Source organism: Chrysemys picta, chromosome 13 (genome assembly GCF_011386835.1).
Source record: "Chrysemys picta bellii isolate R12L10 chromosome 13, ASM1138683v2, whole genome shotgun sequence".
Taxonomy (NCBI): Eukaryota; Metazoa; Chordata; order Testudines; family Emydidae; genus Chrysemys; species Chrysemys picta.
Genome location: NC_088803.1, coordinates 19,841,573 through 19,902,520, shown reverse-complemented (window position 1 = coordinate 19,902,520; position 60,948 = coordinate 19,841,573). Strand labels below are relative to the sequence as shown.

Below are 60,948 nucleotides of genomic sequence, written 5' to 3'. Positions count from 1 at the left end.
GAGAAGACAGGTGTTCCTCCGCATAGCTCGCCTGTGGGGCCTACCACTGCGGGCTGGAGAGCTGGAGGACTAGAGCCTGGATCTGTGAACTCAGAGGGGAGTGAAGCATCCATCAGGCTTCTTACCCTTGCTCTCTCTCATGCAAAGCCACAATTCCCCCCTCCCTTGCACCATGACACTATCCCACTGCTCAGTGATGAGGGCCCTCGCTTCAGAGGTAGCAGATGCCTCTGCAAATCCCTTCTCCCCCTGAGGCAGCCAGGGGACTTGAACAGGGGTCTCCTCCATCCCAGCTGAGTATGCTAAGTACTGGCCTAACAGTTCTGAGGGAGGCCATCTTCCTCCTTCTCACACCACAGCTCAGGCTCCACAGGTGAGGTAGGCAGAGGAACACCCGTATTTCCCGGGTCGGGAACCACTCTGGGGCTTAGGCACCTGGACACCAAGATGGCGGCTGCAGTGCACATGCCCCAAGGCTGAAACATAGGCACATGGGGAAATTTCACTGAAACAACTTCGGTGTTGAGGGAGTTTAGGTGCTACAGGGTTCCACGGCAGCTGAGCAAGAGTTTTGTGAATCCCAGGGATGCCAAAATCTGGGACTCAGGCACCTACAGGGGCAGTTAGGTGCCTAAATCCCTTTGTGAATCGAAGGCCTGGTCTACACTAGGGAGGGGATCGATCTAAGTTATGCAACTTCAGCTACGTGAATAACGTAGCTGAAGTCGACGTACTTAGATCTACTTATCATGGTGTCTTCACTGTGGGAAGTTGATGGCTGACACTCTGTCATTGACTCTGCCTGAGCCTCTCACCCTGGTGGAGTACCAGAGTCAACAAGAGAGCACTCAGCAGTCGATTTATCGCATCTAGACTAGACGCGATAAATCGACCCCCCGCTGGATCAATTGCTACCTGTCGATCCAGCGGGTAATGTAGACAAGCCCTAACACAGGGAAACAAACTCCTCCCTGCTGCACTTAGGTTCTAAGTGATCACAGTGAACAGCCTCTCGGGAAATGTGAGAGTCAGAGCCAGAATTTCTGTCCTTCATGATCAGGAACCAAACAGAGATGTGATTTTAAAACTCCTTGGGGGAGGACACAATCTGCTGGATCTCCTTCAGAATCCTATCCTTATTGTTGGATACATTCATCTTGGCTTTTTTGAGGAGTACTTTGACATTTTCCTCTGAGTAGGATGTAGTAAAGGTGGTAAATGTGTCTCTGAAGTCCTTTATTTTATCTAGGAATAAAACAGGTTGGTAAGTGCCAAATAGAGGGAAACAATGGTACTGCTTTTACACTTTGACTCCTCCCAGAACCATAGAATCCAGGTACCTAAACAGGCAGGGGAACAACATGGCCAACTCCTGAGGTTTACTTAGAATCACGGAAATGTGGGGCTGAAAGGGACCTCGAGACGTCACTAAGTACAATTTCCTGTGCTGAGGCAGGACCAAGTGAACCTAGCCCATCCCTGACATGTGTTTGTCCAAGCTGCTCCTAAAATCTTCAGTTGAGGATTCTACTATGTCCCATGGAAGCTTATTCCAGAGTGTAACTACCCTGAGAGTTAGAAAGTTTTTCCTAGTTTTTCCCACCTTCCCTCCCCTCCCCCCCCCCCCCCCGCAAAATGACCAGATGACTAGCAACATAGACAATAAAGGGAAAGAGATGTAAATGTGCATAAGTAAAAACACATCAAAGATTTTCTGACCAATTTGAATGAATTCAAATCATCAGGGCCTGATGCTATTTACCCTATGGTACTGAAGGAATTAGCTGAAGAAATCTTGGAGTCACTGGCAATAATATTTATGAATTCATGGATGACAGAAGAGGTCCTAGAAGACTGGAGAAGAGCTCATCTTTAAAAAGGGGGGAAAGGAAAAGCCAGGGAACTTGGGAACCTACTAGAACAATGTCTAAAACATTAAATTTACAAATACCTGGTGGACAAAGAGGTGATCACTAGCAGCCTGCATGGATTTACCAAGAAGAAATCATGCCAACCTAGCTTGATTTCCTTCTTTGAGAGGGTAACTGATTTGGTGGATAGGGGGAATGCAGTGGAAATAATATAGCTGGGCATCAGCAAGGGTTTTGATACAGTCCTACATGACATTCTCATAAGTAAGCTGGAGAAATGTGGACTTTGTAGAACTACCATTAAGCAGATACATAATTGGTTAAACAACCTCAAAGAAAGAATAGTAAATATGGCAGGCGACCAGCTTGGCTAAACAGTGAAATCCTTGCTGATCTTAAACGCAAAAAAGAAGCTTACAAGAAGTGGAAGATTGGACAAATGACCAGGGAGGAGTATAACAATATTGCTCAGGCGTGCAGGAGTGAAATCAGGAAGGCCAAATCACACTTGGAGTTGCAGTTAGCAAGAGATGTTAAGAGTAACAAGAAGGGTTTCTTCAGGTATGTTAGCAACAAGAAGAAAATCAAGGAAAGTGTGGGCCCCTTACTGAATGAGGGAGGCAACCTAGTGACCGAGGATGTGGAAAAAGTTAATGTACTCAATGATTTTTTTGCCTCTGTTTTCACGCACAAGGTCAGCTCTCCGATTGCTGCACTGGGCAGTACAGCATGGGGAGAAGGTGACCAACCGTCTGTGGAGAAAGAAGTGGTTCAGGACTATTTAGAAAAACTGGACGTGCACAAGTCCATGGGGCTGGATGCGCTGCATCCGAGGGTGCTAAAGGAGTTGGTGCTTGAGATTGCAGAGCCATTAGCCATTATTTTTGAAAACTCATGGCGAGCGGGGGAGGTCCCAGAAGACTGGAAAAAGGCTAATGTAGTGCCCATCTTTAAAAAAGGGAAGAAGGAGGATCCGGGGAACTACAGGCCAGTCAGCCTCACCTCAGTCCCTGGAAAAATCATGGAGCAGGTCCTCAAGGAATCAATTATGAAACATTTAGAGGAGAGGAAAGTGATCAGGAACAGTCAGCATGGATTCACGAAGGGGAAGTCGTGCCTGACTAACCTAATTGCCTTCTATGATGAGATAACTGGCTCTGTGGATGAGGGGAAAGCAGTGGATGTGTTATTCCTTGACTTTAGCAAAGCTTTTGATACGGTCTCCCACAGTATTCTTGCCGCCAAGTTAAAGAAGTATGGGCTGGATGAATGGACTGTAAGGTGGATAGAAAGCTGGCTAGATCGTCGGGCTCAACGGGTAGTGATCAATGGCTCCATGTCTAGTTGGCAGCCGGTTTCAAGCGGAGTGCCCCAAGGGTCGGTCCTGGGGCCGGTTTTGTTTAATATCTTTATTAATGATCTGGAGGATGGTGTGGACTGCACTCTCAGCAAGTTTGCAGATGACACTAAACTAGGAGGCGTGGTAGATACACTAGAGGGTAGGGATCGGATACAGAGGGACCTAGACAAATTAGAGGATTGGGCCGAAAAAAACCTGATGAGGTTCAACAAGGACAAGTGCAGAGTCCTGCACTTAGGACGGAAGAATCCCATGCACTGCTACAAACTAGGGACCGAATGGCTAGGTAGCAGTTCTGCTGAAAAGGACCTAGGGGTCACAGTGGACGAGAAGCTGGATATGAGTCAACAGTGTGCTCTTGTTGCCAAGAAGGCTAACGGCATTTTGGGCTGTATAAGTAGGGGCATTGCCAGCAGATCGAGGAACGTGATCGTTCCCCTTTATTCGACATTGGTGAGGCCTCATCTGGAATACTGTGTCCAGTTTTGGGCCCCACACTACAAGAAGGATGTGGAAAAATTGGAAAGAGTCCAGCGGAGGGCAACAAAAATGATTAGGGGTCTGGAGCACATGACTTATGAGGAGAGGCTGAGGGAACTGGGATTGTTTAGTCTCCAGAAGAGAAGAATGCGGGGGGATTTGATAGCAGCCTTCAACTACCTGAAGGGGGGTTCCAAAGAGGATGGAGCTCGGCTGTTCTCAGTGGTGGCAGATGACAGAACAAGGAGCAATGGTCTCAAGTTGCAGTGGGGGAGGTCCAGGTTGGATATCAGGAAAAACTATTTAACTAGGAGGGTGGTGAAACACTGGAATGCGTTACCTAGGGAGGTGGTGGAGTCTCCTTCCTTGGAGGTTTTTAAGGCCCAGCTTGACAAAGCCCTGGCTGGGATGATTTAGCTGGGAATTGGTCCTGCTTTGAGCAGGGTGTTGGACTAGATGACCTCTTGAGGTCCCTCCCAACTCTGATATTCTATGATTCTATGATTCTATGAAAGAGTAACTATTAATGGAATGATGTAGATTGGAGGGAGTTCTCAAGTGGCGCTCCACAGGGATCTGTTCTGTGTTAAATGTTGTTTAACATCTTAATTAATGACCTGGATGTAGATCTAGAGAATATACTTATCTAGTTTGCAGATGACACAAAGCTAGAGTGTGGAGGATAGAGTTAAAATTCAAAGGGATCTTGATAAATTGGAGCACTGGGCTATAGACAACAAAATGAAATTCAACAAAGACAAATGTAAAGTTCTGCACTTAGGGAAGAAAAACCAAATGAACAAATACAGAATGGGGGGTAACTGGCTTGGCAGCAGCACTGCTGAGAAGGATCTGGGAGTTGTGGTGGATCGATATGAGTCAGAAATGTGATGCTGTTGCAAAGAAAGCAAATGCAATTTTAGGCTGCATTAACAGAGGCATAGTATGCAAGTCACAGGAGGTGATAGTACCACTGTACTCAGCGCTGGATAGACCTTATCTGGAGTACTAATTTTGGTCACTAATGTATAGAAAGGATATACAGAAGCTGGAAAGGCTCCAGAGGTGAGCAACAAATTGATCAAAGGGATGGAATGCAATCCCTATGAGCAAAGGCTGAAGGAACAGGGTATGTTTAGTTTGGAAAAGAGGAGATTAAGTGGGGCATGATAAGCAGTCTTCAAATACTTAAAAGGCTGCTGTCATAAATATAAAGGGAAGGGGAACAACCCTTATGTATGCAGTAACATAACCTCCCTCCTGGCCAGAGGTACAGAATCCCCTTACCTGTAAGGGGTTAATCAGGTCATTTAACTTAGTTGGCACCTGACCAGAAGGACCAATGGGGAAAAAAGATACTTTCAAATTGGGTGTGGGGGAGGTTTTGTTTGTGCTCTCTTTGTTGGTTCCCTCTCAGGACAAAGAGAGAGACCAAGTAGGTAAACCAGCTCCTAATAAGATCCTGAAATTATACATCTAAAATTACAGAAATTGTAAGTAATAGCAATGAAATGCATTAGATTAGCTTTTGTTTTAGCTTGTGAATTTTCCCTATGCTAAGAGGTAATTGTATTCCTGTTTTGTAACTGGGAAGCAGAGTCAGAGGGGAATCCTCTGTGTTTTAAATCTTTTTATTTACCCTGTAAAGGTATCTTCCATCCTGATTTTGCAGCTGTGATTCTTTTATTTTTTTAAATAAAATTCTTCTTTTAAGATCCTGATTGATTTTCAGTGTCCTAAAAACCAGGGATTTGGTCTGTGCTCACTTTGTTTACCTATTTGGTTAGTATATTATTCTCAAGCCTCCCCAGGAAAGGGGGTGAAGGGGCTTTGGGGGACATTTTGGGGGAGATAGGGCTCCAAGTGGCCCCTCCCTGAATGTTTGTTTAAATCACTTGGTGGTGGTAGTAATACTGTCCAAGTATAAGAAAAGGAATTTGTGCCTTGAGGAAGTTTTTAACCTAAGTTGTTGGAATATAAACTAAGGGGGTCTTTCATGCGGGTCCCCAGATCTGTACCCCAGAGTTCAGAGTTGGGAGGGAACCCTAGCAGCTGCCATAAAAAAGATGGAGAAAATTTATTCTCTCTTGCCACAGAGGGCAGGATAAGAGGCAATGGGTTCAAACTACAGCACAGTAGATTTAGACTGAATCTCTGGGAAAAAATCCTAACTGTAAGAATGGTAGGACAATGGAACAAACTGCTTAGGGAGGTCGTGGAATCTCCTTCACTGAGGTTTTCAAAAGAAGGCTGGGTAGCTATCTGTCCAGGATAGTTTAGACAGAATAAATCCTGAATCTTGGCTGGAGGTTAGACTAGATGACCCTTGCGGTCCCTTCTAACCTTATAGTTCTATGATTCTAATAGTGAACCTAAATCTCCCAGGTTCCACATTAAGCCCATGACTTCTTGTCCTATCTTCAATGGACATGGAGAATTGTTGATCCCATCCTCTTTATAAAGCGCTTAACATATTTGAAGACTCTTATCAGGATTAGATGAGGATCGCAGCTGTTATTTATATTTTCAAAAGTAAGTTTCCAGTCCTTAGGTTTCAGAGTAAATCCGGAAAATATGACACTGATGCACTTTAAAGGCTTAGAGACCAGCAAACAAATACAAATAACCAAATGCTTATTGTTTTGTTAACAATGTCATGATTTTAAGCCCATCTCATGCTTTTAAGGGAGCTTAGCTAGCTAGCTAGCCAGATAGATAGATAGGCTATCCCCATACACTTACTCACTCACTTTATCTATCTATCTATCTATCTATCTATCTATCTATCTATCTATCTATCTATCTATCTATCCGTATACACTGGTGCGATTGACTGTATGTTACCTGGCTGCACCTGGAGGGAGAGTCAGACTTAACTGAAGGTGAGTGCCAGCTGAGGTGGGTGCTAGGTGAGCTCCATGAAGGCAGGCATTTCACAGAAGAAGGGGGCTGCAAGGAGGACCTCTGTCTGGGTTAGGGAGTGGAGAGATATGGAAGAGAGTTGGCCCCAGGGATGGTCTCCTGAGTTTGGAAATCTGGCAAGAGGCAGTGAAAGAAAGCATCCACTGGAACAAAGCAGGCTCCAGTACTAAGCCCTGATCAAAGGGCAGGATTTGGAGAATCAGGGAAAGAGCCCTGGGAGTTGCTCAACAGAGGAACAAAGCAGTAGGGACGGATGAGAGGCCAAGCCTGAGAAGGATAGAAATTGGCTTGAGTTCATCCTTTTATTTTAGGATTTTTGTTAGGGGATTCCAGGGGAGAGCCCTGGCCCTGAAAGAAGGCTGAACCTAGAGAGGTTTGGAGGGAGAAGGCCTGTGAAAGGAGTGGACCTTGATTATTGGTTATAGGGCCCCTGGGCTGCAACCCGGTGGAGTGCGTGGGCCAGGGTTCCCTTACCAGCCACAGGAGAAAGTGGCATGAAGTCCTTGAGAAGGGGACAAGGATGACTGAAAGTCACGTGGAAAGGTTGCTCAAGCTCCCTAGGATCTAGAGTTGGTGCCAGAGACCTGATATAAGGACACTAGACTTTTTTCTGGCACCCTGGTACATTGGAATGGGTGGATTTACATTATGACCTGACCCAAGGGCTGAGTCCTGGGAAAAGGCAGTCCACCAGAGTGACCATCAGCTGGGGGCTCCAGATGGGGAGAGAGACGTTATGCTCACACCTGGCCACAAGGAGATGCTCTATTGATGAGTCCCTGCCCCTATCTTCCCTACCATCCTCAGTTTATCTATTGTATTTTCCTTCCCTTTGCAAACTAGGAAAAACACACATCTTCCAGACACCTTTGTTTGCTGGGCAGCTGGAAGATTGATGCGAGTTAGGTGTCCAAATCCTTTTCAGGATCTGCAATTACATGACCAGTGCAGCAGGTCAAAGCTGAATCTGCCCAATGAGTCCAAGGGAGTCTATATCTCATGTAATTCACATGTTGACAGGCCAAGAGGAAGTGTAAGTGACACCAGTTAGGTCCCTTTCCACTCCCCACTGAAGGTGGCCTGTTCTGCCACATCTCCTCTCAGTTACAGAGAGTGAAAATCTAGAGAAATCCATTTTATTTGAGTAAAATATATATAAAACAATTTAAAACATTGATCAAAAAGAATTTGCACCTTTGTCTTGATTAGCGTGAACCAAAGGACCTAGTTTCTCACCCCAGGGTGATTCTCAATCAATTGAAAAGCAGCACATTTAAAATAGGTGATGGGGGATTATTTTGCTGAGCACACAAGAGACCTGTGGAACTCATTGCCACAGGGACTACCATGGGCCGGTCACAATAGGATTGTAGGAAGTGTTGGATATTATGCAAACATCCCTGGATTAAAGACAATGCAAAAGATATAAACCTGCCTGCATTAGCCCATATGAAAACTACTTCTCCAGGAAAGGTTTATTTGTAATTGTTTATTATGGGGTTTTGTGCCCCTCCTTGTGAATCATGTGGTGTTGGCCACTGTCAGAGTCAGGACAGAAGGCTAGATGGACCCTGCTCTGGTAGACAGTGGCAATACTTGAGCTCCTCTGCTCATGTCCACCAGTGTCAGTCAATCCATTTCAATCAGTGAGCTCCAACCAGACACATGGGGTGAGGTTCACAGTGGAACTCAGGTGTTGGGATACTGAGAGTCATGGCGCCTATAAAATTTTAGACCCCTATAAAATCACTGGGATTCACACAGGCTGAGTTGGGCGCCCAGGATCCTGGTGCAATGAATGAAGAGAGACAGGCTCCTGGGAAAGTGATCCACAAACTCAGCACCCAAGTCCAGGCTGGAGGAAGGCGCCTGTCTCTGCTTGGGGTTTGCAGCTGTGACGACAGACACTCTATAGCCTGGTGGTTACAGCACTTACATGGGCTGTGGAGGGCCCAGCATACAGTCCCCCTGCTCTGCTGACTCTTCAATTATTTATCCAAAGTGTAACAGCTACAACAGGAGATACTGAGGGAGTTCCACATCACAATATCCCCTTGCCCACTGGTTTTGGCATTTGCCTGAGAGACAGCACACAGGGGCCTGATCCTGCAGGCAATGCCTCAGCACATCTGCCACAGCCAAGTGAGGAGAAATGCCTCTCTTCATGCATCTGGGAGCCTGGGATGGGGCAGCAGTGGACATGCCCAGAGACACAAACACAGACACTGAGAGAACTTTTCTGCAGATCTTAGGCCCTGAGCAAATGTAGATTCCTACAGAGTCTGGTGGCAGCTGAGCAGGGGTTTTGTGATCCCCAATGAGGCCTGATCCTGACATTTAGGTGGCTAAACCAGCAATGAGGCACTTAAGTCCCTTTATGAATCTAGCCTGTAGAGTTTTAGAAGAGTGGTGTACAATTAAGTTACCTGGACAATTTTTGTTGTTGAAGAGAGGGAAGTGCATGACGGTAGGAACATCTTTTCCTTTGAAGGCAGGAACAGCTATTCCTTTGAAGATGTAGCAGTCAGAGGGGTTATCAATGTCCTTAATCTCTTCTGGCTTTATCTCGGGAAATGGGATGTTATTTGTCTGACAATACTTGGCAGTTTTCTTGATGGTCTGGGAAGGAGGGAAAAGTGATTTAAATATAAACAAGTAAATAAATAAATAAATGACCATCTACACTAATAAAACGTGATATCACTAATATGGGCAGGCTAGAGAGTTAAAAATACCCCTAACCTACAGTGTACAAACATTCCAAGAAGCCTCTAAGGAACTGACTTATTGAGGGCCTCCATGGAAACCAGACATGACCCTTTTGCCATATCTGTATAGCCAGAATCTTTGCATAACAATGCATATACTGTGGCTGAGGTTTTCAAAAGCTCCTAAGGGATGTGGATGCTCAGTTCCCATTAAAATTAATCCCTTAGATGCCTTTGATTACCATGCCTCAGCCCATGGTAATGAACAGAAATCAAAACCCAGAACTTTAGCTTCAAAAGCAAAGTTTGATTTTTGTTTTGTTTCGTTTTTTTTCAAATTCACCTATAGGAAAACTCGTACTCGATGTAAACAAAGTAGCAAAGTGTTATAGTAGTGTGGCCACTAGAAGGAGACAATATCACCTATGGCGCACTAGTCATATGTGAGGCTGAGGTTAGCAAAATTGCAGAGTTCTAACTGACTTATTGGAACTCAGTTCACATTTCTACTGACCCCGTCTCCTCCTGCTAGAGTGCTCTTGGCTCTTTGGTGCTAACAGAAATAAAAATGGTCAAACCTAATGGCTGTCATTTAGTACATCAGATAAGACTGTGATACACACAGGGGCACATCTGTGGAGTAAGCAGTTGCCATTTTTGCACAGAATAAAACTGAACTTCAAGGAATTTCCTCTTCTTCCACGATATCCAAAGGGAAAGAAATGTCATGACTGGTCACATGCCCTTACCCCAAGCCCAAGTGACCTTGCAGGTAATAAGGGAAATATTCCCAGTGGATCCTATATGTCCACACATCTCAAATTGTGATTCCCACAAAACATTCAGGGAATCTAAATTACTGCTACTAACAACAGTGTAACCTCACTGGGTCATGGGTCAAGTTCTGGGTATTTGTGTAGTGCTTGATCCCAATTGGGATGTTGGGAGACATCACAATAAATAACAGTCGTTACCTCGAAAGGATCCCCGCTACTGAAGTCGAAGGAGAGGATCAGTTTCACTTTCCTCTCTGGGCGCAGAACGAGGGGGTAGGCGGAATTTATGGCAATGCCGGCATCGATCAAGTGGATGAATTCTTCGTTGGTCAATCCAGTAGATTGGGCTTTGCCTGCGAAAGTGCATCCACATATTGTTTTAGGCTGTGATTTTTCCAAGGAGTCACAATGAGTGAGGTGCCCAAATCCCCCTGAATTCCATGTGCCTTTTCAAAGGCGCCTAAGCTGGCAGATAAACTCCTAGTGGGATTTCCTAAGGCATCTAACCAGGTTAGGCACTGTCAGGAGTAAGGACCCACAGACATCCTGCTTACATGCTAGCTTAACGCCCCCCACTCGCCCCCGCAGTCTAATGAGTGCTACTGGGCCCCCACTGAGCCACCTGGCTGTGGGGATCTGCAGACTTGCTCTTATGACCAGTGGCAGGGTGCTGGCAGCTCAAAGCAATCACTCATGGCTGGGAGAGCTCCTGCTTCTGCCCTGTGCCCAGTCTTGCACCCACCTTGCCTTGCTCCAGGTAACCGGCTCTGATTCCTGGCCTCTGACTCTGCATTTGACCCTCGGCACTGGCCCCCTGCTTTTGACTCTGGCACTGACCATCGGCTCCAATTCCTGGCTACTGATGCCTTCTGTCACCACTTGGCATGACTCTTGCTCTAGCTGTTAGGCATGATGTCCCCCATCATGGTCACTGTCAGGCACCGAATTCCATTTGAAACTAGTGGGAGTTAGGTGCCTACCCTGCTTGCGTGCTTCTGTAATTACCACAAGGTGCCAGACTTGCAAAGGTAGGTTGCTGCCTAGAGATACAGAGAGAGGCCCAGTGGGTATTCAAAAGCTCCCAGGGCCCAGATTGATAAAGGTATTTACGCACTTCTGCCCTCAGCACCTAACAGATTTTGGAGCCTAATTTCAATTTTTCAAAGGGATTTGGGCACTTAGGAGCCAAAATCCAATTGGCTCCCTATAGTCCTAAATCAGTTTGGTGTTGCAATGCTGACCACATCAATGCCTAAATACCTTTAACAATCTGGGCCTCGGTGTCTGAATCCCATTAACCCCAGATGTCTATCAATATCTTTAGGCACCAAAACTTTGCCCTGAGGCTCCTTGAAAAACTTCAGCTCTACTTTTGTGAAATTAACATCTAAACCACCTCAGTGACACATGGGCATCATCAACAAACACATATTTGAGCCAGCGTTTGGTAAATCTCCATTTTAGGAGAATCCCGGCTGCCTTATAAAGAAGTTCTGACTCAGGGCAAATTCTGAATCATATTAATACATAGCACATCTACTGTTTGCTTTGACAGTAGCTCACAACAACAACGCACTGACAATCATCTGTCCAAACAAAAGCCCCACATTCCCTTCTGATTTCATATGAAGTCCCTTTTATTTACTTCCCATGAACACTCAAAAAGGCAATTCTAGTTGGTCAAAAAATGAAAAAGATCTGCCTCCCCGCCACAAAAAAAGAGTTGAAATTTTATAATTGTTTCATTCCACAGGGATGGAAGCTGACTCATTTTCTCCTTTTCATGAACAACAACAGAGATTTTAATCCAATAATTTCCCGAAAAAATTGATTTTGTTCTGTGAAAAGTTGATTTTAGAAAATGGCCATTTTCTACTCAGAATAAAAATATCACTTGATAAATGTTGACCAGCTGTAAAGAATACCTCTTGCCTTAATGATGGTTGGGGACACCTTGCAATCTGATTGTTTTAAAACCTTGTAAAATACATTGCCACACTAGCTCTCAAACAGTGGTGAGTGGATAATGCAAATCAAACCAAAACAAATATCCAGAAAAGTTTGTTGGAACAAAAAGCAGAAATTCCATTTTTACTGCTGCTTTTATTCTCTCCTGTGCACAATTATTTTCATAGGTTTGTGATAATTCTCATAGTCCTCAACATCCTCCCTCTGGGGCCTTGAGAAAGTTATTTCTCATTTTTGCACCTCAGGAAATTCTCAGCTATCACCAGACACTCAGGTAATATGGTAACGTGGAGGCCGATAAACAGGTTATTAGATACAGAATTTGTGATAATTTTCATGACACTATCTTTAAAGCTCTTTGTGGGCTATAGGATAGCTACCCCTCCCCAATCCCTTCCCCACTGCTGCCCCTTTCCCACCCCCACCCTCCGCTGCCCCTAGTTCCCATTATACAGTATAGCTGCCACTTCCCCACCCATACACCCTCTGCTTCCCCCAATGCCCATTATACAGTATAACAACCCCTTCCCACCCCTTCAAGCTGGGAATGGGTGACAGGGGATGGATCACTTGATGATTACCTGTTCTGTTCATCACCTCTGAAGTGCCTGGCATTGGCCACTTTCAGAAGACAAGATACTGGGCTTGATGGACCATTGGTCTGAGCCAGTATGACTGTTCTTATGTTCTCACCATCTGCTGCCCCCTGCAACACATTGCACAGTATAGCTGCCCCTTTCCTGTCTCTCACCCTCTGCTGCCTTCTTCTGCCCATTATACAACACGGCTGCCTTTTTCTCATTACTTTCTATTTAATCTATTCTCTGTCAAAACAGAACCTTGAAAAACAGGGAAATTCATACCCCAGATGTAGAAACAAATGTGGAAAGTGCAATTCAAATGGATTTTGCTTACCATCTGTGTACAGAAAGTTGTTGGTGTACCCCCATGTCCAGTAGCAGATACAGGTCACAGTTTTCCATAAAAATTGCCATACACTCCATACATTTTCTATTAGGCAAGAAAAATCACAATAAAAATCAAAGCTGAAAATAAGTACAAAGAAATAGCTAGGGGAAGTCTGCAGACTGAATTCCTTTTTTCCTCTCAGTTGCTATTAGGTGTGAGTGGGGGCAAAGAAAGGTATTTGTTGATCCAAAGGCACTCAGGAAGCGTAGTGCCCCTTGCAGGGCAATTGCAATAAACACAGAGGTTATTCTGCTTCGTGGCTGCTGGACTCAGCCTGTCTGATTTTCTAGCTCCCAGACTGACTGGCAGGATGCAGGGACTCCTACTTGCTGGGCTGTTAGGAGTGGGTGCAGGCCCCGCTGACAATGGATGTTTCTTTGCATTTTCACAGGCATAACTAAGGACCAGTTTTGGTATGAGAGGACTTGGAATGGGGATGGAGTTTGAGGAGAGAGTGGTGAGTTGGGAGTGAATGGGCTGGCCAGAAGACTGCCTGGGATCAGGGGGAACCCACAACTCCAGGGTCTTTTCACAGAGAAATTTGAAATTTTGGGATTTGTTCTGAATCAAGAACAAAATGGATTAACTGATGGAAAATATTGTCTTTTAGAAATAACTCTTTTACCTTGGTTGAATTACCAGACCTACAACACCTGACATTGTGCTTCTTACTATGCTTGTAAAAAATAAATAAATAAAAAATTGTACTGTCACCAATTCTGTTGATCGTTAATAAAAAAAATAGTAACTGAATTTACTTTCTCCAAAAGTAGGATTAGCCTTTGTTTACTCAAAGACCTCGAAGGCTGCTAGATACTTAACGGCCACACTCCTTCAATATTGTATTACTTCAGGATAAGTTCTAAATGGCCTTGTGTTCTCTTTAATTACAGCAAAGTCCTTCCAGGCCAGATTTTAAAAGAAATGTTTAAGCACCTAGTGGGATTTTGAAATCAGTGGGAGGTAAGTGCCTAGATGCTTTCAAACATCCCACTCCATACTTAAATGCCATTAAAAATGTGTCAATGAAACTGACAAGCACTCTTAGGCCTGGTCTACACTACGATTTTAGGTCGAATTTAGCAGCATTACCTCGATTTAAGCCTGGACCCGTCCACACGATGAAGCCCTTTTTTCTGACTTAAAGGGCTCTTTAAATCAATTTCTTACTCCACCTCTGACGAGGGGATTAGCGCTGAAATCGGCTTTGCTGGGTCGAATTTGGGGTAGTGTGGACACAATTCAATGGTATTGGCCTCCAGGAGCTATCCCAGAGTGCTCCATTGTGATCACTCTGGACAGTGCTCTCAACTCAGATGCACTGGCCAGATAGACAGGAAAAGGCCTGCGAACTTTTGAATCTCATTTCCTGTTTGGCCAGCGTGGCAAGGTGCAGGTGAGTGCAGATCTCATCAGCACAGGTAAACATGATGGAGTCCCAGGATTGCAAAAGAGCTCCAGCATGGACCGAACGGGAGGTACGGGATCTGCTCACCCTATGGGGAGATGAATCCGTGCTAGCTGAACTCTGTTGCAGTAAATGAAATGCCAAAACATTAGAAAAAGTCTCAAAGGGCATGAAGGACAAAGGCCATAACAGGGACGCACAGCAGTGCTGCGTGAAAATTAAGGAGCTAAGGCAAGCCTACCACAAAACCAGAGAGGCAAACGGAAGGTCCGGGGCAGAGCCACAGACATGTCGTTTCTATGCTGAGCTGCATGCCATGCTAGGGGGTGCAGCCACCGCTATCCCAACCCTGTGCTTTGACTCCATCAATGGAGAATCACGCAACAAGGAAGCAGGTTTTGGGGATGAGGAAGATGATGACGAAGAGATGGAAGATAGCTCACAGCAAGGAAGCGGAGAAACCGGTTTCCCCAACAGCCAAGATATGTTTCTTATCCTGGACCTGGAGCCAGTACCCCCAGAACCAACCCAAGGCATGCTCACGGACCCTGTAGGCAGAGAAGGGACCTCTGGTGAGTGTACCTTTGTAAATATTACACATGGTTTAAAAGCAAGCGTGTTTAATGATTAATCTGCCCTGGCATTTGCAGCCAGTACAGCTACTGCAAAAGTCTGTTAACGTGTATGGGGATGGAGTGCAAATCCCGGTGTTTGCTGGCATTCAGACAATATCTGTTCCTTATCTCTCTCTAGTGTTATCCTCAGGAGAGTGATATCATTCATGGTCACCTGGAATCGGCGTTCCACAGCATGAACCTGTCCCATTAACACCTTGATGTGCACATTGCCGGGGCCCGTACTTTGCGAGACGTCTATGTCCATGTCTATGTCCTCATCAGTCTCATCAGCATGCTGCCGTCGCCTCCTCACCTGGTTTTGCTTTGGCAGGTTCTGGTTCTGCATATACTCCAGGATACTGCGTGTGGTGTTTACAGTGCTCATAATTGCCGCAGTGATCTCAGCGGGCTACATGATCCCAGTGCTATGGCGTCTGGGCTGAAAAAAGGTGCGAAACGATTGTCTGCTCTGACGGAGGGAGGGGCGACTGACGACATGGCTTCCAGGGAATTACAGTCCACAAAGGGGGTGGCTTTGCATCAAGGAGAAACACAAACAACTGTCACACAGAATGGCACCCTCAAGAATCAAACTCAAAACCCTGGGTTTAGCAGGCCGTTGATTTCAGGGAGTGCGGGAGGAAGCAAATGAATACAAAACAAATCGGGTCTATTTCTTGTTTTGATCCACTCCATCTATCTTTTACATCTTTAGGGTGGCAGCAGATGGTGCAGTTTGACTGCTAGCCATTGTCGTCTCCTGGGTGCTCAGCAGAAGGAGTCTGCCCAGGCACCCGTGACTGACCTCACCAAGGTCGGTTAAAAGAGCACCCAGGAATACGACGATGATGGCTACCAGTCATAATGCACCGTCTGCTGCCAAAAGGCAATGAGCTGCTGCTGTGTGGCAATGCAGTCCCATGTCTGCGAGCACCCAGGAGACTTACGGTGACGGTCAGCTGTGCAGGTTCCATGCTTGCCGTGGTATGGCGTCTGCACAAGTAACCCAGGAAAAAAGGCGTAAAATGATTGTCTGCCGTTGCTTTCATGGAGGGCGGGAGGGAGAGGAGGGCCTGACGACATTTACCCAGAACCACCCACGACACCGTTTTTTGGGATCTCAACCCAGAATCCTAATGGGCAGCGGAGACTGCGGGAACTGTGGGATAGTTACTCACAGCTACCCACAGTGCAACGCTCCGGAAGTGGATGCTAGCCTCAATACTGTGGATGCAGTCCACTGACTTAATGCACTTAGAGCATTTTGTGTGGGGACACACACAATCAACTGTATAAAAATGATTTCTAAAGAACCGACTTCTATAGATTCGACCTAATTTTGTAGTGTAGACATACCCTTATTCAGCATCTCTATTTCTTTTGTGGGATTCCTTATTTCTTAACTATTATTAGGCTTGGAAGGATTAGATTTTTATCAGTAAATGTCAATTTCATAGGACACTCACGTGGATAAAAAAAATCCCATCTATGATAACAGAAATTTACAGAGAGGCAAAACATGAAAAATGCTTCTTGAGAACTCATTTGAGTTTCATAGAATCATAGAACATCATGGTTGGAAGGGACTTCAGGAGGTTATCTAGTCCAAACCTCTGCTCAAAGCAGGACCAATCCCCAGTTAAATCATCCCAGCCAAGGCTTTGTCAAAAAAACCTCTAAGGAAGGAAATTTCACCACCTCCCTATGTAACCCATTCCAGTGCTTCACAACCCTCCTATTGAAAAAGTTTTTCCTAATATCCAACCTAAGCCTCCCCCACTGCAACTTGGGACCATTATTCCTTGTTCTGTCAACTGCTACCACTGAGAACAGGCTAGATCCATCCTCTTTGGAACCCCCTTTCAGGTAGTTGAAAGTAGCTATTAAATCCCTCCTCATTCTTCTCTTCTGCAGACTAAACTATCCCAGTTCCCGCAGTCTCTCCTCATAAGTCATGTGCTCCAGCCCCCTAATCATTTTTGTTGCCCTCCGCTGGACTCTTTCCAATTTTTCCACATCCTTCTTGTAGTGTGGGGCCCAGAACTGGATACAGTACTCCAGATGAGGCCTCACCAATGTCAAATAGAGGAGAACGATCACGTCCCTCGATCTGCTGGCAATGCCCCTATTTATACAGTCCAAAATGCCGTTAGCCTTCTTGGCAACAAGGGCACATTGTCGACTCATATCCAGCTTCTCATCCACTGAACCCCTAGGTCCTTTTCTGCAGAACTACTGCCTAGCCACTTGGACCCTAGTCTGTAGCAATGCATGGGATTCTTCCATTCTAAGTGCGGGACTCTGCACTTGTCCTTGTTGAACCTCATCAGATTTATTTTGGCCCAATCCTCTAATTTGTCTAGGTCCCTGTGTATCCTATCCCTACCCTCCAGCGTATCTACCACTCCTACCAATTTAGTGTCATCTGCAAACTTGCTGAGGTGCAGTCCATGCTATCCTCCAGATCATTAATAAGACATTGAACAAAACTGGCCCCAGGACTGATCCTTGGGGCACTCTGCTTGATACCGGCTGCCAACCAGACATGGAGCCATTGAGCCCAACGACCTGTTGAGCCCAACGACCTAGCCAGCTTTCTCTATCCACCTTATAGTCCATTCATCCAGCCCATACTTCTTTAACTTGCTGGCAAGAATACTGTGGGAATTCCCAGTTTGATTTGAGTATATTTACTTTATATATTTTGATGTGTGATGTGACAAGTTGTGTTAATTTTTATAAAGGTTGAACTTTTTGAATGTCAATGTTAGGAGACACATCCCATAGACTTTCAATAGGATTTTGGTGGCAAAGTACTTGAGGGCCTTACATAAGAACATATGAATGGCCAGAGGGAATGAACAGAAAAGGACAATTTATTGACTGATCTATCCCCTGTCATGCAGTCCCAGCTTCTAGTAGTCAGAGCTTTAGGGACACCCAGATCATTGGGTTCTATTTCCGACCATCTTGCCCAATAGCCATTGATGGACCTAGCCTCTATGAACTGTTCTAATTCTTTTTTTAACCCAATTGCTTATTAATTTCATTGGGTGACCCCTGGTTCTTGTGCTATGTGAAGTGGTAAATAACACTTCCCTATTCATTTTGTCCCCCACAAGTTATGATTTTATAGAGCTCTGTCATATCTCCCCTCATTTATCTCTTTTTCAAGTGGAACATTCTACCTCTTTTTAATCTCTCTTCATATGGAAGCTGTTCCATACCCCTAATCATTTCTGATGCCCTTTTCTGAACCTTTTCCAATTCTAATATACCTTTTCTGAGACAGGGCAACCAGAACTGCATGCAGAGTCAATATGATATTTTATGTCTTATTATCTATCCTTTTCCTAATGATTCCCAACACTGTTATTTTTTTTTGAGTGCCGGTGCACATTGAGTGGATGATTTCAGAGAACTATCCATAATGATTCCAAGATCTCTTTCTTGAGTGGTAACAGCTAATTTAGATCCCATCATATAGAGTTGGAATAATGTTTTCCAATTTGCATTACTTTGCATTTATCAACATTGAATTTCATCTGTAATTTTCTTGCCCTGTCATTCAGTTTTGTGAGGTCTCTTTGTAACTCTTCCCAGTCTCATTTGGACTTAACTATCTTGAGTAATTTCGTATCATCTGCAAGTTTTGCCATTACACTTTTTCCCCCTGTCTCCAGATCATTTATGAATATGTTCAACAGCCCTGGTCCCAGCACAGATCCTTGGGGGACCTCACTATTTACCCGTCTCCATTGTGAAAAGTGACTATTTATTACTAGTCTTTGTTTCCTAACCTTTAACCAGATACTGGTTATCATGAATTTTTGTTTTTCCCTCTTAATGTGAGGGGGAAAATAGTAGAAGAAAGAGATGTCACACTTGAAATAATGAATTATGGAGGGAAATAGTTAAATGACAAATTTTCTTCCTTTTAGAGCACATCTGGTTCTTTGCTCCCACATCTGGAGCAATAATTTGGAAAGCCAATGAGCTGGATGGCTTTGAGAAGCCCCGTCTAACTGAAAAAAGTTTCTATAAAACTTGCCTCCAAGTTCCTTTTCAAAAATACAGATGAGTTCAGCGAACTCCACCATTCTTTCTTCCCAGCTCTTCAAATCCCGGGTCTCACTCACGTCACAGCACTTCAGGTAGGAATTCTTGCTATTCTCTTCTGCATAAATAATGGATGAAATGAAGTTTGGGACAAGCAATGGAAGGCTCATTAGATATGTTTAGGGTTGCAGGGACATTCAATGGGGGCTAAGGTAGTTTTGGTGCCCAGGTCCATTGAAAAGCAATAGGATTTGGGGTCCTAATTCCCTCAGGCTCTTTTGAAAACCTCAGCCTGTGTGTGTTGGAACAGCTCTGGGGATTTGTGAAAATACTGGCAAATACATGGATGTTGTCATGGAAATGAGCATGTCACAATTCATTCACAGCAATTCATGACAGCTGGCATTACCAAAGGCACCAAAGGAAATAGACTTTGGGCCCCTTTTGAAAATCTCATTCTAAATGATTAGACATGGAGACAGGTGGTAAATTTAGTCCTGCTGGTCCACTTGCCTTTCAGGACTTCCTTCAGCTGCCTGAAGATTCCCTCGCAGTCTTCCCCAGCTGAGGCATGAGCGTGAAGCTTCTGGAGGAGGAGGAGGACACCCTGATGAAGTGCACTAGTGTAATCAGTACCTGGGAGGAAAGAGAACATAATGTGGCCAGCAGGCAGCTGTTTGTTCTGTGAGCCCCTGGGGGTGAAGAGAAGAAAGACTCATCTCCCCAGTAGCCAAAGTCTCTTGGGAGCAGGGATGCAACAGCCAGTGTAGGGTCAGACATCTGGCTGTGGAATCTGTCTGTACCTGGTGTCCTAGAATGTCAGGCCCCATGTCAGTGGAAGGAGGAGGACAATGGTTAGAACTCACCTCCCAATGACACCTAGCTTATGGTGTGAGCTACCTGGGGCTGATGTGGGCTTCTCACAATTTTTTTTTTTATTTATTGAATGAAAAATGGTTGTTCAACCAAATTGGTAACTGGTTTGTGGTTTGAGCTGCTTGGTGCTGACTAAGCTCTGAGGAGGTCATTTGGGGCCCCTGGGATAAATGCATCCACCACTACTAAGCATCATCCCACCTGGTCCTGGACCTACAGCTCTCAAGGAAAGTTCAGCTCCATCTCTCAGGCAGTGGAGGTGGAGAAGTAACTACAGCCACGCTGCCAAACCTGCAGTCATTGGATTCTCCAGAGGTACAAGCAGAGAAGGGTAAGGGGAAATTCCCCCATGCTCTAGTGTTAGCTGGTTTGGGGTTTCATGCTGACTAAACTCTTAGGAGGCAATTTTTGCCTACTGGGATAAGTCCACCTACCAAGAAAAGGCATAGAACCTAACAGTTCTTGTAGATCTCTATAAGAAGCAAACAAACAGCCCATTAGTACTATTGAATTCCCATCTCTCTGACTACCACCTCACACACCCTCCAGCCCATCAAAAATTCAGGCATCCTCACCTGTCCACCAGATTACTTCAGCACCCTGTTTGAACTCCCTTAGCTCTCCCTTGCATCAAGTTTAAATTTCTCTTCCTCGCCCATAACTCCACTCTGGCCAACTCCTAGAAGAGTTTCAGGATCCCAGTTTCAGAAACTCCATGTGGAGTTGGGTTGCAATGGTGGATGGAGCCCATAAGAAGTCACTGCCAATCCTGCTGTTGCTGAATCTCGCTAGTGAATGGTTATTCCCATTCATGTTCCAGTGCTCTCTACTTTAGAGTATAACTGCTTGGGACTGGGGCATGCTAAGGAGACACCCAAAGCCCCCTGTGGATCAATGGACACCTGTTCTGGACACTTGGTGCATCTAAGGAAATGTCTTCCATTGGATACAGCAAGCGGTTTGCAGGGTAGAAGTTAATAAATTGAATTTTGGGATTAGATCTGGTCATGAGGGCTGGGAAGGAAGCCTGTACTTCATGACTTCACAGTAGACCTGGTTACAAATTTCCTAACAGAACATTCTGCATCAGAAATGGCCATTTAGTCAAAATTTAAAATTTCCATGGGAACATGTTGAATTTGACAAACTGGAATCTATCTATTTTGATTGAAATTTGGAACACATTGCTTTTGATGACATTTCTTTTTGGTGAAAAGATAATGAAACAAAGTGTTTTGATAGGTTGAAATGTACCTTATCAGAATGGAGTGTTTCAATTTTAACCCCCAATATTTATTTGATATAGGATATAAGGTCACATTTTTAAAAAGTCTAAATCAGAACAAATTGTGTCCACTTTATCAAAAGGGGAAAGCTTTGATTGACCTGAAAATATTTTTTCCAAACATTTTGAAATAATTTGGTTTTATTCTGATTAAATTTTGAAATGTCAGAATTTTCCTTCTGCAGAAGATTTAACCAGCTGGACTTCACAGGGACACCTTTGAAATGCCTTCTGCTTGCAAACCTCCCATCACAGGGACATCAGAAAAACATTTGGGCTCTTTTCCTGGCTCCCCACTGATTCCCTGTCTGGCCTTGGGGTAGTCAGTTAGGGCCAGATTTTTAGAGGTATTTAGGCACCTAGTGATATTTTCAGAAGTACCTAGTTGCCTCAAAAGCATTGATTTCAATGGAAGATAATCACCTAGATGCTTTTGAAAATCCCATTTGGTGCCTAAATATCTTTAAAAATCTGGATAGTAGGCTGAAATTTAGAACAAATACTAAGGGAGCTAGGTACCCATGGAGGTCAGTGGCATTTGGGCACCTAACTCTCTTGGTCTTCTTTGAAAATCACAGCCAAATGACTTAAGGTGAAGACTTTCAAAGGCACCAATGGGAACTGGTCACTTGGCCAGGATTTTTAAGGTATTGATATGCCTAAATTTGAAAAGAGGTGCCTAGTGTGATTTAATAAATAAATAAATAAATTTTCATTAAACTTCATTGTTGTTGGCAGTATTGTTATATCCACATTGGCCCCAGGATACGAAAGAGACTAGGTGTGTGAGGTAGTATCTGAAGGAGAGCAGGTCTCTTTCATTACTATTCATAGCTTCTCAGGCCAGAAGGATCATTCTGATCTCCTGTATAATACAGGCCATAAGAGAACTTATGGAATCATCTGGGATTTGCTCCCCATGTAGTTACTTATAGATATTTATAACAGTGTAACAAGATCCAATGGCTGGACATAGAAGCTAGACAAATTCACATTGGAAATAAGGAATACATATATATTTTTTTAACAATGAGAGTAAGTAACCACGGGAAAAACTTACCAAGGGCCACGGTGGATTCTCCATCTCTGGCAATTTTTAAATCAAGATTGGATGATTTTTTTTCTAAAAATAACTGCTCTAGTAATTATTTTAGGGAAGTTATTTTGCCTTTGTTATACTGGAGGTCGGACTACTGGGTTTCAATGGTCCCTTCTGGCCTTGTAGTCTATGACTTTCTTGTAGATAGTTATTTCTGTCTTTTCTTGGTTTAATGTATATCTCACTGGAAGTGGTTGAAGCTAATGTGAGAAAACCACACTTACACCAGAACAAGAGTGTCCACATGAGGGTTATTCTGGTATACCTATAGCTGGATAACGTGTAAAATTTCCCATGTAGAGAAAGTCACATATGAGCTTTCAAGGTGATTTCATTCTGGGCAAGCATTTGTCAAACAGAGACTATGAGTATTAACATTCATTACAAAGGGGGAATGATACCCATGAAAATCACATATGTCATTAATGGAAATGGCTTGATTTCCCTCTGACTCAATCTATGCTTATAAGGCATCCCTGTGTTGGTCACGGGAGTGAAAAAAACACACACATCGCTATGCCAACTCCACTCCTCCCCCCCGCCCAAAAAAACTTTCAGTGTAGATACAGCTATGAAGATGGAAGAGTGCTTCTGTCAACGTAGCTAATGTTGATGGGGGATCTATTCATCATATACTGGCAGAAAAACTCCTTCTGTCAGTGTATGCTGTGTCCACACTGCGGCGGGGTCGGGGGCGGAGGGGAGGGGGCTGTAGTGCAGATGTAGCCTCTCAGAGTGGTGCAGATCAGAACTAGCTTTCTTCATGTCATTGGAGTCATCTCAAGATAAACTCAGTGTGAGTTTTAAAAAAAAAACAGTCCATGATTCCAGAAATACAATGACCCACCTGCTTCACCTACTGCATACCGATGTTCTCTTAGTTTTCGGAATTTTTCCTTAAGACAGTCTCAGCAATGGAAAACAGAACACATGTTATAAGTCTTTTCTCACAGCTAAGGATGCTAACCATAGGAAATCACATTTGGGTTATGAAATGTAAAGCTGATTTTGATATAATTTGAACTGGTGTAACTCAGAAGGAGAGTGGGTAAGAAAACAGAATTTCTAACCTGTGGGATTTGTTTTCATCTCAAATTGGTTCAGAAAAGTCAAAATATCAAAATATCTTGGAGAACTGAAATTGTGAAATATTTCAATTCAGAATTATCAAAATGACCTTACTAAAATGTTTTCTTTCAACAACAGTGAAGCATTATAAGGTAATAGAAAATTATATAAATATATAATATAAAATATAAGGTAATATGTGAAATTTTTAGCTACCTAGCTAAAAAATAAATACAAGTTGAAACCAAATGAAAAGATGAAGTTGAATAAAATGATTAAGTCAGAACAAAATATTCTATTTTGGTTTTTGAAGCATTTTGAATATTTTCCATCAAAAATTATATCGGAATTGACACATTCCCACAAAACGTTTTGATTATGATTTTCTGGTGGAAAACTGTTTAGTCAAAAAGTTTGATGTGGCTCTATTCAGAAGTAACTCCACTGATTTCACTGGCAGTATTTGCCCCAAAGCTAAATCTTTGCAAAATCAGATTGAAGTTTGAAATCAGGATTTTATCTAAACTGAGAGTTTCAAAGATGCCTAAAGGAGTTAAATTTCATAATTTAATGGATTCATATAGTTTGAGATCAAGAGGCCATGAAATTTCACATAGAAATTTCAGTTAAAGTAAGGCACTGCTCAGGAGACTGAGCTGTTGTGTGCCACAGGTAGAGAACAGGAAAGACTGAGGGGCACCTGAGGCAGAGGTTCTGGCAATGGCAGGAAATGATTAGGTGAGACATGCTCATATAATCTCAGCAGGCGACCCGCACCCCATGTTGTGGAGAAATGTTAAGAAAACCCCATGGTTCCTGCCAGTGTAACCTGGGGGGAAATTCTTTCCTGACCCCAAATCTGCTGATCAATTGGACTCTGGACATGACTCACCAACCAGGCATCTAAAAAGAGGATTCTCAGTACCACATCAGAGCATTGACCTACCCCAGCTGTATCCCATCTTTAGCGGTGGGAAAATAAATAAATAAAACCGATTACAATTGTGCATAAAGGAAGAAAATCCTTCCTGATTGCTGCCAGTGACTGGCTGAAGCTCTGAAGCATGAGATTAGATTATGCCCATCTCTTATCAACATTAATGGAAATTAGGATCCAAATCTCCTCATCAGTTAAGAAAATCTCAGCCCTAGATATAATAATCTGGAAGATATCTGGAATTCTGGAGATTATGAAAGGCAAAAATGAGAGGTGGGTGCTCAGTTTCCCTTTGGCATTCTTGAAAATCCAGCCCATCCACAACTGGCAGACACCCATGGGCTACTTTCGGCTACTGCTAATTCGGTGACTGTTTGACGCATGACAGTATCACTGTGATAAAGAGTTGGGCATTGGAATCATTGCTACAGAATGGTGCGGCGGTGCCTCCACTGGGGACGTGTTCCGATTCCACCGATGACCCGACCGTACCTTCAACACACAGAAATGTCAGTACCTATTAAATATTTCTTGTTTGCAGCCATGCTTCCAAGGGCGCTTCCCCATAAGCCTGAAAACAAGAAGAAAAAGACCTTATTTACCATAGTGCAGCTAAGAAAGCATCAAGGACTTTCCCTTTAATATAACGTAAGGAGTTGCCTGGATAGGATCCCCATTAACAGAAAAGTCAAGGGGGGGACTCGCAGGCCAGTCTCTCATAGCTTATGTGTTTTTGCAACTTTGTTCACACATTGATCCATAACTGAAAAAAGTTTATTGTGAGTAGAGGTGGTCAAAGATTTCAAATGTAATATTCTTTGCATCAGCAAATACTCTTTTGTCAAAATTTGAACTTTCCATGGGAATTTGTTGATTTTTAACAACATTTCATTTTAAAAATAAATATGAAATGAAGTAGGTTGACCTTATCAGAACAGAACATTTCAATTTTTCATTTTGAAATAACCTTTCATTTCCAAATTGATTGGATTGTATAATACAATGTAAATGAAACTATAACAGACAACATTTAAAGAGTAGAAATAGGGAGGAAACCTTTTGATTTTTTTACATTTCGATTGACCTGAAATGGAAATCATTTTGTGGGAAAGGTTGAAACTATGTGTTTTAGTCCTGATTCGGAATACAAACTAATGTTAAAATTTCCTGCGGAATGGTAATACCAAAATTTGACCAATCCTAATTATGAGTATTGGTATTTGTAGTATCACAATGCCTAGGTGACCCAGCCATGAAGCAGGACCCTATTGTGCTAGGCACTGTATAGACACAAGACAGAAAGACATTCCCTGCCCAGAGCATTTGAAACTTTTGGAACATTCCTGCCCAGTAGTGAGTTGAGAGGTAGGTGAGACCAGGGCAGCCTCAGGAAGCAGTGGTGGTCTTGACAGTGGGTGTGTTAAATCCTGCTAGGCTTACTGTTATTTCAGGATCATAGAAATGTAGGGCTGGAAGGAACCTTGAGCTGTCATCTAGTCCATCCTCTCTCACTGAGGCATGACCAAGTAAACCTGGACTTTCCCTAACAGATGTTTGTCTAACTTCTTTAAAACCTCCAGTGACAGGTGCTCCACAAACTCCCTTGGAAACCTGTTCCAGAGCTTAACTACCCTTAGAGTTAGAATGTTTGTTTGTTTGTTTTCTAAGGATAATTAATTGCTAGATTTGTCTTACATTAGGAGATGCATTTTGAAGTACTGTCAAAGGTCCCCAGAGCCTAGGATGGGCTGTGTTTGATTGGTATAGTACAAATGAATGATTCAATGAATGAATGAATGAAGCTGGAATTTTCAAAGGGAATAAGGGATGGGATTTTAAAAAGTATCTAAGTGACTTAGGAGCACACATCACACATCACTTCAAATGATCCTTATGCTCCTAAAGCACTTACGTCCTTTCAGCAAATCACAAATTCAAAGCCCATGGAATTTGCCTGGGAGTTGGGTACATAACTATTCTTTTTCCCTTTGAAAATCCACCCTCCCCCCCAACACAATTGCCAAACCCTTTTAAACACTTTGGAAATTCCCAATCCAAATAAATAAATAAATATAAAAGCCCAAGACATGCAAACACTGGATATTAACTAATAGGAATGTGAATGTTCCTTACTCGGATTTTCAAAGGAGACTGTGGGAGTTAGGTGTCCAAATCCCTCTGGAATTCAATGCAAGTTGGGCTTCTTAATTTTCCTAGGCATCTTAGAAAATCCCAGCTCTAGTGACAGGGCAGTAGCTTATACATAGGAGACCTGACTTCTATTCCTTTACCTCCCTTTCCCAACCTTTATGACCTTAGAAAAGCCATTTCCTCCCTCGATGACTCAGTCTCCTTCTCTGTAAAATGGGTATGTTGATGCTCACTAAACTATTGAAAAGCGTGTTTAGATCTGTGGATAAGATGCGTTATCTATACAAAAGCTAACCATGTTTCAGGAGGAGCTAATTGGGTTGAAGAAAGGATGAGATGGTGGCTAAGGGTGAGCAAAAGGGGTTATATGTGAGCGAGTGTCATGAGTGAGGTGGAAATAAGGGTGAGGGTATAGAAGGAAGATTTGTGGGGGGAAGAAAAGCTGGGTAGATACAAGCAGCTGGGAAGAGAGCTCTGAGACTGGGATGAGACCTACAGGGTTGAGTTGCTGGAAACATTCCAAGCAGGTCTATAATATGCTGCATTAGAATAACAGGGTGGACCTGCAATATCTATCTATCTATCTATCTATCTATCTATCTATCTATCTATCTATCTATCTATCTATCTATCTATCTATCTATCAGCAAGGTCTGAATGAGCTCTCCTCTGACAGCTAGTGATAAGCTGGGGGGAAAAGGCTCCAAGACCAGACTATATTTACATGAACACACCTAATCTGCCAAGATATCCTGCCCAAGTGACCAATTTTGTCTGGTATTGGATTCCAAATCACTTCAGTATTGAATGCAAGGGTCATGTTGATTGTATGAGTAAAGGGCAGCAGAACTGTGCTTAGCCTGCCCTTATTGAGGGGGTCAAGTCCAAATGAACTGAACTGCACTCGCTAAGCAGGGGGTTCCAATGCCAGATCCCTGTGGGAAGAGAGTGGGGGAGGGGGACAGGTGTTTCTGCCTAGTGGGGTGGGCTCTGTCTAAGAGTCATAGGCAACATTTGACCTGCCCCTCTCCCCTGTTTAAATGTAGAACTGATTAGACATAGGGCAGGTCTTCACTACGTGGGGGGTCGATTTAAGATATGCAAATTCAGCTACACGAATAGCGTAGCTGAATTCAACGTATCGGAGCCGACTTACCCCGCTGTGAGGACGGCGGCAAAATCGACCTCCGTGGCTCCCCGTCGATGGCGCTTACTCCTTCCTCTGCTGGTGGAGTAAGCGCGTCGATTCGGGGATCGATTGTCGCGTCCTGACGAGATGCGATAATTCGATCCCCGAGAGATCGATTTCTACCCGCCGTTTCAGGCGGGTAGTGTAGACCTAGCCTCAGTTGAGAATGTTTTGTTTTGGTAAGTGATCACTAGAGCTAAATCACTGATAAGGTCTAAGTACTCAGCCTTAGAGCTGCTGTGGGACAGTGTTTGGGGGAAGAGACTGCCCAGTCTGCACTAGCAGGGAGGTTCCCCCACTTGTTGCTGAAATCACTGAGAGCTGGGTGGAACCCCAGAGACCGACTCGCAGAGGTCACAGTGGGGAGGCAGAGGGCAGCAGAAGGTGAGGACACAGGGCCATCGGCAACAGAGCAGAGGATAGTGCAGTGCAGTGAACTGTGGCATGATGAACGACAGCAGCGGCACAGAGTGAAGGGTAGCAACTGTGAGCCAGTAGTAGTGACAGCAGCAGTCGAGTCATTGCTCTACATTTCCCAGCCTGCTCTCTCCCCAGCTGGGAGGTGAGCTCATGTGAACACACCTCTGAACTCTGGGTCTCCAGGGACCAAGGACAGCAGCTGTGAGCAGGGTGCGATGGAGGGAGAGGGCAGTGGTGTGTTAATGGGACAGCTGTTTGTTGGACTTTCGTATGGCAAGGTGAGAAATGGAGGCTCAGGACACTGCCCAACTTACTCTGGAGTGGGAGTTTTGCTCATGGTCAGATGTGTTCAAATCATGGTGGTGGTGTTTTCCCAAATTAATGCCGAGCTCCTTTCCCCTTTTACTAAAAGTTTTCTCTGCTATATACAGGCTCAGTGCCAGCGGGAGGGGAAGTTTTGCCTCCTAGAAGCACCCAGGGGTGGTTTGTAATTTTCCCAGATTGCTGGGTGGGGCTTGAGCTGGTTTCTGTGTTATATTGTTAAGAGGGACCCCTGGATATTGACCCCAGCCCTTGCTGCTGCCAACTCCACCTGGGTTATATACATATCTATTGATCGGCTAAGAATAAGGGGCTTCAAAGCTTACCTTGCAGGTAGCAGATATTTTTCTCATCCCTCTTTTGCGAATTCCCATCCTTGATGTTCTTTCCCAAGTCTTCGGTGCACACAAATGCCCCCAGGCCGGGAAAGCCAGATTCATGGGGGGTGAATTCAAACCATGTCCCTGTGAAATATAGATAAGGTTTGTAAAAAGGGGCCTTTCAAGTGCCAGTTTCTTGTTGTCTCTTTCTTGGCTGATAGCAATAATTTCTCAGTCCCCACCCCCTCAATTTGTTTGCTCCACCAGTGAATCCCACCTAATTTTTCAATCTGTTCCTTCACCCACGGTCATTTTCATGCCATTTTCTATAGTGACCTCCTCTATCTGGTGTTTCCCTCCTAAATCAGCAGGTGCTGTCCTTGGATATCCCAGAATTCCTTTTGTGGTAAACATAGCCCCTCTCCACCCACCCTCCAACCACCCATCCCTAACTCGGACCAAAGGTATAAAGAAAAAATTAGTCAAATCTAAAAGTAATAAATTTAACTGTAGAGCTAATCGAAAAGGCAAACAATTTCATAACATTTTCTGAATTTTTCCAAGTTCTTTTCATTTTCAAAACTGAGCTTTTTTTAAAATTCATTGAGCAATCTATCACAACTTATTTGATAGACATTTGTATTGAAAACGTTTTCAAAGTGACTACTGAAACAATTTTGGGATTTTTTCATTTATTGACAAACCTGGGTTTTTTTTGGAAAATGAAGAACATCAATAACCATTTTGGTAAAGTCATTGATAAAAAAAATCAATTGAAAATAAGAGAGAGAGAGAGAGAGAGAGAGAGAGAGAGAGAGAGAGAGTTGACAGGTTTATGTAAAAAAATAAAAATAAAAAACACATTTTTTTTTTACCTGGGCTGTTTTCACCTGCTTTACCCAATTGGTTTGCTTCTATTGCCGCATAGATGGGGTAAGGATTTTTCCCATTTTTGGAGGAATCGTCATGTTCAGATAATTTGGTCTCATCATACTGGAAAGGTAAGAATTGATTGGCACAGAAAGACACACGTTTTGGTGATATTCCCAGCAATTCGTCCCGGACTAATTAGTTCAGACTAGAAATTACAAAGACCCTTTTTGTTGAGACCATCATCACCTTTGTCATTGTTCCCTCATTCTAGTGTGCACTGTATGGACAAACAACAGAGTATTTACAGTCCACGGTGGAGACTTTCAAATGGGCCCAAAGGAATTAGGCACAGATTTCCAACAATATTTAGGCACCTAAAGAGGCAGATCGGCACATAAAGGGCTTTTCAAAAGCACCTAAGCAAGATATCTATCCTGGAGAAGGAAGGTCAGATTACCAGCTGAGGAGACATAGGCACATTAGCACGGTAAGAATATCAGTGTAGCTGCAGCAGCAGGAGCAGAGGGAGGGGCTAACCCCACTGGGTTGATACCTAGGGTCTCCATCAGAACTCACGTGGGTGTGTCTCCTTGAGCTGGGAATTACACTTCCAGCTCCAGTGGAGACAGAACCTCAGTTCCATCAAAATTAATAGCAATTAGGGAGCAGCAAAGCCAGGCAAAAAATAAAATAAAATAAAAATTAGTGACTAGTAAATTCAATGAAAAATTAATTTTGTAGAGCACTGAAATTATTTGTGAATTCAGGTCAAATTTGGTGAATTCTTTCATCTGAGAAAAAAATTGTGAAAAAGTTTAAATTGTTTATTTCAGCTACTTTGAAATGAAACATTTCAACTTTTTTTGTTTTGCAATGGTATTTCGTTTGAAAAATTTAGCTAAATTAAAAAAAAAAGTAAAAAAACAAAAAACAAAAACTAACAAACAAAAAAACCTTAAAAATGACCTGAAACCTACCAAAAATAGTTTTGGATTGAATAATATTTTAGAGAATCATCCAATACTTATTTAAAAATTATCAACAATGAAGAATCTACCGCAACCCTTGATGAGTTGTATCAATAGTTAATTACTCCCACTGTCAAAAATACACAAGAATACACCTTCTTTCCAGTCTGAATTTCTCTAACTTCAACTTCCAGCCATTGAATCACGTTAGACCTTTTCTCTGCTAGATTGAAGAGCCCATTATTAAAAATTCAAGACCGTGATTGAGACTTTCATACCTTTGAGTTCCCTGTTATCAATTCATATTCTGGAGAGTGGAGGATTTTGGGATCAGATGCTAGGTTGAGATTTTCAAAACAACCTAAGGGATTTGTTTTAAGAGAAAAGGGGTATCCAAATCCCTTAAACAGCCTGGAAGTCCTCACTTTGGAAATGTTCAGATACTGCAGTGATCTTTGAAAGCTCATGGTAAGAGGCTGAGATTTAAAAAGTTGCCATAGGGCTTAGATAGCTTTAAAATATTTCAGAGGTGTAGCTGTGTTAGTCTGTATCAGCAAAAAGAATGAGGAGTACTTGTGGCACTTTAGAGGCTAATACATTTATTTGGGCATAAGCTTTTGTGGGCTAAAACCCAATTCATCAGATGCATTCAGTGGAAAATACAGTAGGAAAATATATATACACAAAGAACATGAACAAACGTTATAATTCTGCAGTTTCTCATTGGAGTCTTTTTTTGAAGTTTTTTTTGTTGGAGAATTGCAACTTTTAGGACTGTAATTGAGTGACCAGGGAGGTTGAAGTGTTCTCCGACTGATTTTTGAATGTTATAATTCTTGACGCCTGGTTTGTGTCCATTTATTCTTTTGCGTAGAGACTATCCAGTTTGGCCAGTGTACATGGCAGAGGGGCATTGCTGGCACATGATGGCATATATCACATTGGTACATGTGCAGGTGAACAAGCCCCGGATGTTGTGGCTGATGTGATTAGGTCCTATGATGGTATCCCTTGAATATGTGGACAGAGTTGGCATCGGGCCTTGTTGCAAGGATAGGTTCCTGGGTTAGTGTTTTTGTTGTGTGGTGTGTCATTGCTGGTGAGTATTTGCTTCAGGTTCGGGGGCTGTCTCTAAATGAGGACTGGCCTGTCTCCCAAGATCTGTGAGTGTGAGGGATCATCCTTCAGATTAGGTTGCAGATCCTTGATGATGTGCTGGAGAGGTTTTAGTTGGGGGCTGAAGGTGACAGCCAGTGGCGTTCTGTTACTTTCTTTGCTGGGTCTGTCCTGGAGTAGGTGACTTCTGGGTATTCTTCTGACTCTGATAATCTGAATAACTGCAGAATTGGAATTAATTTGCAAACTGGACACCATTAAATTAGGCTTGAATAAAGGCTGGGAGAGGATGGGTCATTACACAAAGTAAAAACTATTTCCCTATGCTAATTTTTCCCCTACTGTTACTCACACCTTCTTGTCAACAGTTGGAAATGGGCCATCCTGATTATCACTACAAAAGTTTTTTTATCCTGCTGATAATATCACACCTTAATTGATTAGTCTCATTATAGTTGGTATGGCAACACCCATTTTTTCATGTTCTCTGTGTATATATATCTTCCTACTGTATTTTCCACTGCATGCATCCGATGAAGTGGGTTTTAGCCCACAAAAGCTTATGCCCAAATAAATTTGTTAGTCTCTAAGGTGCCACAAGTACTTCTCATTCTTTAAAATATTAGCAGGAGTTAATATGCTTCCACGCTTTTGCTCCTGAATCCCAAGTACTCGGAGAGAGCGAGAAAGCGCGTGAGAGAGAAACAAAACCAAAGGAATATATTAAGTAAATCCAGTGATTTTTCAGTGGAACCACTCTGGATTTACACAGCGACCCACCAGCTTCAATGTAGGATAGACAAAGAAAGAGGCCCAGACATCAGTCAGAGAGAAGAGTTCATCTTCAGCCGCCTGTGTCGCAATAGTAAATTCCTCTTGAATATCACATGGAGGTTTGGAAAGTGTATTACACAGGCGTTCTTCCAAGACCTGCACTTTCTCTGTCCAGTCATTCTCTTGGTAGAGGAAAGACATGCACCTTTCAATGAACCAGAACAGATATGTCTGAGACTGAGGAACTAGGATGGGGAGTTCCCCCTCCCCCTTTTAATCTTCATACCCTTTATTTTTCATGCATGGGATTCTAATTATCATCCTGGCATTGTAACAAATCTGTGACTTAACAAGGACTTCATCCATGGCTCTCTGTCACCATGTCCACTGGGAAATTTATGGCAATAACAGGGATAGAGCGAAGATCGTCTGCTGAAAGCCAAAGCCCCTGCCGCTCTGAGCTATGGAGAAACTCCATTATCTGCTTCTCTAGGACCTATGATGCATGCTAAGTAATTCTGATTCCACCCAACAGAGAGCAGTGGTGAGCACACTAATCCGGCCATTGTAAGTATGACGAGACCCCAGGGCCCTTCTTGAGCCAATGGGGAAACTACATGGCAGTACAGGGTGTATGACATGGGGAGAAGCAATTAAGATCTCACCCAGTAGAGGACAATGGTCACACACACACACACACTCTGCCCATTTCACTAGGCCACCTTCACTCACCTGTCTCATTTTCTGCCCCTCTCACTCACCCCGATGGGGTGACTCTCAGAACAAGGTGCTACCCGGCAGGCACAGAAACTGATTCTGGCCCTGGTTGATCAGCTAGAAGTGTCAGAAGATTTTTCTTTCCCATCTCGTCCTCCATGGACAACTCCACTCTTCTTCCTTCCTCCCAAGCCCCAATACTGGGGTCCCATTTGACTCTTCTCTGTCCTTCCCTCTGTGTACTCTCCATCTCTTGGTAAACTCCAATGAACCCCAAACCCTTAACAGCTCCCATAGATTGCCCTTTTCTCACTGTTCCCACTGCTGGAAGCCTATCCTCTGTCACCTTGGTTGCTGTAAACATCGCTTCTCTAGTCTTCACTGAGCCTCACTTCTCCAGCTCTTGAGTCTGCCCAGAATGTCCCTGCATCTTCTAACCATGTCATCCAGCGCTTGGGTCCCCAAGATCAGATCTCCATGCCTGGCCAGGAGGCAGATTCCCAGTGAGCAGGCACTGGGTTAAGGCTCAAAACACCTGCGTTCTAGCCCCAGCTTGGCCACTGATCTGCTGTGTGACCTTGCATGTGTCGCTTCACCTCTCTTTCATTTTGCACCCATTTCCTGTCTACTTAAAGGTGGGATTTCCAAAAGTGACTTAGGAGCACAAATCTCATTGCAAGTCAAAGGGTGAGTCATTTATGGTGTGTCTGCGCTGCACTCTGAGGTGTGACAGCAGCATGTGTATTCAGACATATGCTAGCTTTGATCAAGCTAGCTCAAGTGCCAATTGCAGCGAAGCTGCAGCAGCATGGATGTCACTGTGGGTGAGCTGCATGTGTACATACTCAGAGTCCAAAAGAGACTGGTACAGCCCATGTTGTACCTCCAGAGTTTCACTGCTATTGGTTCCCAAAGTAATAAGGTTAAAGCTAGCTCAGGTATGTCTATGCATGCTACATCATGCCCTCTGATTGCAGGGTAGGCATACACCTAGGTGCTTCTGAAAATCTTACTCATAATGCCTTGAAAATGTACAGAGCTAATTGATAATAAGAATGCCCCAGTGACCACGAGCTGGGAAAAATTGGTACATTCTCCCTTCTACTGACATGCACCTACCAGGTGGAACCCGATACCCCACACAGATACATGATAGCATCCAACAGGCCCTGCTTCTTCATCTCCACCAAGGTTCCCAGAAGGGCTATCATGGCCCGCAGACCTCCGCCTGATCCTAGCACGGCGATATTGGGCATGTTATCCTGGGGGAGAGAAAAGAGGGAATGACAAATGAACTAGGAATGCTGAGTGATCTCTGATATGCAGCTCTTGGTACAGATCCATTCAAGAAGTTCACAGAGAAAGCCTCAAGTTCCAAGACTTGTTTATCTGATGTTAGGAAGCATCCTTATCGGGTGCCCAATGACCTGTGTCCCATCCTGAGTCAAGAGCAAATACACTTTATCTGCATTTTCAGCCATAATCACACAGTGCCAGCACAGTAATCCCTTAGGGCTCTTTGCAACTCTGGGCTTTTGTGCTTAAAATCCTATGCACCAACATACAGACCAGGACCAGAATTTTCAAAGGGACGCAGGTAAGGGCCTAGAGGGCATTTCAAAAGCACCTTTGATTTCCATTGGACTTGAAATAGGGCTCAAACTTACTAGTGCTCTTTACTGTGCTCTATGTTCACGCCCCTTACTCTCCATGATTCACGGGAGTGAGTTTGTTTGTTTGAATAAATGTGTGTAATGTAGAAGGACTATTCTTTGTGTCCAAAAAAATAACATATGAAATGTAGCTGCTCAAGAAATGATTTTTATTCCTACACAAATTTGCTTTTTTTTTGGAGGAACCAAATTGTTCATCAAAAATTTAAGGGGTGGGGTCTGTCCAAAACATGAAAACCCACAAAATGATCACCCCATCACCTGTCTACTCCCCAATAAATTTTTAGGTGCTCTTTATTTCAAAAACTTTTGAATATTTTTGTTAAAAATGGATATTTCTGTGTTCACAAAATAGCAATTTTTCATTAAAATGTGTTGAATGCAAAAAGTCAGCCCGCTGTAGTACTAATGCACTAACAAGATTAGTGACAAGTGAGTCACCAGTGGAGACTGAACCTTGAGCACCAAAAAACCCAGGTCACTCTGCCTAGTGCTGAAGGAAGAATATTGTGAGGAGGAAGCAGTGGAAGACTCTTAGGCTGACATTTGCAAAGCCCTCAGAGGGCACATGTTCCCAAATATGTCAGACCCCTGGGAGTTTGCATTGTTCCAAGGACCATCACTTTTCAATGATGGGTAACAATCCTGGGAAATTCCTCACATGTCTCCACCATGCCAGTTAACAGAGTAACCACAAGGGGTGGGCAGCAGTAGTTGGCTTTTACCCTCTGTGCGGTTCATTCAGCAGATGGGGCTGTGATACATGTAGAAAGTATGTTACACAGTCACTATTCATTACTGGTATTAATACTAAATCAGACAAGTATTAATAGCTCACTCAATTCTCTATCCCTCTAAGGCATTGTTTCTCAACCTATTTACCATTGTGGGCCACATATGCAGCTCTCTATGTATTATGTGGGTTGGGGGTTGAGAACCACTGCTTTAATGCAATCTGTGCACTATAGTGACGGCTCTAATGCCCCCTTCCCCTCTGTTCTCTGCTGCAGGCTTTGTCTGGCTTCAAAATCACAGCAGTATATACACACACATTACAAAAGGGATATAGTAAGCACTGACTGAATTCACGTGAGCATGGAGCCCTCTAAAAGTTATCCCCAGCAAGTCCCTTATTGCATTCTAACGGTGTTACTCCTTTAGCCGAAGGGGTTGGAGCTTGTGCTTATAGAACAGAAGGCCCCCAAGTCTGAGCCCTGCCAAAAGTCATAAGGTTTGTACGTCTGTGTCCATTGGTTCCCCCTGTGCTTTGGGAATGTTGTATTTCAAGGCAACTATCTCCATGGGGCAGAATTTTGTAGGCGTTTCCTCCCACTGTACCAGGCATCTCAATCACCATCCACATGGCTAATATGCTAGATTGTTCTCCTTAGCACTATGGGCAGCATGGGCCCCTACCTCAGCACAGGCACTGTTAAGGCTCTTGAGGCACTCCAGGACTTTTGCCTTTCTGTTCCCAGTGGCTTCTTTCTCACCCTCTGAGAGCTCATGGGAAAGCCGGACACGTCCATCATCCTGCCAAAAATAAAATGCCAATAAAATACCTCATCTCTCCAAAGGCTGCCAGGGAGTGGAGATGTAGGGTCTGGGTGCAGATATCACTGGTCCCTCAGAGGTTAACCAGGATTCACTCTTTATATGTGTATGGTCGCTGTACCTAGAAACCTCAGCCAAAGTCAGAAGTAGAGCTGGGTGAATGTCTTATTTTTTGTCTCACTGGAAGTTCTGAGAAATTGGGTCAAAACAAATCCAAAAATTGTGATGAGCTTTGTTAAACTGAAAGAAATCTACTATGGGATGAACAAAATAAGTTTCTGTACGACAAATAAATTACCTTTTTGAATTGAGACCTCTCCATAGCTTCTGCCATATTTCCCCTGGTGATGTGGAATTCTTCCTTCAGTGGCAAATGGACTCTTCAGGGAGCGCCCAGATGGGAGGATCAAGTCAACCTCCAATAGCTGTTTTCTTCTTTCTGTATCTGTTTCAGAGAAAAGGAACATTTAGTATAGCCCCATTGGGATATCGAGTGGGAATTGCAAAGGAGTCTAAGGGAGTTAGGAGCCCAAATCCTACAGAATCTCAGCCTGGAAATGTAAAAGAAAATAAGCTAACATGGAGCTTAGTGGTTCAGAGGTTCCCCGTTTCAAATATAAATAAAAAGAGAGGGAATATGGTTGTTTTTGTGTCAGGTTCAGATTTAAAAAAACAAAACAAAAGGCAAACCCTAGTAATAACCCTAGTTTCTCTCCTGCTACAACCAAATGTGATGATGGCTCAGGTTCCCCAACCTGCCCTTCCGATACAGTTAGTTATAACCAAAGATGGAAACAGTTGTTGTTGTTAAGATGCTTTTCAAGAGATGCCGTTGGAAAAGCAGACTCTCAGATTCATCAGTGTCTGCTGGCTGGGGACAGTGCGGTTACAAAGTTGTGGTTAACAGAAGTCAGGGTGAACTTGTGCAATGTTCCCCTTAGCACCGAGTAGATGCTCAGTCACAGTATATATCATGCTGAGTAGCGGTTGGGCCACTCTGTTATCTATCATGGTAGCTCTTGCATTGTTATTAACCCAACGATACAGGAGTGCAAGTCATAATGAGCAAGCAATGGCAACCACAGCTCATGGGAAACTGCTAGAGCTGGTTGTTAAAATTCTGATGAGAGATATGTTTTGCTGAAGTTTGCCACTGTTGTCAAAATTAACACATGTGGGGAAAGCCGGCAACTTTCAGAACTTCCTGGCTTCCTGCCAGCTTGCCAACCCACCTCCTCAACATGGTGCTGAATGAGCTGGGCCTTGAGGCTCCTGGAGCTAGACTGACAAAGAGACATAGTCATCGTGAGGCTGAGCATCACCACACCTCAATTTTAGGCACCTGACAAATCAGTGGGATTCACAAAGCCTGAATGGGAAGAGCGAGAAGCCTCAGAATGGGATCCACAAAAGCCAGCCCATTAAGATAGCCAATGGGAGGACATGTCTGAAACACTGCCCCCCTTAAGCCGAGGAGTTCGGTGCCCACCTCGGCTTAAGATTGTCGGCTGTGAGCCCTCACCTGGAGTCCACCACCTAAGGCATTTCATGCTAGCTGTTGGGGTGGGGAGGAGTTGAGCCTCACTCATACTTGTTGGCCCCACAGCTAGGGTACTCACCACAGATATAGGACTACCCCATCTGCCAGAGGAGAAGAAGGGATCTGCATCTCTCAGGTGAGTGCCTTAACTACTGAGCTATGGGGCATTATGAGGCAGGGCGTCCCTGCCTGAAGTGGTTCCACTCTAGATGAATAATTTGTCAGGGAAGCAAGAGGTACATTTTCAAGCCACCGGGCTATAGAGTTATTCTTTCTCACTCTACTTCCCCCTCACCTGCTTTATTTATCCAAAGTGAAACAGCTTCAACTGGTGAGATTGAGGATTCCCTAGATCAGCCCGTGCTATAATGGTTAGGACACTCGTGTAAGAGGTAGCAGAGCCCTGTGCAAATCCCTTCTCCCTCAGGCAGAGCAGGTACTTAAAAAGGGCTCTCTCACATCCCAGGTGACTCCCTGAACCACTGGACTAAAAGTGAGGAGGGAAGCAGTTGAGTTCCTACCCCTAGGGGATATTTTGTGTGGTGTTCAGCAAGCTCAGAGTGCACCAGCTGGATTTTCCTCTGCAAGTGAGATAAGCAGAGGAACACCTGTCTTCTGCTGGGTTTTGCATCACTCTGGAGCATAGGCATCTGATACCCAGAGTGAGGTAGCTGTGCACATGCCCAGAGGCAGAAACATATGCACTAAGGGAACATTTGCTACAAAAATGTAGGTGCTGAGCAGGAGATTTATGAATCTCAGTGAGGTCTAAATGTGGGATTTGGGCCAGTGGTGCCAATTGGGGGGAATGGGGAGGGTGACCCCCCCCAAATAAGTTTTTGCACTTGCTCAATGTTGCATAGTCCACAGGGTCGTTGGGGAAGGGGCATGGCCCGACTACTTTTAAGCAATGGCCCTGTAGTAAATTAGTACAGCTGTTCTGGTGGCATGGGTGCAATGCCATTGAAATTTGATTTGGCCACCCTTCTGTACAGTCAAAGGGGCAGCCAGGCCTAATTTCAGAAAGTGGTGTAGCAACCTAGCACTTGGCACCTGTACAGGCCAGCCTTTCAGAGTCCTGGATCCACAGGTATCCTGCCTGGTTGGAAAACAGGGAGGTGACAGCCTGGAAGTCCTGGCTCACCACTCCTTAGTGGCCCAGGTTCTTGGCACCGTACCATGCAGATTCCCCCTGGAGCAGGGAGTCCAGGATTCTGAGAGTACGCAGGTCTGGGGCAGCCCTCCCAGCAGACTGCTCCTGAGCTAGGCTCCATTCCCTCCCATGGAATATTTTGAAATGTTATAGGTTTGTTCCTCATTGTGAAGTATCTAAATCCTCTGCCACACAGAATTACCCTCCCTCTACCCAGCTCGCGGTATTGCAGAAAATTACATACAAGCTGGATGGCATGGGACATGTTTGCAATGAGGAGAGCAGGTAACTAGCATGGATAGTGAGAGGTGGCTCATGTGGGCCTTCTTCCAAGGTGAAGAGAGGCCGCAACAAGGCAATGACATTTGTCACCCTACAAAAACACACTCCTCCTATCTTGGGCCCCTTGCCCTTCCCTGTTTTGGAGTGGAATTTTGTGCAATTCTTCCCCTCTTAGTGCAGGAGTAGGTACACTACCCTGTGTAGAGGAATCACCCTGCAGGTGTGGTGGGACACACTAAGTTAGACACTCTTAAGAGGACGGTACAGAAACAAACGTTGTTTGGAATAAATGGGACAAGAGAGTAATAGGTGTTCACATGATCCTGTTGCTGCATGACACTAAATAGCTAAGCATGGTATGAGTTTTGAGTACAGAAACCTCAGCCTGGTTAGTTCCATGACAAACACACCATTAAGACTTGTTAGAATCATTTATCAAAGATACAGAAGAAGAAAAAGAAAACACTACGCATTTAAAATATAAAATACTAAGACCTTTAGTTTAATACCATTCTTTGTTCCTTTTCCTTTTCACTCCTAGTGAAATAGTGTTTCCTAATACCCAACCTAGACCTCCCCCACTGTAACTTGAGACGATTGCTTCTTGTTCATTTGTCTAGGTCACTCTGGACCCTATCCCTACCCTCCCGCCTATCTGCCTCTCCCTCCAGCTTAGTGTCATCTGTGAACTTGCAATCCATCCCATCATCCAGATCATTAATAAAGATGTTGAACAAAACTGGCCCCAGGACCGACCCCTGGGGTACTCCACTTGATACCGGCTGCCAACTAGACATTGAGTCATTGATCATTGAGTCCAACAATCTAGCCAGCTTTCTATCCACCTTATGGTCCATTCATCCAACCCATATTTCTTTAACTTGCTGGCAAGAATACTGTGGGAGACCATATCTGAAGCTTTGCTTTTTTGGCTAATTAGACCCATTTGGCCTTAATGACTTGTCATTCATTATTGTGTCTCCCTGTGGATGAGTGTGCTATAACTGTCTGCTGCCCTCTGATAGCCTCACAGAAAGCCACATTTTGGGATACAGATTAAAAATTATACAGGTCATCCCCACACTCATCAAGGGCCGATATGTTTAAAGGACTCCGGGGGTACATCTACATTGCAAAAAACAAAAACAATTAATTCAAATCACAGGGGCTGGATGCTATTCTAAAGGAATTAGCTGAAGAAATCTCAGAGCCACTGGCAAAAAATATTTACAGACTCATGGATGGAAGGAAAGTTCCCAGAAGACTGGAGAAGAGCTAACATAGTGCCCATCTCTAAAAAGGGGGGAAAGGAGGAGCTCGGGAACTATAGACCAGTCACACTGACCTCAGTACCTGGGATGTTCCTAGAGCAACATATAAAACATTTAATTTGTGGATACCTGAAGGATGAAGGGGTGAGCACGAGCAGCCAGCATGGATTTACCAGGAACCAGTCATGCCAAACCAGCTTGATTTCCTTCTTTGACAGGGTAACTGATTTAGTGGATAGGGGGAATGCAGTGGACATAATATACCTGGACTTCAGCAAGGCTTTTGACACAGTGCCACATGACATCCAGATAAGTAAGCTAGAGACACGTGGGCTTGGTGGACCTACCATTAAGTGGACACATAATCAGTTAAACAACCACAAACAAAGAATAATTATTAATGAAATTATGTCAGATTGGAGGGAAGTGTGAAGTGGGGTTCCACAGGGATCTGTTCTGGGTCCTGTGTTGTTTAACATCTTTATTAATGACCTGGATGTAGGTATAGAGAGCGGTCCCTTCTAATCCTATGATTCTGTGATTCTATTAAATGTGCAGTGCATATATATTCCCTGTAATTTTATTCTTTCAAAGTTCATTAAGGGTTACAATCCTATTATTTTAGTTTTTTTGACTGGTCTGTTCATTTCATAGTTTTGTTTCTCTCTTATGCTTAAATTTAATTTTCTGAGTTCTTAAATGCCTGACCTGTCCTGGATGGAGTAATTATCATTTTTTACTTTTATCACCATATTGTGCTTTGTCATTCATTATTTAAAGTGGTACAATCAAATAAATATCTTTTAGAAAGTAACTTAAGCTTGTACTCACGTTAGCAATGCCAGTTTAAAAAAAAATAGCTAAACACATAGCTTTCAACACTGTGCAGATTAAGGTCGCTTATTTTCAAATTGTATTTTTAGTTATAACTGTAAAATAGCTTAAAATTCATACAAAAATAAATGTGGTTCCAAGTCTAATAGTAACAGTAATGATGGAGTCAAATATTAGTGAATCATGTACATAATTGTGATTGGTAAACATAAATGCCAAAATAATTAGAAAAATAAATGTCTGTTCTTAATAAAAGAGAAAAGAAAACCTTAATTTTGTATGTTAAAATTAAGTAAATACTTTTTAGTGGAGTAAAAAACAATTGGCTAATGTAGAGTATATAATGACAGTAACACAGAGTGTGTCTGTTAGAAAAAGTAAGCAGATTTTAAGCAGATTTCATTTATTTTATGTATCTCTACTAAATATAGTGTACAAAGTATCAAACTTGTGTTTCTGATCTCTGTGATAAAGCTCCAGAACTGATACCTCAAGGTTTGGGATTGGGAATATCTTGTTATATTTTCTCCTGATTGTTCTAAATTTACATATAAACTTAAAATATGAGGAATTGGATACAGTGCTTCATTCAGCTAATTTCTAAGTTATTTTCTTCAAAAACACCACTAGAGTTTTCAGGTGCCTAAGCAGCCCCTGGAATCACGGTTAAAATTGCCCTCCCCCACTCCCAAAATCTGAAATGGCACCTCTAGTGAGCCAGAAGTGGCCAGAAGGCTGAGGGATGGCCCTAGCATCAGCCAGAAAGATGCAGGCTCTGTGTGACAGTGCGGAGCCCGCCTTGAGCCACAGGCCAAACACCAGGCATCATGTGCTGCGGCTGCAGCACAGAAGTAAGGGTGGCAATACACAATATACCATGCCACCCTTCTGTGCTGTTGCTGCTGCCGACAGCGGTATAGCCTCAGAGCTGGGCATCTGGCCATCAGCTGCCGCTCTCCAACTGCCCAGCTAGTGCTTAATTTGTGCTGGGGCTGAGTTCTAGCACCCCTTCCAATACAAATTAACCACTGGCGGAGGGGAGGAAGTGGGGCCCATAGTTGATGAGGGTTAGGGAGCCCAGGGAGTTCAGGGGGGGCCAAGGGTGATGGGGCAGCACCCACGGGGGCCAGGGACACCAAAGTACAAGTTCACCCAGGGAGCCATTTTCCCTTAGGCCAGCTCTGCCCATGTCATTCCCACCTCTCTCAGAGAGGGTCTGGCCAGAACCCATCTATAGTCAGGTCCTGCTTCCAGACAGATCTCTCTTATAGGGTGAGAGCTGGAGATCTGCACCCCACTTCGACCCCTCCAATTGAACTGGTCTTTCTCCTGCTAGCCCCTCCCTCCAAGACTAACACCTGTTGCAGGTGTAGTGAGACATAAGAACATATGAACAGCCGTTCACATTATTTGGGTCAGACCAATGGTCCATCTAACCCAGTATCCTGTCTGCCAACAGTGGCCAATGCCTGGTGCTTCAGAGGGAATGAATAGAACAGGTAATCATCAAGTGATCCATCCCCTGTCACCCATTCCCAGCTTCTGGCAAACAGAGGTTTAGGGACATTCAGAGCTTGGGGTTGCATCCCTGACCATCTTGGTTAATAGCCATTGATGGACATATCCTTTGTTACCCTTCCAAGAGTTTCACTATAGTAGGGTGGTCACAGTTCAAACACACAACACCTTTTATTAACACAAAAAACCCTATTGCAGTTAGCTAGAAGAACCATGAATTGCAATTACATACAATCAGAGGTGATGCTGAATTGGCAGCGTCCCTCTTCCGATGGCCAGTCGTCTGCGGGTTGTCTGGGGAGAATGTTTTGCTAGCAATTCTCAAGCAGTATCTTCTCTCTCTCTCTCACTCTCTTTATCTCTGTGGTTTCCTTGCTCTTGTTATTTTTATAGTTAAGATTTTGGACATGAGCCAACACTGTGGTTAAGCACTTGCTGCTGCACTCAGTGTCATAATCTGCTGCTTTACCTCAACTGGCTATTTTTCCACAATTTTTTCGACCCCAACTTGATATCCATATGATCTGCATGCTACTGGTTAATAGTGGTAGAAGTTTGAAAATACAGTAACTCTTGTTTTCCATCAGCATCTTCCATCAACTGATCTGATTCTTTTTTGAACCCAGTTATACTTTTGGCCTTCACAACATCTGCAGGCAATGAGTTCCACAGGTTGACTGTGCGTTGTATGAAGAAATACTTCCTTTTGTTTGTTTTAAACCTGCTGCCTATTAATTTAATTGGGTGACTCTTGGTTCTTGTGTTATGTGAATGGGTAAATAACACTTCCTTATTCACTTTCTCCACACCAGTCATAGTTTTATAGACCACCAGCAGGTGGAAAAGGCCTTCTGACTCCTGGCAGAGGAGGCAATTCGCACTATATTTGCCCTTTTCCAGTCTTCTGGAATCTCTCCCATCTCCCATGATTTTCCAAAGATAATAGTTAGAGGCTCAGATACCTCCTCTATTAGCTCCTTGAGTATTCTATGATGCATTTCATCAGGACCTGGTGACTTGCAGGCATCTAACTTTTCTAAGTGATTTTTAACTTGTTCTTTTTTTATTTTATCTGCTAAACCTACCCCCTTCCCATTAGCATTCACTAGGTTAGGCATTCCTTCAGACTTTTCGGTGAAGACAGAAACAAAGAAGTCATTAAGCATCTCTGCCATTTCCAAGTTTCCTGTTACTGTTTCTCCCTCTTCACTGAGCAATGGGCCTACCCAGTCTTTGGTCTTCCTCTTGCTTCTAATGTATTGATAAAAAGTCTTCTTGTTTTCCTTTATTCCCGTAGCTAGTTTGAGCTCATTTTGTGCCTTTGCCTTTCTAATCTTGCCCCTGCATTCCTGTGTTGTTTGCCTATATTCATCCTTTGTAATCTGTCCTAGTTTCCATTTTTTATATGACTCCTTTTTATTTTTTAGATCATGCAAGATCTTGTGGTTAAGCCAAGGTGGTCTTTTGCCACATTTTCTTTCTTTCCTAACCAGCGGAATAGCTTGCTTTTGGGCCCTTAATAGTGTCCCTTTGAAAAACTACCAACTCTCCTCAGTTGTTTTTCCCCTCAGTCTTGATTCCCATGGGACCTTACTGTTGTGGAAAAAGCCACCCACGCATTGATTTTAGTTCACAGACTCAAACCTGAGGCCAGTTTTATTGCAATACATACCAACGCACTGGGGTATCAGTCCGAAGACTGCCACCCCTAGCAGCAGCGCGCAGGCTGCCTTTATTTTGTCAAACCGCAAGCATAGTACAAATAATATGTGATGCAAAAATAGAAGTAGGGGTCTGTCCCTCTTTCCCGGTAGCTTTTTCATTATTTACGAGAATTGGATGCCTATTGGGTGGGGGGGTTTCTTGGTGGTTTCCGATATGGGCAGTGCTTGGCATTCATTTGGGGTATATTCTCGGCAGGGTTCATAGTACCTTCTGGGGTGTTACGGTCAGTGTACCGGGGAGTGGTTGACAGGATGCTCAAAGAAGGTATCTAATTGGCTAGTTTTGCATTTAGCTAGAAATTCGGGGAGGTCACAGAAGAGAACCATGTTTGGCTACCTTGTATTTAGCTGGAATCACGGGGTGGGTCACAGATCACCCAAAGGAGAAGCTGCATTTAGTCAGTTTGCATTCAGCTAAAGTTATCTATTGCTTCACACAAGTGGTTATTATATTTCATCAGCCATGAACATATTTCATTAGTACTGCTGCTGGGGCTTTTTATTTTTTCCCTCCTTACCCCCCCCCCTCCTCTGGTCATGACTTTTGATCGAGTTTGGCAGGAGGCTGTGTCACTTAGCCTAGTTCCGGCTTGTGGCCTGCAGGGCGGGCCTATATGATGAGTCTTCGCCGATGTTCTGATCAGTGCAAGGGAGGCCAGCCAGGCCTATTCCCCCACTATTTCCCTCCTCTGATGCTGTGTAGGCATCACCAAGATTAATTTTTGCTGGACACAGACGAGGATCGTGAACTGGTCAGCTTGGGAGTGCCAAGATTGGTGCCGGCCTGTTTAAGGGAGTTAATGCTAGGGGTACTGACAATAAGTGGGCCTACAACCTTTGCCCCATCCCCCATTGCATACCGTACCTCCCTGAAACCAGCTTTATTTTTCTTGGGCTGGGTGATGGGGAAAAGCAGGGTCTGAGAAAGGGGCGGGGGTCTTTAGACAGAAAACAAAAACATTAGTTTAGTGCAAAGCATAGTAGTGCGGTGGCACTGACTATAAATTGGTTACATGCATTCTTTTTACGGACCTGATAGGATTTGGTATGTGGAAGCCCACATCCTTTTAACCAGCCTATATGTTTGGAAGGAGCACTGCGAACATTTGCACTTTCACCCAGAAAATGTTTAAGTATGTCTTCATGGCAACAGATTAGATGGTACTTTCAAGGTGTCTATAAGGGCAGTAGGCCACACCTGATGTTCAAGATTGCTCCGAACTGCCGTGAGCTGGTCATTCAGAAAATCCTGAACTTTTGAACATGTCAGATCCCACTGCAATGCCTTTTTAGACTTGCTGATACTTAATACAATTTTTGTTAGAAGTTTTTGGGTTATTGCACTAAGGGCGGAGATAATATGCAATTTGAAAACTGGATAAGGACAGCGTGAACTTAATGGTCCCTAATGTGGCATTAATTACAGTTTATTAGTGTTTCAACACACTAACACAATTTTTCCTGTGAATAATTATACCACATTTGTTGGCTAAACACCTTTACAAAGGGCAGAGAGGCACTAACATGAATGGTATAAGTAGGGGTATATTGCAATATAATACAGGCTAAATCAGAGGCTACTGGTTGGCTAAGATTTAGAAAAATATTACTTTTCCCCTCCCCATCCCAAGTTCATTAAGGAGGAGAGGCTGAGGGATATTAAAAGTTTCATCTTCAGGTAGTTTGGCTAGCTTCCGCAAGCTATTTTTCGAGATTTCGTAGTCTTAGTTCACTTAGCTGTCCAGCACTGAGGCAGCAAGGGAGGGGTAACTAGCACAATCACCTTGCTTGGTTGGAGGCTTTATTATGTCCTCAGGTGGAGAAGTTGTTTTCTTAGCAAGATCCAAAGGCTCAGTGGGTTTGTCAGCGGACAAAGGAGAGGTTACCAGCTTTTTACCTTGTCCTTCACTTTTGCCGTCCAGAAGAAGCAACAATGCCAGAAGGAAAAATAGACCGATCAGTCGAAGAGCCATATAATAAAAAACATGGGCGGGTAGTTAATTCTCAGTCCTTTACAGTGGTGTTGATAATTAAAAGGACTTGATAAGAGTTCCTTAGCATGGGGCCAGGGCAGTTTTCTGCTGATGGACCTCTATGTAGACCCAGTCTTCTGGTATCAGTGAGTGGCAGGGCTGCTGTATATAAAAACCTAACACATTTCATTAGTGCCTAGCAACAATTAAGCATTGTGTTATTTATTAAATAAATTTTCATTTGAGCCAGGGCCAACAGGGCACTGCTGGTAGTTACATTGGGCAATTTTGTTAGAAATTTATGAGAGCTGAGTTCAGTTTTTTTTTTTTATTTAGAGTGCTTTTTAAAAGGCATTTGGCCATATTGATAAAGATGCACACAACTTGTTACAGTTTGTTTAGGTATGCCAAATTGTGGCACAAAATTCCTAAACCAAGCTCCACAACAGCTCCGGCAAACCAAGAAACACCTTTGCCCAAACTGTTGCAGCAACCCGTCTAAGAACCCTTACCATTTTCCTGGCTTTGGCTGCCCTGCTGCAGCCACAACTTTGGTTTATTTAAAACAATTTAAATTGTATAAAGCATTGTTACTTTAAGGATGAAATGCTAAATACCAAAATTAAACAACACTAGTTTACCTTGTTTGGCAAAAGTATTTTTTGGTTTTACCACCCCAAAGCAACACCAATTTATTTTAAACGAATAAAACAAAGTTTGTATACACCAGGAATGGGTTTTTTTAGCAAATTTGATATGAGAAGAGGTTCAACTGCCAGAGGGAATTTGAAGAAAAGGGCTCTGAGTTAAAAGCAAGCAGCAAACTCTTTCAGTTTGTCTGAATCAGGAAACTGCAAGACTTCGTGGATTTGCTCATGGATTTGGATGCTCCTCAACCTAGCCACCTCCTCCTGTAGCTCTCCCACCTGCTGCCTGAGAGATTCCACCAGCAGGCACCTTTCACATTGGATGGTCCCCCCAGGCTGGATATCAGTAAGTGGAAATTGCAAGTTATAGTCTCTGCAAAACCACACCAGGATCTGGGTAGAAGCATCCATGCTCAGGCGCTCTGTCTGGCTACAGGCGCAGGTGGAGGAGACAGAATCAGTGCTGGCACAGGTGTTGCGGGTCTTCCTAACCATCGTAAGCCTCCCTCTGTCAAACTCCCTCTCAAACTCCCCTGTCTGCAGCACAGGAAGAGGAAAGGGGCAAGGCATACCAGGGAGCAGGAGACCAGAATGATCATTTCCACCAGAAGAAATTATTAATTTCATTGGGGCAGCAGAAGCTTAGCTGGGGAACCATCCCCACTACTAAAGCAGTGGCTGAGAAACCAGTAACCCAGGCGGTAGATACCAGCTGAAGGCAGATCCTGAAACTCATCATAATCGTATAGCTGAGTGGGTTACATGTGGCTAGGTAATGGTCATAAGCCATGACTGCAAGGAGGAAGCACTCTATGCAAGCCAAAGCATTTGTGGTGAGAGGAGGCCCTGAGATCTAAACCTTGGTATCTGAGACCTGATATGAGGCCTGAGGCTTGAACTAAAGTAATATTCAAAACTTTGCTAGCATAAAGCAAAGCAAGGCTGTGAGCCAGAGGCAGGTCCTGCTCACAAAATTTGGCAAGGATAGGGCTGACGCTGCATAAACATATACCTATAGTGTATTGGATACTAGAAATATAAACATGGTACCAGGACACTCTGATACTGGAATATTCCACACAGATAACAAGGAACAAGCTGACCCACCCTAAAGACAGGGTCAAAAGGCGGACAAAGTTGAAATGTGAAAGTGGATGGGGGAAAACCCCAAAACTGAAAACATTTTTTTTCAACAAAAATAGAGAAACAAGTGGAAATATTCAGACATCAGTTGTTTTCTTTCAACAATTTTCACAGAAAAATCCCCCTCAACAGCTCTAACTGGGAGGAATCCAAATTGAATTATTGACTCTGGGAAGCAGGTTCCAGTTGGCCATTACCTGGAAAAATTTAGGGGATCATGAATATGTAACTCATTATACAGGAAGGACCCTTAGGAAACTGATGGGCAAGATCCCCTGGGAGGCTAATATGAGGGGGAAAGGAGTCTAGGAGAGCTGGCTGCATTTTAAAGAAGCCTTATTGAGTGCGCAGGAACAAATCATCCCAATGTGCAGAAAGAATAGCAAATATGGCAGGTGACCAGCTTGGCTTAACAGTGAAATCTTCGGCAAGTTTAAATACAAAAAGGAAGCTTACAAGAAACGGAAACTTGGCCAGATGACTAGGGAGGAGTATAAAAATATTGCTCGAGCATGCAGGGCTGTAATCAGGAAGGCCAAAACACAACTGGAGTTTCAGATAGCAAGGGATGGAAGGGTAACAAGGAGGGTTTCTACATGTATGTTAGCAACAAGAAGAAGGTCAGGGAAAGTGTGTGACTCTTAATAAATGTGGTAGGCAACCAAGTGACAGATGATGTGCAAAAAACTAAAGTACTCAATGCTTTTTTTCCCTTGGTCTTCACAGACAAGGTCAGCTCCCACACTGCTGTCCTGAGCAACACAGTATGGAGAGGAGTTGAGCAGCCCTCAATGGTGAAATAACAAGTTAAGGACTATTTAGAAAAGCTGGACATGCACAAGTCCACAGGACCAGATCTAATGCATCTGAGGGTGCTGAGGGAGTTGGATGATGTGATTGCAGAGCCTTTGGCCATTATATTTGAAAACTTGTGGTGATCGGAGGAGGTCCTGGATGATTGGAAAAAGGCAAATATAGTGCCCATCTTTAAAAAAGGGAAGAACGAGAACCAGGGGAACTACAGACCAGTCAGCCTCACCTCAATCCCTGGAAAAATCACGGAGCAGGTCCTCAAGTAAACCATTTTGAAGCACTTGGAGGAGAGAAAGGTGATCAGGAATACTCAACATGGATTCACCAATGGAAAGTCAATCCTGACCAAGCTGATTGCCTTCTGTGATGAGATAACTGGCTCTGTGGATATGGGGAAAGCAGTGGACGTGATATATCTTGACTTTAGCAAAGCTTTTGATATGATCACCGACAGTATTCTTTCCAGCAAGTTAAAAAAGTATGGATTGGATGAATGGGCTATAAATTGGATAGAAAGCTGGCTAGATTGTCAGGCTCAACTGGTAGTGATCAATGGCTCAATATCTAGTTGGCAGCCAGTATCAAGCGGAGTGCCCCAGAGGCCGGTCCTAGGGCCGGTTTTGTTCAACATCTTTATTAATGATCTGGATGATGGGATGGATTGCACCCTCAGCAAGTTCGCAGATGACACTAAGATGGGTGGGGGGGGGGGGAAGAGGTAGATATGCCAGAGGGTAGGGATAGGGTCCAGAGTGACCTAGACAAATTGGAGGATTGGGTCAAGAGAAATCCAATGAGGTTCAGCAAGGACAAGTGCAGAGTCCTCCACTTAAGATGGAAGAATCCCAAGCACTACTAAAGGCTGGAGACCGACTGGCTAAGCAGAAGCTCTGCAGAAAAAGACCAGGGAATTACAGTGGATGAAAAGTTGGACATGAGTCAGCAGTGTGTCCTTGTTCCCAAGAAGGCTAACGGGCATATTGGGCTTCATTATCAGGAGCATTGCCAGCAGATCGACATAAGTGATAATTCCCCTCTATTCGGCACTGGTGAGGTCACATCTGGAATATTAAGTCCAGTTTTCGGCCCCCACTACAGAAAGGATGTGGACAAATTGGAGAGAGTCCAGCAGAGGGCAACAAACATGATTAGGGGGTATTTGATAGCAGCCTTCAACTACCTGAAGGGAGATTCCAAAGAGGATGTAGCTCAGCTGTTCTCAGGGTGGCAGATGACAGAACAAAGAGAAGTGGTCTCAAGTTGCAGTGGGGGAGGTCTAGGTTGGATATTAGGAAACGCTATTTCACTTGGATGGTGGTGAAGCACTGGGATGGGTTACCCAGGGAGGTGGTGGAATCTCCATTCTTAGAAGTTTTTAAGGCCCAGCTTGACAAAGCCCTGGCTGGGATGATTTAGTTGCTGTTGGTCCTGCCTTGAGCAGGGGGTTGGACTAGATGACCTCCTGAGGTCTCTTCCAACCCTAATCTTCTATGATTCTATGATTCTATTACCTGAATTCTCAGAGTCAAATGGTTAGAACAGAATCTTGGCTTTAATTTAAGAACATATTTGTAGCTTTTTTAGTTACAATGAAAAGCTTGAGGATGACTCCCAGTCCCAAGTGTAACTTAGACAGTGATATCTGCCAGAGCGTTCAGAGATCCTAAGATAATAGCTCTCTTTGGGGAGAATTGCACGATTTATTTCAGTGGCATGTTGGACCCACTGGCTTGGGAGTGGGGGTGAGGCTGGGCGCACTGTGATCTTCACCTCCTTCTGCACTCACAGTGTCCTGTGATAAGATATGGTTGGTGGGGTCCTCCCAAGGCTCTCTGCACACTCAGGCAGACATCACTGTCTCAGTTATACTTGGGAGCCATTTTCAAGCTTTTTCATTCTAACAAAAAACCCCTAGAAACTTGATTTTAAATGGAAGCCAAGATTCTGATGTAGTCACATGAATCCACGAATTCAGGCCATTCACTGTGTGTGTCTTAATTCAAATTTAGGTTAATTTTCCAGCAAAGCAGTAGCTTTCAGTGTGCAGCCTGAGGAAAGGATGCATGAGCACTTCCCCTGCCTTACAAAGAGTCAAGGGAGATGGTGGGGGATATGTTACATCTAGGGACTATTTTTTTTATTTTGCCCAATTATTAATTTTGATGAAAAAAATGGACTTTTTTCCTGAAAATAAAAATATCATGGAAATTTTCTGTTCACTCTGATGATGGGACAAAAATGTTTAGCCAGATCCCAGACCGATCCTTTTCCTTAATTGGACAACACAGACTTGAGCATCGGTTGGATTCTCTATTTTGTCTTTAGAGGCATAAGATATCATTTGAAGCAACCAACCTGATGATAACATCATTCCTTATGTTTTATTTGTATTACATTTTCCGGCATTGGTTACAAGCTTTTCTTATGGAATAGAGAGAAAAAAATATCCTGGGAACAACATGGCTACAACAACACTGCAAACAATAGAGTAACATTGTACAGCTGGGGTTACAGCCAGGGATTTGCTTAGATATTTAGTGGTTTGTGTAACTTGCATTCCTTGTCAGCTCTGTGCATTCTCAGATGCTACATACCCTCCTCACCCAGCGTGAATGTTAAGCCACCCCAAAAAGAAAAGACACCACCATCCTGTATGTGTCAGTGCTGGACACGAGAGGCTGACAGAGCTGTCCACAACCTCACTTTCTTGTGCCCTCTATTAAATGGAGACAGGGAGGGACCATAAAAAACTCTGCTTCAGTAACTCCATGTAGATAATCTGCTTTATTTTTTAACATGAATGCTGAGATTTTCAATGGGAATTTTCAAATTAATTTCAATAGAGGCTTTTTGCCCAGATCACCCAGGGAGCTTTGAGAACCTCTGCCTAAGGGCCAGATTATCAAAGGTAACTTAGGTGCCTAGTGGGAGTTTCAAAAGAATCTTAGTGCATAACACATTGACTTCAAAATCCCACTTGGTGTCTAAACACCTTAAAAACCAGGACCTTAGTTATTATCTAGCATTCTCTAAATTCGTTGTGAAAGCCACATATTTACTGGCGACTTTGCTCAAGGCTTCCAAGGCTTCCTTGAAATATCTGTTTTCAGGCTGTCGATGAAGGGGTTTACCAGGGGAGTCAGGACCGTGTAGCAAAGCAAGAACACTTTCTTTAGCACTCTCGGTGTATCTAAATACCGATCACAAGACATCACTGCTAGCAGATAGTATTCCATACCTACCAGAGCACCAAAGAAGTACAATTGTGTAATGGACTGAAATGGTCCTGTCCCCAGTCAGGGCTGGCCAGCATCCTGGGGAGATCAGTGGATGTGTAGCAGGTCTCCAAGCAGGACAAGTTTCCCAGGAAGACGTACATGGGGGTGTGAAGGTGTTGATCAGTCACAACTAGAGCAACAATGAGGACTTTGCCAGCCATGGTTGCGATGTAGATCACTAGGAAGAGCAGGAAGAGAAGGAGCTGCAGCTCAGGGAGATCCCCGAATCCCAGGAAGATGAATTCTGTGATGGCCATTTGATTTCTCCATTCAGTGTCGGCCATGGGATGACATTAGGAACAAAAAAACAAACTTTGCCATCGAATCAAAAGAACACAGAGTTAGCAGTTCATCAAGTGTCATCAGTTAAATCCATAAAGGTGCAAAATCTCCTTTCCCTCTCCTGGTGACCAGCTTTTACATTATTGTCTAAATTTAGACATTGGGCCATGTGTCTCAGGCCTAAAACTGCACACTGTGAGAGGAGCACTGAAAAATGACTTCTGTCTCTCTGTGGTGAAGAGGTTCTCAAGAAAGTGGTGATACAAACAACGGATGTCACAAGAGTTACAAAGGGATCTGGCTGGGCAACAAAATGGTAGATAAAATTCAATGTTGATAAACGCAAAGTAATGCACATTGGAAAAATATAATTCCAAATATACACATAAAATGAGCTGTTATCACTCAAGAAAGATCGTGGAATCATTGTGGATAGTTCTCTGAAACATCCGCTCAATCTGCAGCAGCAGTCAAAAAAGCTAACAAAATGTTAGGAACCATCAGGAAAGGGATAGATAATAAAACAGAATATATTATAATGATATTATATCAATCCATGGTACACCCACACCTTGAATACTGAGTGCAGTTCTGGTCGCCCCATCTCAAAAAAAGATATATTAGAATTAGTAGAGGTGCAGAGAAGGACAATGAAAATGATTAGGGGTATTAACAAGACTGTCATATGTAAGACACGAGAGGTAATTATCCCTCTCTACGTGGTGAAGCCGAGGACTTAGCTGGAGTACGGGGTACAATTCTGAGCACCACACATTAGGAAAGATGTGGAGAACCATGAGAAGAGTCCAAAGGTGAGCAACAAAAATGTTAAAGAGTTTAGGAAACTTCACCTATGAAAAAAGGTGACAAAAATGGGCTCTGTTTAATCTTGAGAACAGAAGATTGAGGCGGGACATGATAACAGTCTTTAAATACGTTAAGGTTGTTAGAAAGAAGATGGGGATAAATTGTTCTCCATGTCCACTGAAGGTAGGCCAAGAAGTAATGGACTTTGTCTGCACCAAGTGATATTTAGGTCGGATGTTAGGAAAATCTTTCTATCTCTAAGGGTTCTTAAGCTGTGGACTAGGCTTCCAAGGGCGGTTGTGAACTCCCCATTACTGGAGGTTTTGAAGACCAGGTTGGCCAAACATCTGTCAGGGATGGGCGAGGTTTACTTGGTCCTGTCTAGGCGCAGGGAGCTCGACTAGATGACCTCTTGATGTCCCTTCCATCCAGACACTTCTATGATTCTATGAAACATTTCATTCTGCAAAATTGCCATTTTCTGATGCAACTGAGTTTTGGAAAATTTCCTACCAGCTTTAGTCCTTATCGTTATTCCCTGAGAGTTCAGTGGATCCACGAAGTCTTGCAGTTTCCTGATTAAGACAAACTGAAAGAGTTTGCTGCTTGCTTTTAACTCGGAGCACTTGTTCTTCAAATTCCTTCTGGCAGTCGAACCTCTTCTCATATCAGACCCTGCTGCTGCCTCCATTTTCCCCGTCCCTCCATCAAACAAATTTCCGCTGTTGGTGCCTTTGAATTACCCTCCCCTTCCAAGGTCTTCTCTATTGACCTGAAATAAGGGTTTCACTCAGAGCCAGAATCTCCCAGTAAGCCTGTCCTTGTCCTCTCATTCCCTCCCGAGGGTTTGCTCCTACCCCTCACTGCTGCTAGGGAGAGTTTCTTTCCCACTCCACTCTGACTCTGCATCCCCTCTGTTATCCACTGCAGAAATCACCCTACAGCCCTCACCTTATTCCCTGGGTGTCAGGCCCAGCTTTCTGACAGGGCCCCACATCTCTTTGAGCAGGGGAGCTCAGCTGCCTCCCTCTTTTAGGAAGCCCCATCCCTGAGCTACCGTCTTGTCACCCAAACCTAAACTTATTGGCTGGGTTCAGAGGACAAGGCAGAGGTGGGGGCAGAGCCCAGCTCCTTCCAAGGGCCAAGCCACCCTTTCCCATCCTGCTAGTTTCCTCCTTACATTTTACATGTCATTGTTATGGTCCTTTCTATCTGCTTCACTTTGTTTGGATTCCCATTATGCTACTCCAGGCTTTGGCCTAGTCACACTGACCCAGAGCTCTGGCTGGTGTCAATGAAGCATAATTCCATTGGACTCAATGGGCCAGATCTCTAGCTAAGGACCTTTCACAAGACATGTATCTCAATTTTCTCACTGTTAAATGGTGCTATGAACACTGACTTACTGCTGTGGGAAGGTGAGGCTAAGACTGTTCATATTCACAAAGCCCATTCATGCCCCTGTCTGGAAAGTGGGATAGAAATGCAGTCAGGAAGATGGTGCTCACCTGTAACCACAGAACAGCCAAAGCTTGAAGCAATGAGCTCTTGTTTCTCTGTGCTCAGCACCCAGGATTCATAAGCTAAAGTTCTTGTCTCTTCTCACTCTGAAAAATCTGGATCTTCTCAGCAAAGACACCTGCATCTACCTGAATGGACAAACAGCTGCTGTGATCTGTCCTAGAACATCCTCTTTCCCCTCTATTTACACAGTCCTTCTCTGTGGCAGGCTGTGTCTCCCCTGATTCCATCTCCAAAGGGGCTGAGCCTGGGGAGTTGGCACTGTGTTTTCTGTGCAGTCAGTACAAACAACTGTCCTGATGGAACCAACCTCCCACAGCCAGAGGACTCCCCTTTCTGATCCCAGCCGTAGGAGATCATTGCTATGCACAGTTGAAATGTAACACATTGCTCATGGAGTGCATGGCCTTGCAGACACTGACACTGCTGTATAATCTTTACGCATGTCAGTTGTCCCGTTGTCTTCAGTGGATCAACTCCATAAGTAAGAATGGGTCAGAAAATTGAGGCCTGTCAGATTGATTGTTTAGGTCATGCAGTTTAGCAAAAACAAAGAGTACAGAATGTAAATTGAATCCGTAGTTTGCAAGTGAAGGTTTTGTATGAAAGGAAATGAGCCAGCCAAAAAAATAAAGAAAGTGGTAAGAAAATATGATGACACATACTGGAAGTTTGGATTCTCCTTTGCCAAATTGGATGAGTACCCATTGCCTCAGTGTTATAATATAACTGTTATTTTATATTTTTGTTTGCAGTATTTAATTCTTTTCTAATTAGTAGAGAGTAGGATTGGGTCTTTAAATACACTGCACAGAAATTCAGGTTTTACACTAAAGAAATTGAAAACACAACATAGTGTTCAAATTCGGACAACTATTTTGTTTCAAAAACAACAAATAATAACACAATGTTTGTTTTTTAACAATTTTGTTAACAGTGTTGTGATGATTATTGTTCAATTTTATACAAAATCGTGTTCTCCCAGTTTGACCAGTACATTTTGCTCTCGACATTTTTTTAAAGTGTAATTTTAGTAGAAGAGTTTGCACTGGAAACTGTTTTTTTTTTTTAGTGCAAATTCCTAGGGAACAATCTAGAGGGAGATGGGAAAATGGCCCTACAACACCTACTACCTCCCCACAAATGTGTGTAGCTTGTACTGGTTTCATTGGGTCCTAATGGTTGCACTGGGAGAAGCTGGAGTTTCGGCTGCAGTCCCTGGGAGCACAAAACAGCCTCTCTCCAACACCTGGCAAAATGCCTGCTGGGTTGATAGTGTCGGGGACATTTAACCCAGACAGCACCATTTGTTGTCTGACCGCAGAGAGACAGGCAACACCAGCAAGGTCCAATACAAGCTCTATATTGAAGAGCGCACACAACAATAGAGAGCGACCCGTCTCCACTGAGAACCAGCCCTGATTACAATAACTAGTAAGGTTATATAGACAGTTCCGTCGCGTCATAGTTAAAACAACCCAGGCCCTCTTTATTAGTTAGAAAGCTTCTAATATTCATGCATATCTATCTTCTTTGACACTACAAACAATTCGTGATGCCTCAGCAACTTCTTATGAGCTTTGTTGTCATGCACCAGAAACTAGGAGAAAGGAGGGAGTTAAGAACAGATGAAGAACAGAAACAGGGAGTGGAGACTGCAAGTTTCCATATGTCCAAACAAATTGTTCCTAGCACTTCTGGTACAAGAATGCGGCCCCCACCTCTTATCTCATTCTCTGCAGCTCAAGCAAGCATGCCCTCAGGTTTCACAGAGAGACAGGAATGGCCCAGCAACTACGGTTAGCCTAACTTTGGCTAAGCTGGCCAAACAATGTTCTATAATCCATATTTTTGGACCTAACAATAGTAACCTGAGCAGAGCATGTCAGGCTGCCCAACCAGCTCCCTACACATAGGCAGTGGCTGGGGGCATTTCCCCATCACTGCTCTCCCTCTTTGTGCTCCTTCCCAGGGCTAGTAAAAGAGGCAGCAGGGAACCAATTGAACTTATCAGAAACGGGGGCTGGGTCAAGCAGCAGTTGGGGGTTAGGGCAGTTGCTCCCGGGGTGCCATAGGGTGTCAGATGTGAGGGGAGCTGGTCAGTACCATTGGGGAGAGGGCAATAGACGTTCTCTCTCTTTAGCTGTGGAAAGATTATAATTGTTTATATTAAAATGCAGAGGAAAGATGTACATTGGTTACTTACAGTGTTATAGTTATATGTATGTAATAATTAAAATCAATAATTTTCCTCAAAAAGTGTTAACAGTTGGCCGCAATGCCTATTGCAGCTGCACCATTGTGCCTCAGGGAAAAGAAGTGTGGGAACCGCTGCTTCAGACTGTAAATGTCACGTTTCAGGCATAACACCATAGCGTCAATGGCTGGACATCCAAGGATTAGGATTCATAGGATCAAGAGGTTGATAGTCTATTGCCTTGCACCTTGTGCAGTATTCTATTCTATTCTATTCTACTAACCGGTACAGATGGGTCTGTTCTATTCTATGTTAAACTAGCACAGATTGGTCTGCTCTATTCTATTTATTCTATTCTAATTAGAATAGGTGGGTACATTCTATTCTATTAACTAGAACAGAAGAGTCTATTGTATTCTAGAACACATGGATTCAATTCTATTCTATTCTGTTCTAAAATAGGTTCTATTCTATTCTAAACTAGAATCCATGGGTCTCTTCTCTTCTCTTCTCTTCTCTTCTCTTCTCTTCTCTTCTCTTCTCTTCTCTTCTCTTCTCTTCTCTTCTCTTCTCTTCTAAAACAGGTTCTATTCTAGTCTACATGAGAACACATGGGTCTATTCTATTTTATTCATTTTGATTCTAGTCAAGTCTAGTCCAAACAAGAACACACGGGTCTAGTCTCATATAGTCTAGGCTAGTCTATTTCTTCCTTCACATTGGTAACTTGGCACCTGTGCAAGGAGAGTGTAAATAGTACATGGCCATTCAAGCTATCTTGAGCTTATTTTGCACTTGAAAAGGACTCCACGGGTGCTTGGTGATGCCAAATCAGGTCCACATATCTCTACTGATCCATCTTATTCTCTTGACCTTCCTGTCTCCTTCTCTTTTTTCTTGTCCTCTCCTTCAGCTCTTATATGGCTGTAGGACCCATTCCTGACCTGTTAACCGCAAAGGTTATTTTCCACTGAGTTCAAAGGGAGCAAGAAAGGGACCTAGAACATGACCCAGCAAAAAGGAACACAGGGGATAGGATTTTAACCTGGTTCAGTTTGGGCATGGACCCACTAGCATCAATGGATAAACCACCAATCAGTGGGAGCAGAATTAGACCAGCACAGGCTGCTGTTGACAATCCCACCAGGCTCAAGAGGAGCCAGATAACTCCAGAGGGGCAGATGGGGAACAAGGCAGCTCTGTCCTGAGAGCTTGTGACCAAAGCTGCCACAGAAGTCTCCTCTGGGGAGGAAGGGACTATGAGCTGAGCCCAGCTGAGCTGAAGGTTCAGTTGCTCCCTATTTTTCCCCCTTTGCTATCTCAAGTTGGACTCTGAGACTGTGGAGGGAAACAGATGGTAGGAAATGGCAGAGGGAAGCTGTCTTGAGACACTTGCTAGTGCCTGACACAGTGCTATGGTCAGATCCCGGTGGAGTGTAAGAGCCCAAGATCCCCTACCAAACGCCCTTGGCTTATAGAGACATAAACCTCACACCGCCCCTCACTGGAGTAGAAAAGACAGAGATGCTGAAAGCTTAGTGGCCATGACGAGCCACCTATAGGAGCGGGAGATCGACTGAGCCTCCTTCCCTGTTGTAAGGACACAGGGCCCCCTGTGACGTTATTGACATGAACTGGGACCGTATAGATCATTGTTGCAGCCAAAGTCCTGTAGTGACACCAAATCTTGTATAAAGTGGGTCAAATGAGGTGTCTAAGACAAGGTTATGGTTTGCTGGTTATGATTACGCTGTCTAAATGTGTGTATCATTTTTGTAGTTGAAGTTATGAATATTGGCTCTAAACTGTCTGTATTTCAAACTTATGTTATGCTTCTGGGTGACATTCCAGACAAGTTGGTGTCAGCTCTGCCTAGCCTACTCAATGGCCCATTAAGGACCATCAACTATACAACTGACCCATTGAGAGAAGGCAAACACGCCTTGTGACGCAGCAAGGTATGCAGGGACTTGCCCATGTGACTCCAAACTCCATTTTGCTGTTATTTTCCACAGTAAGAACAAAGAGGTGTTCTTACACCTGGAAAAGACTATAAAAGGCTGATGACTCATCTCCATCTAGTCTTCAATCCTGCTTCTTACCTCTGGAGGGACTTTGCTACAAACAGAAGCTCCACACAAAGGACTGATGACCCATCCCAGCTGTGGATGTACTCCAGAGACTTGATTTGAACCTTCAGTTTATTCTATCACTGCTACAAGGCTGAATCAAGAACTTTGTCATAACTGTATTTAATTGATTCCATTTAACCAATTCTAGCTCTCATCTATATATTTTTCCTTTTATGAATAAACTTTTAGATTTTAGAGTCTAAAGGATTGGCAATGGCGTGATATGTGGGTAAGATCTGATTTGTATATTGACCTGGGTCTGGGGCTTGGTCCTTTGGGATTGAGAGAACCTTTTTTTCATTTACTGAGGCATTGCTTGTCATAACCATTCATCTTCATAACGAGTGGCACTGGTGGTGATACTGGGAAACTGGAAATTGCTTGTGTGACTTATGGATAGCCAGTGGGGTAAAACCAAAGTCTTCTCTGTTTGGCTGGTTTGGTTTCCCTTGGTGTGCATAGAAACCCCAGCCTTGGGCTGCAACTGCCCTGCTTTAAACAATTTGTCCTGAATTGATGCTCTCAGTTGGGTCTCACCAGAACCAGCATCGTTACAGTGGCAGAGTCATGCTTGGATCCACAGAACCAGGTCAATTAAGCTTTGGATCACAACCCCACACCATCCAAATTTGAATTTTAGAAGTGAGATTTTGGTTGGTTAAAGAACAGTTGCAATGGGTGAGCAAAGAGCATATGAGGGCCTTGAGAAAAAAGCCCTAAAAGATTTGTGTTCAGAAAGGGGGATAAGCTTTAGAAAGAAAGCTACAAATCAAGAACAGAGAGTTCTGTTAATGGCCAGAGATCAGGAGGCAGGAGCACAGCCCTTACCTGATGCTACCGAAGCTGCAGAAGCAATTAGAATGCAAAAGTCAGCAAATAAACTGCAACATGAGCATAAACAGAAGCTAGCAAAAATTCGATGGCTGGAAAAGCAAAAGATAGCTGAGACAGAGAGAGAAGCTGATGAAAGGAAGAAGAAAGCTCACCAGATGCAACAGGAGACAGACAGATTTCAGCTCCAAGTCAAAAAAGCAATGGAAGAACAGCAGAAATTGTATCCTCTTGAAAGTCCATGTTGATATGTTGTATTACTCTGAGCAGTTTTCTGTGTTTAACCAGTTTTGTTATGACCATGGAGAGGGGGATTCTAACCTGGTGGGAAATAGCTGTCTGTGCAAGATAGCAGTTTGTCTGTGAATGGAGTTTCTGAATGTTTGTCTAATGTCTCAGAAGTGAATCTGGAATTAAATCAAGCACAGAAGTAACTCATTGGTCAGGAAAATGTTTCTCAGGAGCAGATTAAAGTGGATGGTCAGGTTGAAACCCTAACTGAGGAAGGAAAGTGTAGATTTTT

At 43.6% G+C, this 60,948-nt stretch overlaps 1 protein-coding gene across 1 annotated transcript; it reads right to left on the bottom strand.

Annotated features, from left to right (window-relative positions):
* Positions 1-933: 933 nt before the first annotated feature.
* Positions 934-43,431, bottom strand: LOC101935895 (cytosolic phospholipase A2 gamma-like). Its single transcript, XM_042845440.2, has 15 exons — positions 43,310-43,431; positions 36,778-36,924; positions 36,342-36,458; positions 34,372-34,514; positions 32,542-32,740; positions 29,680-29,797; positions 28,811-28,948; positions 24,921-24,974; positions 23,246-23,305; positions 19,652-19,774; positions 19,131-19,256; positions 13,001-13,096; positions 10,316-10,470; positions 9,060-9,252; positions 934-1,245 (listed from the first exon to the last, which is right to left on the bottom strand). Exons 2-15 carry the CDS (start codon positions 36,811-36,813, stop codon positions 1,082-1,084), a joined length of 1,722 nt encoding a protein of 573 aa, XP_042701374.1. The 5' UTR covers positions 36,814-36,924; positions 43,310-43,431; the 3' UTR covers positions 934-1,081.
* Positions 43,432-60,948: the final 17,517 nt, after the last annotated feature.

What these genes read in the sequence shown, in the direction of transcription:
- LOC101935895 (XM_042845440.2), bottom strand. Translation starts at nt 36,813, where the DNA reads ATGGCAGAAGCTATGGAGAGGTCTCAATTCAAAAAG. An exon ending in AGCAGGTGAAAACAGCCCAG is followed by an intron (nt 28,949 to 29,679) that starts GTAAAAAAAAAA and finishes TATATTTCACAG; the next exon opens with GGACATGGTTTGAATTCACC. An exon ending in GTATGCAGTAGGTGAAGCAG is followed by an intron (nt 19,775 to 23,245) that starts GTGGGTCATTGT and finishes CTTTCCTCCCAG; the next exon opens with GTACTGATTACACTAGTGCA.